Genomic DNA, 72,089 nt, shown 5'->3' on the forward strand with positions numbered 1-72,089 from the left:
GTTTTAATGGAGGTGTGCTTTGTTCTAATTTCTGGGACCTGTAATTATGTTGGGAATTCTGATTAACTGTCATTGTGTTTCCATGGGGACTTGAGCCAATTCCTTCCTCATACTGCCCTAAAAACCTGCACTTTTTCTAAAACAAGTTTGCTTTCACAGTCTGTTAATTCAGTTTTCCTTGTGATTTAGGCAACATGCTTATTTCCTTTGTTTAAAAAAAAAACAGAACAAAAAAAAGAGCAACCATAGCATGTGTTGTTTTCTGCATGGTCAATTGTAATAAATAAGTAAGGGCCAGATTCACAGAGCAGATACAACGGTGTATCTCCTGATACGCCGTCGTATCTGTTGTTCTATCTATGCGACTGATTCATAGAATCAGTTACGCATAGATATCCCTAAGATCCGACAAGTGTAAATGTTTTACACTGTCGGATCTTAAGATGCAATACCGCGGCCGGCGCTGGGGGGAGTTTGCGTCGTAAACCAGCGTCGGGTATGCAAATTAGGAGTTACGGCGATTCCCGACGGTTTTTCGCGTTCGCTACGTCGCCGCTAGTCTAGTTTCCCGTCGCAAAGTTAGTTGTTTTTTTTGGTGCCTTAACTTTACACAGCAATCGTATTGCTGTATAAAGTATGGCCGTCGTTCCCGCGTCGTTTGCGTAAGCCGTCCGGGAATACTGAATTACGCTACGCGCGTCGTCGTTCGAAAAAATGACGTCACTTCGCGCAAAGCACGGCGGGAGTTCGGAAACGGAGCATGCGCGGTAGGTCCGGCGCGGGAGGGCGCCTAATTTAAATGGCACACGCCCATTTGAATTGGCCCGCCTTGCGCCGGAGGCCACCAGCGTAGGTTTTCATTGCAAGTGCTTGGTGAATCAGGCACTTGCGATGAAAAATTGCGGCGGTGTAACGTATCTACGATATGTTACGCCGCCGCTCATCTATGTGAATCTGGCCCTAAGTACTTAAGTACTGCCATAATGTCTCAAAGGGTTTACACACCTGAGGAGGCATATGCCATTCTTACCATTTCGGATGATGAAAGCTGTGGGGAGCTCCCATCACCCAATTCTGGTTCGAAATAAGAGCCAGTGGAGGATAGTGGATCAGAGTCTGAGTTAGCGGAGTAAACCATCCCTTCCAAAATAATTAGGAGATCAGGAACAAGATCAGGAACAAGATCAGAAGACCTGCCCACCACCAGCAGCGCCAGACCCCAGGAAGAGGAGCCTAGTACAAGTACTAGAATTCCATACCCAACCCAAAGAATCCAGCCCCAGTCCTACCTTACTGATGCCCTGGCAAACCCCTTAAGGTTGCCTGCCAACTCAGGATCCGCTATAATCCCCCCTTTCACCGCACAGCCAGGTGTGCAGCCAACACTACACATTTTTCCCAATTAGATTTTTTTTATTTATTTTTCCCAGAATATTTGCTGCAGAATATGGTGGACCAAACCAATCTGCAACATTTTCCCTATAACATTTCCCCCCCCCACAGAATCTGGAAGAAGACACCAAAAGAAATGCAGTGTATGGAGTAGAGGAGGAGTAAGAAGAGATACGAGCTATTATTATACCCAATGTCTCTCCCAACCTGGCCTGTGCATCGGAGATTGCTTCAAAAATGATCACACATCCATCAGATATTAGTTACCCTTATTATTAACAGACTGCCATTTCCCCATTTCAAATACCTGTGTGAATAATTTGCCCGCTACCATGTTACTACTACCTTCCTTGTTAATTAACTGACCCTGGCCTGTTTACCAACAATGTCTTTCCCTTCTGATTTAAACCATGTTTCTGACTTCCACATGCACCAACCTCAGCCTGTTTACCGACGATGCCCCTGCCTACCATTTTAACCCATGTTTCTGCCCTTCTACTTTAGTACACATATGTGAGGGGCTTCAGAATAGCTGTTTTTTGTTTTCTGTGCTCCCAGAAAAGGGTCTTGTTTCCCGGAGGCTTCAAAGAGATTTGGGTGGGAGAAGCCTCTACCCCTGTCCCCCTGGCCCTAAGTTTGATGGTCCTTCCTGCTGCCTGGACCAATACTTTGGCTGTGCTGACCATATTGCTGCATGTAATGACCTAGGACATTATGTACCGTGTTTCTTCCTGCTGTTTGGACTGTGTTGATCATATATCTGCCTGCTGCCTCTACTGACTATGGACAGTATTTCTGCCTGGGCACCTCTGCCTGCTACCTGGACCAATGCTTTGGCCGAGCTTTCATTATCTCTGCCTGTATGAACTATAGACAGTTTTCCTGTCTGCTGCCTGGATGATTACTTTTGCTGTCGCGGACCACATCACTGCCTGCTGCCTGGATCAATGCTCTCCTCTGTGGACCACTGCACTTCTAAAACCACAGGTAATCTTTTGTTATTTGGTATGTACTTGCTATGTGTTAGAAATGCCTTCAAAAATGTGATCAGTAGTCAGAAAATTATTTGTGTAATTTGTGCTACTTGAATGCCTGAAGGTGCTACTTGGATGTTTGGCCTCTGTATGTGGCCAGGCTGTGTAATAGTCTCAAACATGTGATATCGCCATACTCAGGAGTAACAGAATGTATTTTGGGGTGTCATTTTTATTATGTAAAAAAAAAAAAATTGAAAAATACTAATGCACTACCAAAATGTGTTGATTTAAGTTAGAGTGCTATTTAATAAAGTGCTAAGTGGAAACGTAAAAAGCAGCTAATATGTATGTAGTGTTGCCAGCACCAATAGATATGTGTATATACTGTATGGTGAAGTAGCGCTAATTACTTAACACAATAAACAATAAAGTGCTAATGAGCAAAGATATAAATAATCCTCAAGTGAATAATAATATAAAAGTGGAACTGCAAAAAACTGCAGCAAATTGATGATAAAAAATGCAGATGAAGCAATAACCAATGTATTAAAACATAAGTTCAGTGAAGTCCAAAGAAAACACAATTAAGATGAATTTTTCTGCGATTCAAAAGTAAGGAAATCCACCACCAAAAGTGAAGACACCATAAGGAATGCAGGCTTACCAGATGGCAAGCAAAGATAGCTTGCGGCTGTAAACCCCAGCCTGGGCCTTTAGCAGGGACTGCAGCACTCGCCAGTGGAGATAATCAACGGATCCTCAAAAATACAGATGTCCCCAGGCAGATGAGATAACCAAAAAGTAATAGGACTCACAATAGTGAAATACCGTAGATATAGTGTAACATTTAATGAGATAAAACACTTACAAGAGAACGATCGTATAAGCAGCATAAAAACAAAGCCGGCCGGCTAAGCGAACGCCCGTCCGCTCGGACTGTCAAGCGATAACGCACATTTCGTCACACAAATGACGTCGTCTGGGGCATATCACAGCCTCTTCAGCTGAGTCTGACACTGCAGAGTCCACATCACTGGGCAGTGAGACTAGGTAGCTGCTAGCATTCCTCCGTTAAAAATTGTGGCGGATGCATCAGCACAATACGACATGATTAATTTTATATTTGGCCAGGTTGATCGAGGTTAAAAACAGCCTAAAGCGACTGGATAGGATGCCAAAGGCGTTTTCAGCCACCCTTCTGGCACGAGAGAGCCTATAATAAATATTTTCTGCTCTGGGGTGAGGTTCCTCATGGGAAAGGGCTTCATAAGATGTTTCACCAGAGAAAATGCTTCATCTGCCACAAACACAAAATTAAGGCCCTTCACATTGTTCTTAGTGGGTGGCAAATTTAAGGTGCCATTCTGGAGCCGGTGGTAGAACCGGAGATAGAACTCTGCATAATGACACCTCCATCCAAGTTGTGGTACTAGGAATCAAGTACTTACCGAGACCGATATGCAGAGGGTGGCTCACCTTTACGACCAAGTGCGCCCGTCCCCTGAGGTTGAGACAGGAGGCAGAAGCACAAGGCGGTACCGGTGCCAGCGAAGAAGCGGTGCTTGCAGGTAGTAGCAGCAGATGTAGTAGCTTCAGCGGGACTGCAGCCGGAGACAGGAGATAACCGAAGATACGTCAGGGATGCAGGTACGGATCAGGTCCAGATGAAGACTAGGGACGTTCCAAAACACAAGCCGAGGATCAGGGGGCAGAGAAGGTAGCAGGTCCAAGTCACAAGCCAAAGTCCAAGGGCAGGAGAAAGTACAAGTCCGGGTCACAAGCCAATAGGTCAGGTCACGAGAGTTCAAGCAAAGTAGGTGAGACAAGCCAAGTTCAAAAGTTCCAGGAGAGAGCTGAGTCGGGAAGCAATCCACAAGGTAAGGTTTCCAGGAAACAGGATACGGGTCAGAGGCTGACGACGAATCAGCAATTAGCAGAGGGGAAGGGGCTGGCTTAAATAGGCCGCACTGGCCACTGATTGGTCCACAGAAAGTACAGGTTCAGCACCAGGCTCAAATGGATAGCACACAGGATAGCACTGAGCAGTGGCTCAAAGACAAAGAGCTGGACCTGAAACGGCGAGATCCCAGGTTCAACTCCATCCAGAACCAACTGGGGAAAGTGACCGCAAAAGGTCTGTGCCCTGACATGTGGCCTTTCTTCACAACATCCAGGTACAGGAACTGGCAGACACAACAGCCAGCATGACTATGCTGCAAAAGTTCTTAGAATTAAAAAAATAGGAGGCTCTTTACCGAGAATGGGGTAGCGGTGTGTCAGACTGACACACCGCACCACCGATCGCCACAATGCGCACCGGTGCACGGCAGCTGTTATCCTGCTGGACGTCGTATGATGTCCAGTCAGGATAACTGAACCACTGCCCGGCCGTCGTTTTGCTATACGCAAGGCATTAAGTGGTTAAAGAGAAAAGTGTAAGGTCAACTTATGAGATTGGACAGGTAACACTCTCCACTTCCATGAGAGCTGAATGCATAAATAATGTGTAATACTTTGGCCAGCCCCTCCTTGCTTACACTGTTGGTAGCCCAGTGAACAGGTAAGAAGTGTCATAATCCAAAAATATGGATACAAACTGTCCAAATTGAAGCACATTTCGACATTCATAAATCACCTATCCAGATAATAGGAGACAAAAACTTTCAACAGTACAATTTGAAAGTAATCAGGCAGGCCCTACATGCTTTGGTGAATTCATCCAGAAATATGACCACAAAAGAGGTAAACTGTGTATGGGTTTTGCAAAGTCAGCAGATAGAGTAGTTGTACCAGTTGACTAATGCCCTGTACACACAATCGGTTCGTCTGATGAAAACAAACCGATGGATTTTTTCATCAGATATCCGATGAAGCTGACTTTCATCAGTCTTGCCTACACACCATCGGTTAAAGATCCGACCGTGTCCAACACGGTGACGTAAAACACAACGACGTGCTGAGAAAAATTAAGTTCAATGCTTCCGAGCATGCGTCGACTTGATTCTGAGCATGCATGGATTTTTGACCGATTGATTTCCCCACAGACGATCGTTTTTTTCTATCGGTTTTTTAACTATAAGAAATTTTCTTAAAACAGGTTCTATTTTTTTTCACCAATGGGAAAAAAACTGATGGGGCCCACACACGATTGGTTCGTCCGATGAAAACGGTCCATCGGTTCGTTTTCATCAGACGAACCGATCGTGTGTACAGGGCATTAGAATTTGGGGGGTTCCAAATGAGTTTGTGCACCCAAAAAAATGGACTCTTGCACTCTGCATGAATTTGAGGACAACAATACAATTGGGACACATTTTAGGGGGTGTTTAGGGTAAACAGAAAAATGTAGCAGACAAAAAACATTGTTAAATTATTAGGCAAGGTATGTAGTGAAGGAAAATATGCATGTAGGCCAAAAAAAAGCAGAAAAAGCTTACAACATATATGAGGACAAATTATGGGAATGATGGAATCAAGAAATTATTACAATACATTAGAAAACATTAAATACATAGAATGTGATGTTAAAGGCTAAAACTTACCCAAATATAGTCCTTCTGCAGGACTTGAATTATGGCAGAAAAGGTCTCTGGAATAATGAGTCACAGAGCCTGGGGGGAGATCTCAGTGGTAACCTTGAGGTCCTGGAGACTTCTCCCCGTCGCCAAGTACTGCAAGGTGGCTATGAGCCTTTGCTCTGGAGTGATGGCAAGCCATGTGCATGTGTCCTGCTTCCTAATATAGGGGGACAACAATGCCAAGAGACAGTGAAAGCAGGGGTCCGTCAACCGGAGGAAATTCCTAAAATCATCAGGATTATTCTCCTGGAGCTCCCGCAGCAAAGGCATATGACAAAATTGGTCACAATTAAGCAACCAATTTTTGGTCCAAGAACTCCTCCTCCTCCTGTTCCTGGATCGAACTTGGGTCAAAGCAATAATTCCAAGCCCAATAATAGCACGTTCTCTCATCAGAATATACAACATGGCTGATTGACAAACAACCGTTCAGAAACAAATTGCAAGAACGAACTGAAAAGCGCGAATCAACACTGACCAAACTTTTACTAACTCAAGATTAGCAGAAGGAGCCCAAAGGGTTGCGCCTGACAATTGAACTTCCTCTTTTGTAGACTTGTCGTACGGCTAAAAGCCCATACACACAATCTGACTTTTTGACAACAAACTTCAAAATGACTAGGTTTTTCTGAAAATTTGTGTGTATGCTCCATCGGACAAACTTTTTCGGTTTTCATCAGACAAATGTTCGCTCTGCAAACAGACAAACTTTTCGGCAACAAAAGTCCAATGGTGCAAAGTCTGATCGTGTGTACAGAAATCCGTCGGACTTAAGTCCTAAGTATTATCACGCATGCTCAGAACCAATGCAAAAGATCAAACAGCAATAGCAGAAGTTGCCCAAAGGGTGGCACTAAAGAGCAGATAAACCATGTAGTACGTCAATTACGTTCATGTTTGTTGGCTGAAAAAATCCGGCCGTGTGTATGCATACCAAGTTCACGGCCAGCGCCCTGTGAACAAAAATCCATGGAAAATAAAACTCTCACAGGCTTTTAGTGTAGTTAACATAAGGTTACCAGATTTTTAAAATGAAAAGCAGTAACACTCAACTGACTATGCTCACTTTTAACCACACCCCAACTTTGTAGCCACACCTACAACATCATGCTCCTATTTTCAACCTCAAAAAATTGGTTACAGACTTTTGGAACAAAGGTTCAAATAAAAAAAAAAATAGCACACTGGATAGTGCAGGTAAAACCAATGTAATGCAAAACAAATTAACATTGCACTTACAGTATGTAAAAGTGACTTGATAAGTGCCCATCACCAGAAACATATCATCCAGAGGAACTCCCAACCTATGGAAATAAATTTTACTGAAGAATCAGCAGTCATTTATTTTTTTCAGATGGATATGAATTCCAACACTAGTCTGGCTTGCACAAGAAAAATGTTTAGACATTGTATATTCATTTAAAATGAATAAGTACATTTTTCCTCAGTTTAGGCCAATATGTATTCTAGTACATATTTTTGGTAATAAAAATCGCGTAATAAGCTTAAATTGATTGGTTTGGGTAAAAGTTATAGCGTCTACAAAATAGGGGATAGATTTATGGCATTTTTATTATTATTATTTTTTTAGTAGTAATGGCATTTATCGGGACTGTGACATTATGGCAGACAGATCGGACACTTTTGACAAATTTTTGACACTATTGACAATTATACAGTGATTGGTGCTATAAAAATGCACTGATTATGGTGTAAATGTCACTGGCAGGGAAAAGGGTTAACACTATCAGGCAATAAAGGGATTAACTGTGTTCCCTAGTGTGTGTTCTAACTGTAGGGGAATGGGACTGACTATAGGAGATGACAGATCGCTGTTTTTAGCTTGTAGTAACTCACAATCTGCTTCTCCTCTCCTCACAGAACTGGGATGTGTGTGTTTACACACACACATCCCTGTTCTGGCTCTCATGCCCACAATCGCGCGTGGCCGGCGGTCATCGTGTCTGCCGGTTACACGCATCGGCACCCCCTCCGGCGGCGCGTGCCTGCTATTCCGCTTAAAGGAGCGGACAATGGCTCACGTGATTGTGCCGACCTGCCGCAGTATAATGATGGTGGCTGGTCCTCAAGGGGTTAAAGTAAACTAATCGGAACACTGTACTTTAGTTTTGTAGGTCTATACTTTACTATATTTTCTAATAGATTATACAACATAATTTAAAGTCAACCAAAACACAGAAAAGTGAAGGTTTGTTATCTTATATGGAACACCGAGAAAGATTAATTGTGCCTAAGCAATACCCTGAAATATTTTTTGATTCCTCAAAATTCCTCAATTGTGCCTGACACAATCATAGTTGGCAGTTGCCATTTCCCTCTAAGGACAGTCCTAAATTTCAAAGGGTTGTTCCTGGATATTTTGTTCAAGGGCACTAATCAACGGCACACAAAAAATGTCAGCTTTTGGCATGTTCTGTTCTCCACTACATATCTCTACACTCTGCATAATGATTTATTTGTTCTACACTTCACACAGCTCATTTCTCCATGCCGTGCTGCATGTTATATACAGTGCCTTGTGAAAGTTTTCGACCCCCTTGAACTTTGCAACCTTTTGCCACATTTCAGGCTTCAAACATAAAGATATAAAACTGTAATTTTTTTTGAAGAATCAACAACAAGTGGGACACAATCATGAAGTGGAACGAAATTTATTGGATATTTCAAACTTTTTTAACAAATAAAAAACTGTAAAATTGGCCGTGCAAAATTATTCAGCCCCCTTAAGTTAATACTTTGTAGCACCACCTTTTGCTGCGATTACAGCTGTAAGTCACTTGGGGTATGTCTCTATCAGTTTTGCACATTCCTCCTTGCAAAACAACTCGAGCTCTGTGAGGTTGGATGGAGAGCAATTGTGAACAGCAGTTTTCAGTTCTTTCCACAGATTCTCGATTGGATTCAGGTCTGGACTTTGACTTGGCCATTCTAACACATGGATATGTTTATTTGTGAACCATTCCATTGTAGATTTTGCTTTATGTTTTGGATCATTGTCTTGTTGGAAGACAAATCTCCATCCCAGTCTCAGGTTCTTTTGCAGACTCCATCAGGTTTTCTTCCAGAATGGTCCTGTATTTGGCTCCATCCATCTTCCCATCAATTTTAACCATCTTCCCTGTCCCTGCTGAAGAAAATCAGGCCCAAACCATGATCCTGCCACCACTATGTTTGACAGTGGGGATGGTGTGTTCAGGGTGATGAGCTGTGTTGCTTTTACGCCAAACATAACATTTTGCATTGTTGCCAAAAAGTTTGATTTTGGTTTCATCTGACCAGAGCACCTTCTTCCACATGTTTGGTGTGTCTCCCAGGTGGCTTGTGGCAAACTTTAAACAACACTTTTTATGGATATCTTTAAGAAATGTCTTTCTTCTTGCCACTCTTCCATAAAGGCCAGATTTGTGCAGTATACGACTGATTGTTGTCCTATGGACAGAGTCTCCCACCTCAGCTGTAGATCTCTGCAGTTCATCCAGAGTGATCATGGGCCTCTTGGCTGCATCTCTGATCAGTCTTCTCCTTGTATGAGCTGAAAGTTTAGAGGGACGGCCAGGTCTTCGTAGATTTGCAGTGGTCTGATACTCTTTCCATTTCAATATTATCGCTTGCGCAGTGCTCCTTGGGATGTTTAAAGCTTGGGAAATCTTTTTGTATCCAAATCCGGCTTTAAACAGTATCTCGGACCTGCCTGGTGTGTTCCTTGTTCTTCATGATGCTCTCTGCGCTTTAAACGGACCTCTGAGACTATCACAGTGCAGGTGCATTTATACGGAGACTTGATTACACACAGGTGGATTCTATTTATCATCATTAGTCATTTAGGTCAACATTGGATCATTCAGAGATCCTCATTGAACTTCTGGAGAGAGTTTGCTGCACTGAAAGTAAAGGGGCTGAATAATTTTGCACGCCCAATTTTTCAGTTTTTTATTTGTTAAAAAAGTTTGAAATATCCAATAAATTTCGTTCCACTTCATGATTGTGTCCCACTTGTTGATTCTTCAAAAAAAATACACTTTTATATCTTTATGTTTGAAGCCTGAAATGTGGCAAAAGGTCGCAAAGTTCAAGGGGGCCGAATACTTTCGCGAAGGCACTGTACCTGTACTCAGTACAGCTCCATTTTATACATTGTGCTGTTTATTCTATGCTACACACATCTCTCATTTTCACATTGTATGTTGCATATCTCACACCACTCTTCACATTGTGTTGTACATTACATATTGCACCCTGTTCACTTTCCACACTATGCCATACATTATATACTGTTGACCTATAGTACAGTCTTTACCTTACATAGCACCACTTAATACAGTGTGCTGAATGTTTTATTTTCTGCATGGCTACACTCTGTACACTGTGCTGTACATTCTGTACTGCTCACTGTTCCATTCTGTAGGCAGTGTTAATATACCACCCTTCTCTATACATTGTAATGTACGATTACATGTTTACAAACCATACACCTTGCTGTATGTTATATACTCCAAAAATGTCTACTGTGTTCACTCTGCATAGTATATAATATGCACTGCATATATTCTATACTGCATAGTACCGTATATAATCTGCCACTGTCTCCATCTCTGCTAAGACTCATCAATAGAAAATAACATTAACTGTCAAAAATCCTATTGTACAGAAAAGGGCACACATTGATAGTTCAAATTAAACCATGGTGCATAACCTTTGGAGCATTCTATAATGTTAGTAATAAAGTAGAAATATGGTCAAAATCAAAAATGACAGAGTGATATAGTCTGTCTCTAGTAGACATGTACATGCCGGAAAATTTTGTTTCGAATGCATTTATTACTGAAATAAATATTAAACTAAATATCATCCGGGTGGTTATATGGATTCCCTATTTTCCTATAGTTAGCTAGTCTATTAAAACCCTGATAATGTTACTGTTAATAGTACAATGATATAAGGATAAAAATGAAAATAAACACACTACTTAGTAAAACGTCTTATTTATTTCCCAAGAAAATAGGAAATGCTATCATACAAAACACTAAAGGAAAATATTACATAGCATATAACAAAAGAACATCAAAGATACTGTAAAAATAATAATAATAAAAAAAAAAGATACTTAACGCAAGGCTGTCCTCTAAATATCGTTTCATCAGCTGGGCTCAAAATGGCAAGAGAGAGCCACGAGGCTTAGAGAAGCAAGGGAGAGACAAAAAAGAGATTTATTTCCCTTCTGTGTGCACTTTTACACTGCATTCAGACCCACTCTTAACCACACCCCACTATCCTCCTGTCCAATGAGAAATTGCCAAGAGGCAGTCCTATTAATATATTATATTTCTGCCCGTCCTGCTGTATTGGCCTTTAGAGGCAGTATTCGTCCACGGATCATAGCTATGTGACCTGGATCATCTTCAGTGTTAGCTGGCCCTTTAATCTTCTGTAACAGGACAATGAAATTCATATTTTTTCAGGGGGTCTTCCTCTATCACTTTACCTCCATCAGGAGGCCTGCAATGAATTCCCATTCATTATTCCTTGTTAAGAACACCCTGCTGGGTCAACTTGCAACTTCCAACTCTGGCCACCTGGCTGTATCAACCAGGAAGTGAAACTCTTCCTGGTTGATATTAAACCATGTTGCCTTCCAACAATTTGCTTGAAATTTTGTATTTGTTGTGTTAGTCCAGTTAATTTTGGGATTCATTTTATTTCTTCAGGATTGTTTCATATATTCATTATACTGGGTGAATGCAAAACATTTTCCAAATTCTTTATTCTATTTTCGTACAGATTCAAATTCTTTGAGAGGGCTGCTGCTCCATCCTTAACAACCATGACTCATCTGCTGTCAACCAATTGACCCCCCCCATGTTTACCTCTCAGATGGCAAGAGAAAACATTGTGTTTGGTGGGTGACAGTTTATTTTTTTGTGTGGATCAGCGGTCATTGTGATTGGCGATAGATTTTATTTAATTAATTCATCTTTATTTGAGATTTTTTTCCTTACAATGACATATACAATTAGGGATGAGCCGAACACCCCCCTGTTCGGTTCGCACCAGAATCTGCGAACAGACCAAAAGTTTGTGTGAACTTTAGAACCCCGTTAAAGTCGAACTCGAACATTTGAAATCTAAAGTGCGAATTTTAAAGGCTAATATGCAAGTTATTGTCCTAAAAAGTGTTTGGGGACCCAGGTCCTGCCCCAGGGGTCATGTATCAATGCAAAAAAAAGTTTTAAAAACGGCAGTTTTTTCGGGAGCAGTGATTTTAATAATGCTTAAATTGAAACAATAAAAGTGAAATATTCCTTTAAAATTCGTACCTGGGGAGGGGGTGTATAATATGCCTGTGAATTAGAGCTTGTTTCCCGTGCTTAGAACTTTCCCTACACAAAATGTCATTTCTGAAGGAAAAAAAGTAATTTAAAACTACTTGCGGCTATAATGAATTGTCGGCTCCCGGCAATACAGAGAAAAGTCATTAAAAAAAAATGCGTGGGGATCCCCTCAAATTCAATTACCAGGCCCTTCAGGGGGGATGAGAGAGTGCTCCACCCTCCTGAACTGTACCAGGTCTGTGACCCCTCAAAGCACCATGTCCCCATGTTGATGGGGACAAGGGCCTCATCCTCACAACCCTTGCCCGGTGGTTGTGGGGGTCTGCGGGTGGGGGGCTTATCGGAATTTGAAAGACCACTTTAACAAAGTGGACCCCCATATCCCGGCATCCCCTATGTGAATCGGTAATGGGGTACATTGTACCCCTACCATTTCACAAAGAAAGTGTAACAATTGTAAAAGAAAAACACAGACACCGTTGGGAAATTCAAAAGTGTATATTCTTGTATTCTTGTCCCTCGTTTTCCCTTCCTTGATACAAGGATAAGGGATTTGAAGAGAGTTGGGAGTGAAAAAAAATGTGAAAAAAATTATATGCTGAGGTGGGGAAGGATAGAGTCCTACCTTCTATCTTACTGTATTAGTGTTTTATGTGTTTTTTTCATATTTTGACTATGTGTTTATATTGTGACAGAAGAGGGCAGGGGAAAGAAAAAAAAAGTTGTCCCCTTCAACTGTTGTGCTTATTTTCCTTTTGTGTTTGATTTATATTTAATTATATTCAATGTGATTTATATTAGTGTTATTTGCGTGTCTTTCCTTTCATCTCCCAATCCCCATCAAGGAGGGGAAGAGGGGAGAGGAAAAAAAAGGGAAGAAGGGGGGATTTTTTGGAGGGGGGGGCGAGGGGGGTCAATGTTGCAGCCCATTCCTCATCCCTCTTTCTCGTTTCAGCTAACTCATAAGAGGTATTTAGGTATTGCGTAGAGTCATACTTTCTATTTCTTTTTATATCTAGTTCTTAACCTCCCTGGCGGTATGAATCTTTCAGATTTTAGGTGTTAAAAGCGGTACAATTATTTTGCATGTAAATTTGGCGTTTTACATTGTAGGCCTGTAATTCTTAGGAATAACTCACTTAAATCTGTCCAAACAAGAGTCGACTAGACATCTAGGGTATGATAAAGTTTGAAAGACAAAATCATAAATTATAATATAATAAAAAACTATAAATAATTATAACAAATAATAATGTAATTATAATAAAAATGATTCAATAATGTAATCAAATCATAAACACTGAAATTTGCTCAGTTGCAAAATTGTCGCTGTCATTACTTTTATTTTTTTATGATGAATTTCTCCACAAATTGCTATCGCTCAATTCTGCAAGTGATTATAATTTATTATCGCTGTTTTCTAGCTGCTCTAAAATCACTTTTGACATAAAGGGACACTTTTGGTTGCTATGGACAATCTACAGTTTGCAGGCAGAAAGAACAGTTTTTATTATATAAAAGTGCATGCAGAACACTGGGCAGACCACTAGGGACAAAGGGGGTGTGTATTTTTTACATACAGTACTGTAATCTGTAAGATTACAGTATACTGTATGTATTGTGTTTATTTACTTTTTTGAATTTGGCGCCGTTCTCCGCCCCTGTGCGTCATAACGTCGCAGGGAATAGAGATCGGTGGCACACGGGCACTGTGTGAATCGAGCGAGGATGTCGTTTGCTCACACAGCGGGGATGCATCGCAGGATCCAGGGACAAGGTAAGTAACTTGTGCCTGTGGATGCTGCGAGGCGATCCCGATTCTGGCTCGGGGATACCGCTTTTGGTATTGAAATCTTACCCCGAGCCAGACTCGGGAATACCACCAGGGGGGTTAAACATGTTTTTCCCAACCTGCCTATATTTTTTTTAATTTCTCCTGTTGATTTCTAGTTCCGTAGACCCATCTTTCAGCTTCCATTATTCCGTCTACTTCTCCTCTCCATTCTACTAAGGTAGGGCAAGTAACCTGTTTCCAGTACCTGGGTATCAGCTTCTTAGCTGCGTTTAGTAGGCGTGGTGTAATGCTATTTTTATACGACTTTATAGAACCCATAGACCCATGGAACAGGAAGTGCAACTCTATAGGTTTCTTAGACATCTTCTCTATCCATGAGGCTATTTCTTCCCAGAGTACCCTAATCTTTGGGCAGTTCCACCAGATATGGAGGAAGGTTCCCCTTTCTTTGCAGCCCCTCTAACAGTCGTTACTTGCAGATGGGTATATCTGTGCCAATCGCACAGGGGTCCGGTACAATTTGGCTAGGAACTTGTATGACATTTCCTGAGTGGATGAGCTTATTGACAATGAGTGTGTTGCTTCCAATAAGTTTTTTATTTGTGATGTTGTAAATGTACAGCTTAGTTATTTTTCCCATTCTTTAATAAAGTATGGGTTTAAGACATTTTGTCCACTAAGTATCAACCCCTACATTTGGGACAGAAAAAGATTAGGTTTTGACATTTTCATGCACATTTTTACAAAAATAGTTAGCGAATTTAGAGTCCTAATTTAAAAAAAAAAATCTTGCATTTGATAATATCTCCACCTCGCCATGCCATCTCCTCTTGAAATGATATCAATTCCGCTTGAGGGATAAGTGTTCCCAGTGGGGCATACCTTAGACACATTGGGGGTTATTTACGAAAGGCAAATCCACTTTGCACTACAAGTGCACTGCAAATGTAGTTGCTGTAGATCTGAGGGGGACATGCAAAGAAAATAAAAAACAGCATTTTAGCCTGCATGTGATTGGATGATAAAATCAGCAGCTCTTCTCCTCATTTCAGATCTACCCCTCAGATTTACAGCAACTGCACTTCTAAGTGCACTTGTAGTGCAAAGTGGATTTGCCTTTCGTAAATAACCCCCATTGTATTCCCCTCTGATTCCCATGGGCCCAACGCACCTCTTTCTTCCCCTGGGGGGAACCATGGAAACCCTCCTAGTGGGGACAGTGGGGATGTTCTTGGGGCATATTTGCCAGTTTTATTAATTCTGTCCCACACTGCCAATGTGTTCCGGGTTGATAGGGATCCATGGTGCTCCTTCTAGATTTCTTCCTGCCATATTTTTCTCTATCGAGACCCATGCTTTATTGTTTGAATCTTGACACCAGATTAATATATGTACCAAAGACATTGCTCTGTAATACAGTGCAATGTCTGGTAGCCCCCGTCCCGCCTCCTCCTTACTTCTGCGCAATATGTTATATGCTATTCTAGTATTTCCATCCTTCCATATAAAGGAATGCTTTGGGTATCTTTTTAAAGAATGTTTGGGGGAGCGGTATGGGCACTGTATATAAAAGATAGATTAATCTAGGTATTACATTCATCTTAAGTTAGGTTGGCATAAAACTTCAAATTACAAATATGACAATAAAAGTGAAGTGAACAAGTTGACATAAATATATAAATAGACAAAAGGTGGAGTTGCGCAAGAAAATAGATATGCCTTCACAGGTCATATAAACATAAGTGAAAGGACCATAAATAGGAATATAATAGTCCAATAAGTGACAAAAAAATTATATATATAGAGTCCAACAATATATCAGATCTGTGTAGTAGCGCCCTACTACATAGGTGAAAATGATAATCTGGGATCACCGCTCACTGCTAATGCTGACCCTTACCGAAATGAAAGATCCTAACTGATCGGAAAGAACAAGTAGCCAAAACACATGAACTGCAAAGGAGGCCTGCCTCTTGATGCGATCTTCCAAGGAGTCCACCAGCGAAGCAACCAGAAAAAACAAAACTGATATAGTGTAAAACTGTATAGTGATCAATACACACAGGACATCCCCCAGAGACTGGCAACAAACAGTGTGAAGTGAAGAGGAGAACCACCACCAGTATACACACTGACCCTTACCAGAACCCTTGATCCCTGAGGATCGGATAAAGCAGAAGGGATGTATACAGCATGGAGCAAAGGATCGTCCCAATAACAGAGGGCCAAATCCACAAAGCAGATGCGCCGACTTAACTCGAGATTTCTAATTTTACTCCGCGCGTATCTTTGCGCCCGATCCTCAAAACGAGTTATGCATTAAAATCCGGATTTTCCGTCCTACCTAAAATGATTACACCGGCGCATCCTCGGACGCAAATTACGCTAGTCACGCCGCTGTTTTTGATAGGCAAAGATGCAAATGAGGGAGATAGGGCGATCCACATAATTAAGTGTGTGCGCCATAGATTACGCCCTGTGCGCACCTGTTAGTTTCCCTGCGCAAATTTACACATTATAAAAGCAGCCCTAATTTTACACATGCTGTGTAAAGGTCTGCTGAAGCAACAGCATTGAGGAAAAGATGAGCACACATATTTGCTGGACTTCAAACTGTCTGCCAACATGCCCGGGCCGTCCATGATCCTAGCGGCACTCACTACTTTAGAGTCGCAAAGAAGGAGGAGGGCACAGAGGAGGAGGAGGAGGGCACAGGAGAGGGTATACCGCCCACGCCGAGATCTCTTTGGCATGCCTGCTTCTGAGGTCTATGGCAACTTCCGTTTTAACCGGGAAGCAGGTGAGCAGGTGTGTCCATCAAGTAGTCCCTGCAATACTGAGACGCATGGCCAATCAATTTCAAAAACCCACCCAGGAGGACCAGCGATTGCAAACCATGACGGACTTTTACAACATTGCCCGATTCCCACGGACCATCGGGGCCATTGATTGTACCCATGTGGCACTACAGCCCCCCCATGAGACAGAGCACCTGTTCCGGAATCGAAAGCACTGGCATTCCATAAATGTCCAGGTAATCGTAGATGCCCATGGCCTCATCTGGCACGTCTGTGCAAAATTCCCTGGATCCTGCCATGACAGCTATATATTCCGGCAGACCAAAATCTCCAGAGATTTGGAACTGAACATGTATGGAGACAGCTGGCTGATTGGTGAGTGACATGGGTGTCAGGTATGTCCCCCCCCCATGATGCAGACATCACGAGGGGCACATGCATGACTAACATCCTTCTGTCTTTTCCCTTCCAGGTGACTCTGGATATGCACTGGGACCACATATGATGACCCCATTCAGGAACCCCCAAACCCCAGGAGAGCAACGCTACAACGAGGCTCACATACGCACCCGGGCAGTTGTGGAATGCACATTTGGGCTACTGAAGTCCCGCTTCAGATGCCTGGATAAGTCTGGGGGTACATTGTTGCATTCCCCAGACTTTGTGTGCCAGATCATCGGTGCATGTTGCGTGCTGCACAACTTTGCCATGAGAAGGGGACTGGAGATTGACATACGTGCTGACCTGATCCCCCACCCAGGCAATCCCCCCCTAACCCACTCTACCCAGTCTGCTGAGGGCACAGCAGCCAGGAGACGCCTCGCAGAAGGCATCTTTTCACAGTAAACGCACATGAATAATGTCACAATGAGAATATTTGTTTTCACAGTAAACGCACATGAATATTGTCACAATGAGATTTTTTTTATTCATAGTAAACGCAGATTAATTATGTCACAATGAGAATGCATGAATGCACACCACTGTGGTCCCTAGCACAGACACATCACATGCACATCGAATTGGATTAGATCCAAGTACCCCCCCTTTGGTACTTGGGAGCAGTAACGCCACGCCACGGCTCCAATTATGTCACTGAGCATTCATACACCATTCAGGAACCTGGGATCACTTCTCCCTGGTCCTGGGGATCCCTTCTCCACCAAAACTGAGGGTGACACCCTTATTTTATCAGGAATGCCACCCCCCCACATTCACACATCATTCACACACATAAACCAAATCATAAGTACAGTATAATAAACAAAATCATAAAAAAAAAAAAATCAAAAGTACCCCTGCTAATTAATTCCTGCGGCGAGTGCTCCATCTGGGCTGCCCAAGGGCACGGGCATGGGCACGGCCAACTGGAGGATCTTCACGGGGGGGTGTGAGCAGGGGAGGGAGTATCTTCATGGGGGGGTGAGTGAGCAGGGGAAGAAGGAGCCTCCCCTGGTGTCTGTCCTCCTGCTGGCCTGCCCTCCAAGGCCACTGCTATCCTGTTCAGACAGCCAGTGATGGCAGCCGTATTGGCCTGGCCAGCCCGGGTATTGTCCTGCACAGCCCGGGTATTGTCCTGCACAGCCCGGATATTGTCCTGCACAGCCTGGGTCTGGGCAGTCACCTCCTGGGCCACGCCTGTTGTGGCGGTCTTCAGGTCCCACAAACATGTGATGACCCCCAAAGAGTTTGTGGCCACATCACAGAGTGACTCCCTCATTGCACCCAGGCTGTGCTCCATCTTGGTAATAGTTTTTTGTATCTCACCCAGAGTGCGGGTCTGCCGGGCATTGTCCTTCTGCAGACTGGCCGGCAGATGCTCAAACACCCCCCTGGTCTCCTGGGTTGCCATCCTGCCTGCCCCTGAGGCTTGTGGCTCTGGAGGAGGGGAGAGAGTGACCCTTGTGGGTTGCAGCCTGTTGGGGGAGGAGTGGGCTCTGGGGTAGCCTCAAGGGTATCCTCAAATGTCATTAGCTCAGAGGCCAGAAGGATTTCCCTGCCAAGCTGCAGGTTTTCTTCTTCCTCCCCCTCATCCTCGTCCCCCTCCCCCTCATCCTCATCCCCCTCATCCTCCTCATGAGGGGAGGTTTGGCCACTCCCCTCCCCTGGGGAATCCTCAGCAGCCTCCTGTCCTTGGGGTGGTGCAGCAGCCTGGCCTGATGGCCCAGCATCCTCCTGGCCTAATGGGCCAGCAATCTCCTGGTCATCTGTGGAGGACACCAAACAATCACAGGTTTGAGGATCCACACACTTGGCACATCTTCCCTTCCCCCATCCACACATGCTAATCATCAGATAGAAAAAAAAACTTACCTGGCCCCACAGGAACATCAGAGTCAAAGCCACGCAGGCCCACCACCTGCTCTGGCTGGAAACACCGGGCCACTGCCCATTCCTCTTCAGTCAGCCGGATGGGGCATGGTCCCCCTCCTCCAGTGCCCCTCCTATGGGCAGTGAGCTTGGCCACCTTATTGCGGACCACGCTCCTCAGATTATTGATCTTTTTCTGGATGCCAGCGGGGTCCTCGTCCCCCCCCGCCGCATTTATCTGATCTGTAATTTTTTGATAGATATTCTTCCTTTGGGCCGGGGAGGTGTTCCGGCTCTCAGGCCCATGTAAATAGCGCCCATATCGGACGATGGACCTGGCAAGGATTTGCTTCTCCACATGGGTAAAATTAAGCTTCCTGCGCTTGGGTGCCATCACAGACACCACTCAGCAACAAGAAAACTCACAGGACAAACAAACAAAAATTCACACACAAACAAACAAACAAAAATACACACACAACAAACAAACAAAAATCAAAACACACAAGCAGACAGCTACTACAAAGTCAAAAACAAACACCCAAAAAACAAACACAAAATCCAAGCAGAAAAAAACAAACACAAAATCCAAGCAGAAAAAAAAAATACACTTAGCAGAAACACTCAAACAAAAAATACACTTATCAGAAACAAACAACAACTACAATATAATACTCCTCCAAAACTTCTCTATCACACACAACTCACCAACAAATACTGACAAACGTTCAGAGCAGAAGCAACTTGCTCTAGGAAGGGAACACAGGGAAATACTTTTGCAAGGGAAGTGTGTTTGACTGGGGCTATTTACACACAGGGCGATCCTCAAACTAAGTATGCTTGGCCTTTTACCTATCTCACTGATTGCGCCGAGCAAAGTTCTGCACATGCCCAGTGAGAAGCAGATTTGTGCGCGCATGCGCAGTACGGCCGGCCCTTCATTTGCATGGGGTCACGGCTCATTACAATAAAGCACGCCCACTTCCTTCCCACTTGCAATAACCCCGCCTTACGCCTCGGAATTTAAGTTACATAAGCGCTATTTTGTGCGCAAATGCGCTGTGGATACGGCACTTACGAGACCAACTTAGGGCGCCGTAACTTAAATGACATAAGTTTTGAAAAACTTAATTTACGCCGCTGGCTGTGGATTTGGCCCAGAGTCCTTAGACAATCGCCAATGCATAGCAAGATGAACATAGGAAAGAAGACTCACAATAGCGTGATACCGTATGGGAAATTTAATAAAAAATAAGTAACACACTTACAGTTAGGCCCCATACACACCATAGAATCCATCCGCAGATAAATCCCAGCAAATGGGTTTCAGCGGATAGATCCTATGGTGTGTACACGCCAGCGGATCTTTTTCCGCGGATATATCTCCCCTGGGATGGATTCCAGCAGATCGAATATTTGCTGACATGCACAACATATCCATCTGCTGGAGTCCATCCCAACGGATGGATCCGCTGGTCTGTACAGACTCACCGAATCCATCCGTCCGAAGGGATCCCCCGCATGCGTCGTAATGATTCAACGCATGCGTGGAATTCCTTATATGACAGCGTCGCGCACGTCGCCGCGTCATAATCGCGGCGACGGCGCGACACGTCATCGCCAGAGGATTTTGGCGCGGATTTCAATGCGATGGTGAGTACACTCCATCGCATTAAAATCTGCTGAAATCCTCGAGAGGATTTATCCGCGGAAACGGTCCGCTGGACCGTATAAATCCTCCCGTGTGTATGGGGCCTTAGGAAGTATAAAAACAGCATATATAAAAAAATATATATGCTGTTTTTATACTTCCTAACTGTAAGTGTGCTACTTATTTTTTATTTAATTTCCCATACGGTATCACGCTATTGTGAGTCTTCTTTCCTATGTTCATCTTGCTATGCATTGGCGAATCTGAGGACTCTGTTATTGGGACGATCCTTTGCTCCATGCTGTATACATCCCCTCTGCTTTATCCGATCCTCAGGGATCAAGGGCTCTGGTAAGGGTCAGTGTGTATACTGGTGGTGGTTCTCCTCTTCACTTCACACTGTTTGTTGCCAGTCACTGGGGGATGTCCTGTGTGTATTGATCACCATACAGTTTTACACTATATCAGTTTTGTTTTTTCTGGTTGCTTCGCTGGTGGACTCCTTGGAAGATCGCATCAAGAGGCAGGCCTCCTTTGCAGTTCATGTGTTTTGGCTACTTGTTCTTTCCGATCCGTTAGGATCTTTTATTTCGGTAAGGGTCAGCATTAGCAGTGAGCGGTGATCCCAGATTATCATTTTCACCTATGTAGTAGGGCGCTACTACACAGATCTGATATATTGTTGGACTCTATATATATATATATATACATTTTTTGTCACTTATTGGACTATTATATTCCTATTTATGGTCCTTTCACTTATGTTTATATGACCTGTGAAGGCATATCTATTTTCTAGCGCAACTCCACCTTTTGTCTATGATTTTTATGTTTGTATAACATTTTTGAGTTTGCTGCTTCTTTCTTTACTGTATTTGGTAAGCGCACTGTTTTCACATTTCCATAAATACATAAATATATAAATAAATGTCCATATGTGAAAAACACAACCAAGTCACTAGGAGTTGACTTGGTTGTGAAGACTGAAGGGGAGTGGACGTGATGACCAGTTCAGGAAAACGGAGAGCATACATAATAGACATTGGTCTATATTGTTGGAGACAATCCACATCTCACATTCACTCTTAAGTCCAGATCAAAGGTGTCTTTTAGACAGGTCTGGAATGTAGATTAGCCCCCAGCAGAATTAGACCCACCGTCCCTTTCAGAACACAAACTCTTACGTTCTTTCAAATAAAGGGGATGTACCAATGCCAAAAACCCAGATGTTTCACCTGCAGGCAAGTCAAACATGGGCAGAAGGGGGTACACATATTTTAGTAATTATCTTTATACTTGTTTCTACTGTCTTATTGTCAACTGTAAAATTGTTGTCTACTGTCTTTCTTGCCCATGTGGCTTGTTTTATGTAGGAAGAACTATCAGGATCCTGGGCTCTATAGAGCCCACTCTACTCTCAGCACACCAAACTCGCAGGTAATTGTCTATGGCTCAGTGCAGGTTACCCGCGGGTGCACCTGTGTATCAGTTTGCAAGCAGCCCAGTAACCACTGCAGAACAGATATGCCCATATATACACTGATTTTTGTATAAAACTTACCTTTAATAATAGTATTCTATTCTATTTTATTTCATTCCAGAGCAGGGGGTCGCGGACCACATCAGAGGGCTCTATGGGCCACATGTGGCCCCCGGGCCACTGGTTGGGCACCCCTGCCCTAAACACACCATTCCCACCATAAAACATGGTGGTGGCAGCATCATGTTGTGGGAATGCTTTTCTTCAGCAGGGACAGGGAAGCTGGTCAGAGTTGATGGGAAGATGGACGGAGCCAAAAGACTTGAGACTGCGGTGGAGGTTTACCTTCAAGCAGGACAATGCAGGACAATGACCCTAAACATACTGCCAGAGCTACAAAGAAATGGTTTAGATCAAAGCATATGCATGTGTTAGAATGGTCCAGTCAAAGTCCAGACCTACAAAGACCAATACAAAGTATTGACTAATGGGGGCTGAATACAAATGCATGCCATTTTTCAGATATTTTTTTGTAAAAAAAAAAAAAAATGAAAACCATTTATCATTTTATTTTCACACTTATGTGCCACTTTGTGTTGGTCTATCACATAAACTCCCAATAGAATACATTTACATTTACATTTACATTTTTGGTTGTACCATGACAAAATTTGGAAAATTTCAAGAGGTGTGAATATATTTTCAAGGCACTGTATATATACATATATCAGCACTGATTTAAAAGTGTTTTGAGGTTCAATAAACTTTTTTTTAACAAGTTGACATACAGTATGAAGAAACATTATGTACACAGTAGGGATTTCCCTTGCACAATTTCAACTAATGTCAGTGTTTTTTTTTCATTCTGTGGATTTAATTATTCCCTCAAAGTTTAGCCTGGGTTGATTATGTTTGAAATTTGCATTTTAGAGTATCTAATCTGAAATACATACCTGTTCTGGTTGGCATTGTTTGTTATAAATTTTTTTTTTTTTTTTTTCACAAAGAATCTTTATTGGGTGAATAATAAAGCATAATACATCGTATACTTACAGAAGCACAATAACTGTGAAGGATTGTATACATCAAAAAATTAACAATCATAAAGAGGTTGCAAATAATCAATTCCATATAGGCATATATGTAGCAAAAGTGCCTTCATTTTAGAACTAAGATGAGAGAATATAGTTGCTAAGTCAAGCAAATTTGTGAAGGGGGGGGGATGGGGACAGGAGGGGGAGGGGGGAGGGAAAGAAAAAAAAAAGTTATAAGTCCTGAGATGTTTCAATATCTACTCCTATCTATACCTTTATTTTATAATAGATTTGTAATGTTGAGAGTCTTTGAATGTTGACCAGTTATAAATTTCATCTTTTTGAAGACATAAATTACTTCATATCTCATTATAAAGTCCTTTAAATGTTTCAATATTTTTTTCTGTATTTCTTCAGATACCATCTGTTTTTTAATGTTGTTAACTAATCAATGTGTATAATACAATTCCCTCTAGTCTGATGAATGTGCTTTATAATACCTCTTAACAAATGTGCCAGAGTAGTGGATATTTTGATTGGTTGTTTATTTGTGGGTGATAGCAATTTGGCAGGAGTATTGTCTTCAGCTTATTTAAATATCTTCCTAACTTTTATCAAACAAATTATTTATTCAATTACTTTGTTTAAAAACATAGATGGAAGATAAATGTACAACACTGTAAGTTCTAAATAATTCCACCCTAAAAGGTAGCTCAGTAATAGTCAATACCAATGAAAATATACATAAACATATAGCAGACTTACAAAAAACACCATCCTAAAACATTGTCAGGTATTATTGTTCTCTGTGTATAACGCCATGCTCAAAAGTGCATAATATAACATATGTGAACAAATAAAGATACATATGTGAACAAATTAAGCGTTGTATGATTAATAATATAGCATCCCCAAAGTGAAAATGTTATAGTTAACCACATGAGTGAATAAATTGTTCTTCCAAACAATCATTGTATTGTGATCAAATAAAGTTCTGTTAAAACCAAATCTTGTTGTTATATTCTTTAAATTGTCACCATCAAAGAAAAGTGCTTCACCCAGAGTGTCCTCACCACTCTGCACTCATCAGGTGTCAAGCTATATGATGCAGCAACCATGCATATATTATACAGATGAGAAGATGTCATCCAAACGAATGAGTCTCCAACCTTATCCCCGGTGATCATTAATAGACTCTATATGGAAAGAATAGCTGGCGCAATGGAGCCACAAAACACTTTGTATAGTATAGTATTTTTATTGACCATTCACTATATTCCAATAGAGCTAAAATGTCAAAAATTGGCCCCCACAATTGACAGAATGAAGAAACGTGAGAAGCCAGGGGGGCAAAGGGAATTTTCTTTTTTCTACAATTTTTTTTTGGGAGAATTGGAAGGAAAATATGGGAATCATGGGGAGACCCGGAGCTGAGAGCTCGTTTTTTTTTTTTTTTTTTTTGTGCTCCCTGTATTTCTCTCTCTCTCTACCCTATTCTACTGAATGTGTCCCTATAAGTGGGATACTCTCTCATTTTTTTTTGTGTAAGCATTACATTTAAAAGGAAAGGAGAAGGAAAGGGAGGAAAGAGATTGGCACATAGGAGCACAATGGAAGGCCACCTATGGAGCACGCCCCCCAAACATAGGTTGACGCTCAAATACCGTTAATACGGTGAGTGTTTACACTCTTATTAGCAGGATAGCTAATATTAGGAAAGGAGAATATCTCCTTTTTTTTCTCTATTTTTCTGTCCCTTTTTTTTGTGTTTTTTGTGTTTTGTTCTTTTCACCCACTTTTACCAATCCCACCCCTCCCCCCCCTCGTTAATTGTCTGCCCTCTAGGTTTATGCTCTAAACCGATACGGGCAATATAGGAAGATAGATGGAGAAATTAAATGTACTATCAATAAATGCGAAGGGGTTGAACTTACCCAAAAAAGGATAATCCTCCTGCATGACCTACAACGATTAGGTATTGACATTGCGTATATACAGGAAACACATTTCAGAGAAGACAAAACTCCAACATTAAAGAATAGGAAATACCCAATAGCATACCATGCGACAAATCAAGAGGCAAAGTCAAGGGGGGTGTCTATTCTGATAGCAGGGACAATCCAATGGACATATGTAGACTCCATGAGAGATCCGAAAGGGAGATATTTATTCGTGAAGGGTAACATAGGAGGAATAGGGGTAACATTCGCCACAGTATATGTTCCAAATGAACATCAAGGAACCTTCCTAGACAAAACAATTAAACGCCTATTAGAAGTCACAGAAGGACATTTGATTATGGGAGGAGACTTGAATATTCCCTTAGATCCCAAAGAGGATACCTCATCGGGAAAGTCATCCACATCTTTCAGTGTGAGAAATCATATTGTGCAAACTCTGTATAAAAGTCAACTGATTGATATATGGAGGCTGCTACACAATAAATCTACTCTGCTCCACATAAAATATACTCCCGGATAGATCTTTTCCTCATTCCACATGCCCAATTACACTCTGTACAGTCGACTAAAATTGGATCAATTACATGGTCGGACCATGCCCCGATCTTCCTGGTATATGAGTTAAAAGATTTAAGACAGTCCAGACCAAACCAGTGGAGACTAAATGAAAGCCTGTTGGAAGATAAGGAGGTCCTAGAAGATGTAATTAAAGAATTGAGGTTTTATTTCAATTCTAATGACACACCAGAGTGCGACCCTGGAATTATATGGGAAGCACACAAGGCGGTTATTAGAGGTGTGTTAATTAAACATGGATCTAGGATCAAAAGGAAACGTACTGAAAAGTTAAACAGGCTATTAAAGGAGCTAGCCATCTTGGAAGGCAAACATAAGCAAACATGGTCAACAAATGTAGAGAAAGAACTAGCTAGTAACATAACTGAAATCGCAGATCTCCTGTACTATAAAGTAAAAGCGGCAATGCAGAGATGTAAAAAGGCTGAATACGAGTCAGGGAATAAGTGTGAGAAAAGACTGGCGAGACTACTATGAGAACAGAAGCTGAGTAACTATATTCCACATATTAACTCACCCAAGAAACAGAGGGTTACAAAACCAAATGATATAACAAAGGAGTTCCAGGAATACTATCACTCTCTTTACAATATACAGAGCAAGCCCCCGACTAGAGAACAAATTGATTTGTATCTAACAGAATCTGCAATACTAAGACTATCAGAAGAGGATAGACAGAAATTAGATGACGTTATAACCGAGGAGGAAATTAAAGTAGCAGTAAGCATAATGAAAAGGGGGAAAGCCCCGGGACCCGATGGTTTTACAGGTCAATATTATAAAATTATGTTTCCCTCGATATCAGGATATATGGTTAAACTATTTAATGCCTTAGGGACATCGGCCAGTTTAACCAAAGATACCCTGCTAGCGTATATCTCGGTGATACCAAAAGAGGGGAAAGACCCAGCCCTCTGTGGAAGCTACCAACCAATTTCATTATTACATTTGGATGTGAAGATTTTTGCCAAGGTCTTAGCAAACAGGATACAACAACATATCCCAGACTTAATAAACCTGGACCAGGTGGGATTTGTCCCTACCAGGGAAGCACGAGACAATACAATCAAGGCAATTAACCTGGTGCAGTTAGCCAACTCAACACAGACGCAATGCGTATTTCTCAATACGGACGCAGAGAAGGCCTTTGACAGGGTGAGGTGGAGTTACATGAGGGCAGTCCTAAAATACGGCGGCTTTGGGAACAAAATAATACAGTGGATATTCTCCATGTATTCAGGCTTAACAGCCCAGGTACGGGCCAACGGAATTCTGTCTGAGCCCCTCACAATCTCAAATGGGACAAGACAGGGCTGCCCTCTGTCTCCACTTCTATTTGCCCTGTCACTAGAGCCCTTTTTGTGTACGCTATGAGCAAACTCTAATATTTCAGGCAAACAAATAGGGAAGAACCACTGTAAAATTACAGCCTATGCAGACGATATGTTGTTCAGTCTTACAAACCCGTTGATTACAATTCCAGAATTAATGAAGGAATTTGAGAGATACGGATCTTTATCGAACCTACGTATCAATTTTAATAAATCGGAAGCAATGGGGGTAAACGTCCCACATATAGCGATAAACTATCTAAAACAAAAATTTAAGTTTAAATGGACTGATAATGCTCTGACATACCTCGGTATACAACTAGCAGGGAAGGTGGAGAAGACCATTGAGCTGAACTTCCCACACCTCTTACAGAAAGTAAAGATCTTATTGGATAAGTGGAACCAGGGTTTTCATAGCTGGCTAGGACGCTGCAATATTATTAAGATGAACATACTCCCGAAAATCTTGTATTTATTACAAACATTACCAATACATATTCCATCAAAGTATTTTAAACAGTGTCAGAGAGTGATCTTTAAGTTCATATGGGCACATAAGAACCCCTGCATACATAGGAAACAACTAATGAGCACTAAGCAGCAGGGAGGACTGGGAGTCCCAGATATAAGGAAATATTATTACGCAACACATCTGAACAGGCTAATAGACTGGAATAGGCATTCAGATACAAAGCTATGGGTACAAATCGAACAGGCGCAATTCAAAACACCTCTAGAAAGAGCATTGTGGTGGTTTGCTTCACTCCCTAAAGAAATGAATAAAAATCCAATAGTGGGTAACACGGTGAGGATCTGTGCAGCAGCACTACCTATGATGGGCATCGAGCCCAGGACCTCCCCACTATACCCAGTGATAGGTAACCCCCTCTTCCCATCGGGATACGAAGACGGAGCATTCCGGCAGTTGAGAAAAAGAGAGTGTACACAAGTAGCAAGGTATATCCACATGGGAAGATGGGTAATCATAGCGGAACTGATGGAAATAGGAAATGTATTGCGTTTGAAATTCTGGAATGCACTTCAGATAGTTCACTTCCTGAACACTTTGCCAAATACAGAGAGCTTTGAAAGACCACTCATGAAATTCGAGAAAATATGTAATGAACAAGGAACATTACTACATAGTCTTTCAATAAGCTATGAGTTATTAGTGCGATCAGGAGGTTGCCCTCTGAGGTGCGTTCAGGAATGGGAAAGGGAACTGGAGAAGTCCTTCAGTTCGGAACAGCGACAATGCATATACAGTTGAACACACGAAACGTCAATATGTGTGAGAATACAAGAGACAAACTATAAGATCTTCACGAGATGGTATAGGACACCAGAAAAGTTAAGCAACATTTTTGCAGAGGTATCAGATAAATGCTGGAGGTGCCAGGGAAGCAAAGGAACGATGCTACATATATTCTGGGAGTGCCCAATGCTAAGGAGTTTTTGGGCAGAGATTAAAAGTGCTTTACAGTTTTGCTCAGCTTATGAGATCCCGGGAAGATCCGGAATTCTATCTTCTGCATTTAAACCAAATACCAGAAATGATTATATGCCATCTATTAGATGCTGCTAAGGCCTGTATAACGAAGAGGTGGAAGTCACCAGTTCCACCGACAGCGGAGATGTGGATATGTAAAGTTAGGGAAATAAGCAAATTAGAAGACTTAGTCCTGACAACACAATATAAAAGGGAAAAATATTTAAGAACTTGGACTCCCTGGAAGTCCTATATGGACCACAGGGGGGAAGGTTAAGGGGGATAAGGCTGAATGGTATAGAAGGAGCCCGGGAACTTGGATTGGGTATATGTGGGATTTAATGAGAAACCACAGGAATATGGAGAAGGGTCGGAGGAGAGGGAAGTAGGGTGGGTTGTTGTTTTTTTTTTTTCTCCCTTTCTTCTTCTTTCTCTCTCAGGGATGTTTGGGAAGGGGAGAGATACGTAAGAAGGAGATATATGTTTGATTTTGACAACAAGGTAAAAGGGGATGTATAAAAATAAGATGGACTGTGACTGTTGTTTTGTAATAATGTTCTGTTATGTATTTTTTTTATATATATATGTGTTGTACTGATTTGTTTTAAAATAAAAAAAGAATTATAATCTGAAAAAAAAAAAATGTCATGGTCTGAGCATGGCTGAGTGAGACGCACAGAGCTGGAGCTCCGTCCACTCCACCACAGCCTAAAGAGATTGAGAGCTTTTTACGGAATATCTTGCCGCCTGAGAACATGGAAGCCCGGTATGAACACACAAAAACAGCGCCTGACAAGGAACTCCCTCAAGGCGGGGGAGCAGTGTGCACAGCAGTCTTCTATCCAGCCTACTTACCAACCTGCTATACAGAAGTTTTTCCCAACGACACGGAGGCAGGAATCAAACAGCCGCCCGGAACCTTCCAGCATTGCCTGTGTTTCGGGAGGAAGCCTGAAGCAGAGGGACAGCGCGAGCAGCACGGATACTGTGAGTGCGGCGATTGTGGTAAGTGCTGCCCCAGTGAACTTAAATCGTAACAGCGAGATGGAACCAGACTTGAGGGCTCTGATTCAAGCCCTACCTACAAGGGTGGACTTAGAGGCGCTCCCCACTAAGGGGGATATAGAGGCTCTGATCGCCAAAGTGGAGGAGACACACCGCGCTGAAATGCAGCAAGTCTACACAGAGATACAGGAGGTTTCAGAGCGGGTGGAGGCTGGAGAAGTGAAGATAACAGGACTAGAAGGTAAAATGTGCACAATGGATAAAGAGAGAGAGGAGCATAGGGAGATGTTGGTAGAGATGCAGCTGCAGATTGAAGAATTAGGGGACCGTAGTCGCCGCTGCAATTTGAGGCTCCGTGGGGTCCCTGAAGCTATAGAACAGGAAAATCTACAGGAAAAAGTAATGGGTATATTCCATGTTATATTAGAAGGGAATATTCCTTTAAATATGGACCTGGACAGAGTACATAGGCCTTGGGTCCCAAATCAGCTGACCCTCAGAGACCCCGGGACATTATCTGTCGTTTGCATAGGTATGCACATAAAGAGGCCCTGTTAAGGAAAGCTTGGGACTTGGGTTTGGTGGACTTTGAGGGGGCCAAGGTGAAAATTTTACCTGACCTTTCCCGAGCCACTCTACAGCGTAGAGGAATGCTACGGACAGTTCTGGACTGTGTGCGGAGTGTGGGTGGCACGTATCGTTGGAGGTACCCCATTGCGGTAGCCATAAGAAAGAATGCATCTACGTATATTCTACATACACATAATGATCTCCCTGGACTGTTTTCCTTTTTAAATGTGGATTCCTTTGAAGTGCCAAATTGGAGGCTTCCTATAAGAAACATGAGAGAAAACAGAAATAAGCAAGCTCCGAAGTAAATTTGTGGAAAAAAATCTGTGAAACTGGCGAGATTGGCCAAATAGGGGGACAACTGAATTGTTCTCGCAAGACAATAATAATAATAATAATTACTGCAGGAGTCAGATAAAATGGCGATTTAAAGGAGGAAAGGAGAGAGAGAGGGAAGGAAAAAAATAATGAAACCCTTTTTTATTTTTTTTTGGGGGGGGGGGGGACATGGTTAATCGGGACCGGTGAATCCCAGAGATTCTATGAACTGTTTAGGACTCTAAATTTTTGTTACTTCCTTTTTTGGAGGGGGGATGATTAGTTGGGATCTGTGAATCCCTGAGATTTTATGAATTATCAGGTCTTCCTTCCTGTGATTTCTTGGAAATGGTTAACTGGGACTAGGGAATACCGGAGACTCCATGTATTATTATTATGACACCCCCCCCCCCCCTTTTTTTTTCCGGGGGCATGGTCAATTGGGATCAGTGAATCCCTAAATTTTTGTTACTTCTTTTTTTTCAGTGAATCCCTGAGATTTTATGTATTATCAGGATTTCCTGTGATTCCCCCCTTTTTTTTTTTATATATATAATTTTTTTTTTTTTTTGGGCATGAGACATGTTAATATCTACATGTTTTGTTGTTGCTAAATGATGAATAATGTGGTTGTCTAATTTTATTATTATTATTTAATATTATATCAATCAATAAAATGGGAGCCAGATGGGGGTGGGTAGGGGTATGAGAGGAGGGTTGTTAAGAAAGTATCACTTTAATAGATGGAAACATTTTCAAATATTAATTATTATTGACATATAACACACTTTCTATACACTTTATAACTTTATTTATTTTTTTGTGGGGGATGGGTAATGGAAGTCTATCCCTTTGCGAAGACTCCCCTTAGGGTGGGGGGATATGGTTATAACGTAGAGAGTTCGAGAGGGGGGAGGGGGAGGGTGAGGGGATGGGTGGGGAGGGTGGGGGTGGGAGATGGAAAGGAAATTAAAATAGAGCACTGACACCATTATTTATTATTGGTGGTGGGGGGAGGAGTTGGTGGGGTCTTTTTTTTTTTTTTTTTTGGTAACCCCCCCTTACTGGCATGGGATAAGATATGAAATAATTAAAGTATATAATGATTTCTATAAAAAAAATAAAAATTCTCTCCTAGGGTATCTTTTAATATGTTGTGGAAATCTCTCCTTGAAGTCCTCTTAAGTCTAAAGTTAAAAGTCGAAGTTTAAGTTAAAAAGCTATCAAAATTTGTATATGATAAGGTGGAATGTGGATTGGAGGCCTGGTCTGAAACAGCTGTGCTCAATTGCGGCCCCTTAATAGGCCAACACTCAAGATCCAATAGATTGGTGCTGAGTGTATAAAGCATTAGAAGCTTTACGGGCTCTGTCAGCCAAGCAGGGAATTGGTTGTAGTGTCCTTAGATAAGGGGGGTGGGGGGAGGTGGGTGGATTAGGTTAGGGGTGTTTTTTTGTTATATATTGTTTTTTTTTTTCTGTTGTTTTCTCCGGCTGCCCTCTCCTCCTCTCCCTCTGGCCTCCTCTGTGTGGCTCCCTTGGTCCCCTTCAGACCTCCCTTTTTTGTGCCACGTTCCTAGTCCTCTGCTGTAGGTTTACATAGTCACTATCTGGCACAGATTAGAGTAAGGCAGAATGGAAACTTTGAAGATCATGTCATTTAACGTTAGGGGACTTAACATCCCCGAAAAGCATCGAATGTTAGTACAGGACCTTAAGCGGAATCAGGTGGATGCTGCCTTTATTCAAGAAACTCATTTTAGGGGGGAAAACTTGTCTTTGCATAAGAGCGGAGATTATTCAATGGTATATCATGCAACCAATCCAGAAGCTAAGACCAAAGGGGTTTCCATTATGATCTCAAATAGAGTGGCGTGGGAATATAGGGAGGCTTTGATAGATGTAGGAGGAAGATATCTGTTCGTCAAAGGAACAATAGGAGGGGTCATGACAACATTTGCAACTTATTATGCCCCGAATATACAACAAGATATTTTTTAAAAAAAAATGTTGGGTAAACTTATGGATTTTTCGGAGGGGCATTTTATCTTAGGGGGAGATGCGAATGTCCCATTGATACCTAGCGAAGACACCTCAGGGGGGACATCATCAATACCACCTAAAGTAAGAAAAGGGATTTCAAGAGCAATGGTGGAGGCAAAGGTAATAGACATATGGAGGTTACAACACCCAAAGGAAAAAGATTTCTTATTTTTCCAACCCCCATAAGTTATACTCACGAATCGATATGTTTTTAATTCCGCATAAACAATTACATTCAGTTAAAGAAACCTCGATTGGTATAATTACCTGGTCTGACCATGCACCAATATTTCTAAAATATAAACTAGCAGAGAGGACTGGCTCCACATCAACAACGTGGAAATTAAATGAGAGTCTTCTCCAAGAACCTGAGGTGATAGAGGATATTCAGAAAGAATTGTCTTTTTTTTTTCAAACAAATGACAATTTAGAAAGCACAAAGGGGATAATTTGGGAAACACACAAAGCTGTTATTCGAGGGATTTTGATTAAACATGGCTCAAGAATTAAGAAGGTAAGGGAGGCTAAATTAACAGATTTACTAACAAAGATTCACATCTTAGAGGCAAGGTATAAACACGCTCAGACAATTGAAGATGAACAAGAACTATTTAAAGTAAGGTCTCAGGTAACAAAGTTATTACAATACAGAGCAAAAATGGCATTGCAGATTAGACGTAAATGTACCTACGAATCAGGGAATAAATGTGGCAGACAATTGGCCAGAGCATTAAGGGAAATACAAACAAGAACATATATACCCTCAGTTAAGAGAAATGATGGATCGGAGGTACAGTTACCGGGCCAAATTGCAGAAACTTTTGGGGATTTCTAGTCCACACTTTATAACTTGGAATTGGGGGCATCAGACCGAGTAGAAATAGAGGAATATTTGGCATTAAGTGGAATGCCGGGCTTACCAAACACTGTAAGTGAGGAGTTGGAATCGCCAATAACACCAGAAGAAATAAGAAATGCAATAAGTTTACTGAAAAATGGGAAAGCACCAGGCCCAGACGGGTTTACGGCTTATTATTATTATAAGTCATTTGGTCCATAATTAGTACCTTTTTTAGTTAAAATGCTTAATGAGATAGGGGACAAAGCTTTTTTTCACCCTGAAACAGATAAGGCCACAATAACAGTGATTCCAAAAGAGGGTAAAGATCCGAAGGTATGTGGCAGCTATAGGCCAATATCTTTGTTGAACGTAGATTTGAAAATTTTTAGCAACATACTGGCGCTTAGGTTACAAAAATATCTCCCCTCCTTAATTCATCAAGACCAAGCAGGCTTTATACCAACAAGGGAGGCAAGGGATGATACTATCAAGGCCATAAATCTGCAACATATAGCAAATACGTCGGAAATACCAAGTGTCTTTCTCGGAACTGATGCCGAAAAAGCCTTTGATCGGGTGGGGTGGGAATTTTTGTTTTCTGTCTTGCGACATATAAATTTAGGTGAGAAAATGACAAGGTGGATTGCAAGTATGTATAAGAACCCTATGGCCCAAGTTAAAGCAAATGGAGTAGCCTCACCTTCTTTTAAGATTACTAATGGGACAAGACAAGGCTGCCCACTTTCGCCCCTGATATTTGCATTAACTTTAGAACCCTTTTTATGTAAAATACGCCTTAACAAAGATATTAAAGGAATTGAGATAGGAGATAGACAGCATAAAATAACAGCATATGCTGATGATATGCTGTTCTCAATTACAAACCCAGTGGTATCGCTACCTAATCTGATTAAAGAAATGGGTATATATGAAAGACTTTCATATTTCAAAATTAATTGCAGTAAATCAGAGGCCTTGATGGTATCAATCCCAAAAGAAATGTCAAAAGCAATCAGCTCGAGCTACAAATTCAAATGGACAGATCAAAGTTTGAAATATTTAGGGACAAACATAGCAATAAGCCCAGTGAAAATGTATGAACTGAATTTCTTACCCCTATTAAATAAAATCTGTGGATTATTTGAACAACGGAACAAGGGTATGTTCTCTTGGTTTGGTAGGAGTAATATAATTAAAATGAATGTATTACCAAAGATTTTGTATCTCCTCCAGACAATTCCAATTACACTACCAAGAACTTTTTTTAGGAATTTACAAATACTATTCACAAAGTTTATTTGGGCAGGTAAACAATCAAGAATAAAGAGGTCACTTCTATCACTGCCAAAGCAAGATGGAGGACTGGCCATTCCAGACATCTTTAAATATTACCAGGCAGTTCACTTAGGCCGGGTGATAGACTGGTGCCGGCACAAGGAAACAAAGATATGGCCAAATATAGAACAAGCACAGTGTAGAGAATTACTATCCAGGACCCCTGGTGCTATAGAGAAATGACAGCGGATATAAAAAAAAACCAACAATTGGAACCACATTGCGGATTTGTCATGACCTCTTCTTAAGAGAACAAATATCTAGGTACGATTCATCTTTGATGCCTATACTGGGAAATCCAAGATGTATACCAGGTATACAAAAAGGCCCCTTTAAGGCATTAATGGAGAAAGGTATATACCAGATTTCACATTTTAGGAAAAAGGGCAATTGGATTACACTACATGATCTAGTAGATAAAAATGGACCCTATCAATTAGAGTTCTGGCAAGCAGCACAATTAATATACTTTTTAAAAACTAAAGTGATACCATTTTACTCGGAACGTAAATTAACAGTATTTGAGGATCAGTGTATGAGAAAAGATTTAAGTACGCACACAATATCGAAAATGTACACGATATTGAATAATCAACCTGCGAATTTTCAGTTGCCCTTTGTCCAGAAATGGGAAAAAGATTTGGGAAGAGTCTTCGCAGAAACTCAAAAAACTAAAATGATACAGGCGATATTTACGACAGCAACTTGTACTAAAATGCAAGAAAATAATTATAAAATAATCTCACAATGGTACAAGACCCCAGAGAAGCTGCACAGATACTTCCCAAATATTAAAAGTGAGTGTTGGAGATGTCAGGTAGAACAAGGCTCGATGGTGCATATCTTTTGGACTTGCTCAAAAATTCAAAAGTATTGGGGTGAAATTCGGGGAATGGTTCAAAAATTTACCTAGACGGATATACCAAATGACCCAGCTTTTTTTCTTCTACACCTGTCAAATATACCGGTGGGAATAAACGGGAATCCAATAATACACCATTTGCTGAACGCTGCTAAATCGTGTATACCGCTCAAATGGAAACAAATACAACCCCCCACTTTGAACATGTGGTTTAGGAAGGTCGAAGAAGTAAACAGAATGGAAGAGTTAATATGGACAAGTAGGAAAAAAAGAGAAAGATATATTAAAATATGGTCACCATGGAATGATTTGATTCAGTCGGAGGGGGGTAAGGGGCTGGCAGGGGGGAGGTAGGGGAGGGGGAGAGGGAGGAGGAACGGAGAGGAATTTATTTTTTATTTTTTATTGTATTGTTTTGTTTTTTCTTGGGGGGGGGGGAAATGGGAGGTATAGAGGTATGAAGACAGATAGGTAGGACTCAGAGGTACAGAGATGGGAGAGGGAATGGCTAGGACCAGGGATATAGAGGTCAGGTCTGAGGAAGCGTCGCCCCAGGGCAGGACACTGAGAAGGTAGACACTGGTTAAGAGATCCTTTCCATCTGTCCCTCTCTTTCCCTTGTTTTCTTCTTTTTTTTTTTGGTTCTCAGTGAATGGGAACTTATATTTTGTGTCGTATAGCATCCTATGGCCCTAATACTTGTTTATTTTTCTGAGAGGTACGTAAAGGGTATAATGCTTAAATAATATATTTGATTTTATACCGACCTTTTAAGTTAAACTAATGTCAATTTATATGCTCTGTATAGGTGATGAAAAAAAAATGTTAAAAAATGAAAATAAAGAAATTGAAAAAAAAAAAAAAAAAAGAAACAAAAGAATCCTTCTGGATAGGTAAAAATGCAGATGGATATGATCCAATCAATCATGCATAGCAAAAACAATGAGGAAAGCACTTACAAAGATGGCAGCGGAAGCGGCAGCTTGATGTCAGCACATAACTCCATCAGCATTTTTACCTATCTAGCTGCACAAATCATAAAAAAAACACCAGAGCCATTGCCAGTATATAAACTCCCTAAATTTGGACACAAATAGCAATACAAAATGTATATTGGCATGAGGAGGTATATCACCTTTGTCAGGAGAGTTGACATCAACTAAGACATACTGTAGGTGCAATATAATAGCACATTTCCAGTAATGTGAGGAAGCTGTGGGACCATTGTTAGATTTTCATGGCTGTCAGTGTCCCTATGAAGGAGATTCCCCTCATTCCCTGTTCAAGTGAGAAAGACAAAATGCTTTTTTTTCTATAGAGACAAAAATTGGATTTAAAATCTCAGAGCATTTACCATCAGAAAGAGGTTTATATTGTTCTATATTGTGTTCAAAACTAAAAATTCATTAGGGATGTTTATAAAATCCAGTGGACATTTTCCTTGTCAAAAATATTGTATTAAATGCAAATAAGTTAAGTACAATAAATTAAGTACTGTTCATTAGGGATGAGCCGAACAACCCCCCCCCCCCCCCCCGGTTCGGTTTGCACCAGAACCTGGGAACAGACCAAAAGTTTGTGTGAACTTTAGAACCCCGTTAAAGTCTATGGGACTCAAAAGTTTGAAATCTAAAGTGCTAATTTTAAAGTCTAATATACAAGTTATTGTCATAAAAAGTGCTTGGGGACCTGGGTCCTGCCCCAGGGGACATGTATCAATGCAAAAAAAAGTTTTAAAAATGGACGGAGAGCGGAGAAGACCCCCCCCCCCGGAGAGCGGAAGGAGAAGACCCCCCCGGAGAGCGGAAGAAGAAGCCCCCCTGGTATTAGAGCTAAAGAAGACAGGGGGGCCTCCGGAGCAGACTAATAAATGATTTTAAAAACCCTTGTGTTGTGTGTTTAATAACTATCACTTTGCCTCCAGGTGAATGGGTAGGGGTACGATGTACCCCATATCCATTCACTTAGGGTGGGGGGCCGGTATCTGGGGGCCCCCTTATTTGAGGGGACTCCCAGATTCCGATAAGCCCCCGCCCGCAGACCCCGACAACCAACGGCCAGGGTTGTCGGGAAGAGGTCCTGTCCTCATCAACATGGGGACAGGGTGCTCTGGGGTGGGGGGGCCCGCAGTGCGCCCCCCTGCCCCAGAGCACCCAACCCCCCCATGTTGAGGGCATGCGGCCTGGTACGGCTCAGGAGGGGGGGGCGCTCGCTCGTCCCCACTCCCATTCCTGGCCGGCCGGGTAGCGTGCTTTGGATACGGGTCTGGTATGGATTGTAGGGGGACCCCCTACGTCGATTTTTCGGCGTAGGGGGGGTCTCCTTACAACCCATACCAGACCTAAGGGCCTGGTATGCTCCTGGGGGGGGAACCCATGCCGGTTTTGATTTTACAAATTGCCGTGGAGTTCTCCCTCAGGAATGCATACCAAATGCTGTCGCTTGAATGTGCTTTTACATGGTGTTACTAACTTTACACTTTGTAAAAGCAGCCCTAATTTTACACTTGCAAACTAAAACTTACGGCGAAAAAACCAAGCTGAAAAGCTTTGTGGTTCGCCCTAAGTGCTAATTTGCATACCAGAAGCGGCATTTCGACTCGAAATGCCCCCAGCGGCGGATGCGGTACTGCATCCTAAGATCCGGCAGTGTAAGTCCCTTACACATGTCGGATCTTCTGCCTAACTTTGGAAAACTGATTCTGTGGATCAGTTCCAAAGTTAGAACCAGGGATACGATGGCTTACGCTGGCGTATCCCTTTTGAGGATCTGGCCCCTGATTCTGTGGATCAGTTCCAAAGATAGAAACATGGATACGACGGCGTATCAGTAGATACGCCGGCGTATCCCTTTTGAGGATCTGGCCCTATGAGTAAAGATTTCCTTAGAAAACTTGGGTTAATGGATTGCCTTTCAAAACTGATACTATGGGCCAAATTCCCAAAAAAGCTGCCTAACTTAACTTTCAGCAGTTAAGTTACACTGAGGCCCCGTACACACGACAGAGTTTCTCGGCAGAATTCACCGAGAAACTCGGTCAAAACCCGGATTCTGCCGAGAAACTCTGTCGTCTGTACAGTTTTGGCTCGATGGAGCCGCCGAGGAGCTCGACGAGAAAATAGAGAACATGTTCTCTATTTTCTCGTTGTTCTATGGGAGAAGGCGGCCCGCCGAGCTCCTCGGCGGCTTCATCCCAAAACTCGACGAGGAACTCGACGTGCCAAGCACGTCGAGTTCCTCTGTCGTGTGTACGGGGCCTCACTTAAAATTTCTACCTAAGTGCCTGATCCACACGCAAGCACTTACCTAGAAATTACACGCCGTGTAACTTAAGTGCCTCCGTCGCAAGGCGGTCCTCCTCTCCGGGGGGCATTTAAAATTTAAATGAGGCGCGCTCCCGCGCCCGGCCGTACTGCGCATGCGTGTGACGTAATTTTCCCGAAGTGCAGCGCGCGAACGTAATTTACGCCGGGCTTTGTGGATTGCGACGGGACACTAAAGTTGCGACGGGTGAAAAAAAAAAAAAACGCCGGGAAAACAAAAACAAAAAAGAAAAATTGTCAGCGTCGCTCGGCATGCATTCCTGAGAGGGAGAACTCCATGCCAATTTTCAAAGAAAAAAACGGCATGGGTTCCCCCCCAGGAGCATACCAGGCCCTTAGGTCTGGTATGGGTTGTAAGGAGACCCCCCCTACGCCGAAAATTCGACGTAGGGGGTCCCCCTACAATCCATACCAGACCCGTATCCAAAGCACGCTACCCGGCCGGTCAGGAAAGGGAGTGGGGACGAGCGTGCGCCCCCCCCCCTGAGCCGTGCCAGGCCGCATGCCCTCAACATGGGGGGGTTGGGTGCTCTGGGGCAGGGGGGCGCACTGCGGGCCCCCCCACCCCAGAGCACCCTGTCCCCATGTTGATGAGGACAGGACCTCTTCCCAACAACCCTTGCCGTTGGTTGTCGGGGTCTGCGGGCGGGGGCTTATCGGAATCTGGGAGTCCCCTCAAATAAGGGGGCCCCCAGATACCGGCCCCCCACCCTAAGTGAATGGATATGGGGTACATCGTACCATTACCCATTCACCTGGAGGCAAAAAGTTATTAAACACACAACACAAGGGTTTTTAAAATAATTTATTAGTCTGCTCCGGAGGCCCCCCCTGTCTTCTTTATTAGCTCTAATACCAGGGGGGGCTTCTTCCTCCACTCTCCGGGGGTCTTCTTCCACTCTCCGGTTGGGGTTTCTTCTTCCGCTCTCCGGGGGGGGGGGGTCTTCTCCGCTCTCCGGGGGTCTTCTCCGCTCTCCGGGGGTCTTCTTCTATCTTCGCCGCTCTCCGCTGTTGACTCGGCGCACCCCGGTTCTTCTGCAGCTGTCCGGTGCCTTCTTCTTCAGCGATGGCTGCCTGCTATCTTCGTGTGTTAGCTCAATTACTAACAGGCAGCCAGCGCGGTCTTCTGTGACGTCTTCTCCCTTCTTCCGATGTTGACACGTTGCCTCTTCTCACTGCAATGATGGAAGCGCGCCTTGCATCCCATTTATATAGGCATCACCGTCCCATCATGCTCCGGTAGGTACCCACGTGGTGGGTGCACGTGGGTAGGCACCCACCACGTGGGTACCTACCGGAGCATGCGAAGATAGAAGAAGACCCCGGAGAGCGGAGAAGACCCCCCCCGGAGAGCGGAAGAAGAAACCCCCCCCGGAGAGCGGAAGAAGAAACCCCCCCTGGTATTAGAGCTAATAAAGAAGACAGGGGGGGCCTCCGGAGCAGACTAATAAATTATTTTAAAAACCCTTGTGTTGTGTGTTTAATAACTAACTTTTTGCCTCCAGGTGAATGGGTAGGGGTACGATGTACCCCATATCCATTCACTTAGGGTGGGGGGCCGGTATCTGGGGGCCCCCTTATTTGAGGGGACTCCCAGATTCCGATAAGCCCCCGCCCGCAGAACCCGACAACCAACGGCAAGGGTTGTCGGGAAGAGGTCCTGTCCTCATCAACATGGGGACAGGGTGCTCTGGGGTGGGGGGGCCCGCAGTGCGCCCCCCTGCCCCAGAGCACCCAACCCCCCCATGTTGAGGGCATGCGGCCTGGCACGGCTCAGGAGGGGGGGGCGCTCGCTCGTCCCCACTCCCTTTCCTGACCGGCCGGGTAGCGTGCTTTGGATACGGGTCTGGTATGGATTGTAGGGGGACCCCCTACGTCGAATTTTCGGCGTAGGGGGGGGTCTCCTTACAACCCATACCAGACCTAAGGGCCTGGTATGCTCCTGGGGGGGGGAACCCATGCCGGTTTTGAATTTACAAATTGCCGTGGAGTTCTCCCTCAGGAATGCATACCAAATGCCGTCGCTTGAATGGGCCTTTACAAGGTGTGACTAATTTTCCACATTGTAAAACCAGCCCTAGTTTTGCGCAAGCAAATCGGAACTTACGCAGAAATCACAATGCTGAAAAGCGTTGTGGATCTGCTTAAGTCCTCATTTGCATACTCAAAGCGGCATTTCAATGAGAAATGCCCCCAGCGGCGGATGCGGTACTGCATTCTAAGATCTGACTGTGTAAGTGTCTTACACATGTCAGATTTTCTGCCTAACTTTGGAAAAAGCCTTTTGAGGATCGTTTCCAAAGTTAGCCACAGACTGAACAGCAGTTCCGCCTGCGTATCTCTTTTGGGAATCAGGCCCTATATTCGTAACCTATGCAACTTCAAAATCATAAGGTATAAGAAGAGACAGAGTAGAAAAGAAAAGTGAAGAGTAAAGAAGAAGTAGTGGGGAGGGGTCCACCGGCTCGATCCAGAAGTCACAGTCAGACCTGTATGATCAGTAAAACTTTAAATCATCTACCATGGCATTAAAATGCTGTTGGTAAGAAATGTTCTATCCAAGGTTGCCATAATTTACGGAATTTAGGAATTTGGTTTTGTTCAATAGCCGCCATTTTTGCGTGTATCACAACATTGTTCATTCTTTGTTTTCTCTTGGCCAACTCCAAAGAGGGAGTTTTCCAAGCTCTCGTCACAGTTTGTTTTGCTGCTGTGAGCAAAAATAAAAAAAGTTTAAATTGGACATGAGCCAGACTATCTTGTTTAAGATAAAGTAATGTCGTAGTAGGATTGGGTTGGAGGGTTACGTTAAACATTTTGGAGGCATATGTATATATTTCTTTCCAAAATGTTTGTACTGTCCAGTGGACATTTTCAATGGGGACTTCATTTTGGACTACGAAATCTACAAATTACAACACATGATAAAACAGTAATCATATTCTAGAATTGTACATTCACTGTAAAGTGTATGGATTTTATTGTTTGCATTATTATTGGTGCAGTATAACATTTTCAGCATATAAAAAGTACTTGGAATAAAATCAGTACTTGGATTAAAATATTTTTCCCAGCAATTCTTTGTTGATTAAATGTGAATACTGATTTAAAAGAACTGTTAAATTACCCAAGGGTCTTGATAATTGCAGCACGTTTTAAAGAGGCATCTCTTTTTCATGTGTTACATTTTATTATTATGTTTTCATTTTACTTAACTGCAGATGGATTGCTTAACATCTAAAACGTTCACCATCTATAGTATTACATTTTACTAAAATCAAGTACTGATTGGTTTACTGGTCTGTTGAAATACACATAGTCCCTTCATCCAGCTCTACAGTATATTTATAATCTTACAGAACCATGCATTGAATAGGAGTGCATGCTGCACAGTACATGCTCACAATGCTTTTACACAAAGAAAAACTTTTCTAGCAGGGAGGTAAATCATTTTTTTTACAGAGGAGAAATAAAAAGTGCCAAATTACAGTTTTTGGCTGGATAGTTTTTTATATATAGATAAAGGATATTAAGAAATGCAATTGATTATATTATAAACCTAGCAATACAAATGTATACATACTAAATACCCAGCTCTACCCAAATACACTTGAATCAATACCAGAGGTCATATTTTCATTGTATTGTAGATGATCTACGAGCAACTATTGGGAATACTTCCAGTGAAGGTAAATTGGGTCTCTGGCCCTCCAGGAGGCAATGCCCTTAGTTTGTAATAATGTACATTTGATTAGTCAGTCTTTAGGTAAAAACAAAGTTGAACCACGGTAAGGGGGTGATTTAAAAAGAGGCAGCTATCCTCAGAGTTGTGTCTAGCAACTCTGCAAAACATATTAAAAACAGAGGGGGGGCGCCTCTCTCCCTGTGCCTGTGTGGGTATTCTCTGGAAACTCAGATTTCCTCCTACGTTCTTGGTAGGTTGATGGGCCCCTGTCTAAAATTGCCCTAGAATGTGTACTGTATGAATGTGAGTTAGGGAACTTAGGGCCAGATTCACAAAAGAGATACGACGGTGTATCTCCTGATACGCCGTCGTATCTCTGTGATCCGCCCATCCTAACTATGCGGCTGATTCATAGAATCAGTTACGCATAGATAGCCCTAAGATCCGACAGGTGTAATTGACTTACACCGTCGGATCTTAGGATGCAATTCTAGGCCGGCCGCTAGGTGGCGATTCCATGGCGGTCGGCGTAGAATATGCAAATGACTCACTATAAAAGTGCCTATAATAAATAAAGCTAAAAACTCCAGAAAACTATATAAAAAAATCAGTTTAATGTACAGTACTTTTGACATACATCTAACAAAAGAACCCAAACCTGTATTGATATCAATTTCTGACATCTCTTTCAGAGCAACACTCTTTGCTAAAGGTGGCACAGGCTGACAACAGGAGAAAGCAAGGTAACGCTGATGACTTAACAATGTTCTGCTATTCCTTTAGGCCCCATTAACACCTGAGCGTAGCGTTTTTGAGCGCGTATTCGCACGTTTGCGTTGTCTGACATTTTTGAACTTTGTCGTTTTTTATTGTAGCCAATAGGAAAAATTATCTCTTTCATCATTTGTTGCTATATTTGTAGATTTTTTTTATCTTCTTCCTAGGTGAATATTCTATTTCACAGAAAAGATTAAAGCGTCAAAACGCCCGTAGAAACGATTGTTGTCGCGCTAGACGTTTGAATCGAGCATTTCCATTAGTTTCTATGGGAATACAAACGTTCAAAAAACGCCCAAATCAGCCCAATTCGTGACCCCCTTTTGGGTCAAATGATGATTTGCTAGGGGGTCACAAAATAATGGGCTGTTCCTGAAGCCTGCAGCATGGCTGGGGGGCAGAGACTAGAAGTCAGCTGACATGAGGAATGTGAAGTGGGAGGGGCTGGAGAAGACCCTATCTCCTGATTTCAGCATAGGTGTCACTGCTACGAAACACCACAAAGTCTGAGAATGCGGAGACACAGTGAGTAACACTACCTGTGATTATAGTTGCCATTAAAAGTCCCCACTACAGTTCTCAGATCAGCAGATGACCTTGATTAAGAGCACCTAAGTTAAGAACCTGATCAGAACTCCCCGCCAGCACCACCACTGATCCTAATAACCCCACCCCCCACCAAGAAATAAGAGAATAAATAAAAATAGAGAATGCATGGAAGGGAGAGAAAAAGAGGGGAAGGAACAAAGAAAAAAGGAGCGAAAGACGGCTAAAGAGAGGGATTGAGGGGGGGGGGGAGAAAGGAGAAAAAGAGTTAGAGGGGTACATCCTCAAATGTACCATAAGGGGATTTAATACTGGTAATAGTAGGCTAGGTTCATATTTTAACTGTGACATTTATTTTATTTAATCATATATTATGGGCACACAAATGCTTTTGTTTTATTTAACCATGCCCCTTTAAGTCCACCCCCTCCACTGTTAACACAATTTGGCCACAGCCACTGTTCACTGCAGCGCGCTATGCGTGCCTCCTTACTACTCTCCTAGGGTAACTCAAAGGTGTCCCAAATCTCTTGCCATCCTATAGCATGTACTACAAAAAGAAATTGCTGTACGCCGCTAAAATGTTCGGGTTTGGCTTGACGAAAAGGTGGCAACCCTAGGCCCGGTGAGGATAAGAGCATCGCCGGCATGGTCTCCCAGCCAGGGGAAGAGAGAGGAGAGGAAGAGGCGAGCTGCCCGTATCAGCAGAGAGCGGAATTGCCCGCTGTAATAGCTTTCATTAGAACTTCTAGTGTTCCCGGGGCTCATGTCACGTAGCTCCACCTCTAGGTCCGGCACCTTTGATCGACAGAACGCCGGTCCAGTGTCAGACATGTGACGTCATCAAAAGCGTTGGGCTAAGAGGTAGGGCTATGTGACGATGAGCCCCGGGAAGACGGGCAATCCCGCTCTCTGCTTATCCGGCCGGCTTGCCTCTTCCTCTGCACAGGTGAGGCTGTATTGGACACAGGCAGGCCAGGCTGTATTGGGCACAGGCAATGCTGTATTGGGCACAGATCACGCTGTATGGGGCACAGGCAGTTCAGACTGTATTGGGCACAGGCAGGCCAGGCTGTATTGGGCACAGGCAACGCTGTATTGGGCACAGGTCATGCTGCATTGGGCACAGGCAATGCTGTATTGGGCACAGGTCACGCTGTATGGGGCACAGGCAGGCCAGGCTGTATTGGGCACAGGCAGGCCAGACTGTATTGGGCACGGGCAACGCTGTATGGGGCACAGGTCACGCTGCATGGGGCACAGGTCACGCTGCATGGGGCACAGGTCACGCTGCATGGGGCACATGTCACGCTGCATGGCGCACAGGTCACGCTGTATGGGGCACAGGTCACGCTGTATGGGGCACAGGTCATGCTGCATTGGGCACAGGTCACGCTGTATGGGGAACCGGTCACGCTGTATGGGGCACAGGTCACGCTGTATGGGGCACAGGTCACGCTGCATTGACACTAGGGCGGCTCTGGGGGGCCCCATACAACATTTTGCTATGGGGCCCTGTGATTTCTAGTTACGCCCCTGGTGAGAGCCTAAGTGCTTTCATACTAGAGCGGTGCGCTTACAGGACGTTAGAAAAAGTCCTGCAAGCAGAATCTTCGGGGCGGTGCGGAAGCGGTGTATATACCATTTCTTCCGCCGCTAGCGGTGGTTAAATGTGCCCCACTTTTGGCCAAAAAGTGCCGCTAATACAATGGTAAAGAGTCGCTAAATCTAGCAGCACTTTACCGCTGGCAGTGCAAAAGGGGTCTATATGTGGTTAACCTTTCATAGTTACCTGTATGGCTAATGCTGCCTTCTGGCATATGAAGAAAAGTGTAATTTCTGATCATAGATCAGTCTGGTTGATTTGCCTGAAAATTGTCATTTGTATGGCCAGCATTAGAACTCAGTTTCAGTTACAGTGGCCATACAAATGACAATTTTTTGCCATTTTTATTTGTCCCTTGCTAGTTCATCGTCTTATCTCTCTCCCTGGTGCATTATGTTTGTTAATTTTGGTGACAAAATAGTTTCATGTATTCTTGCTGTTATTCTTATGCATATGATGTCAGATGTTAATGCTCTCCTATGATTGACAGGTAATCAGCAGACATCTGTACTAAAAAACAGGGAATGAATAAGTCTGTAATTTTATTTCTTTGTAATCCTGCTGTGTGGGAAGCTTGGAAATTAGCAATCAGTAAGGTCAACTTAGAGCTGGTAAAGTGAGCTGTTAGGCAGTTTAACATACTGATCATTCTGCCTGTGGATGGGGGGAAAATATCATTGCAAAAGATTGCTGTAACACTTTACACTCTTTTTAGAAATGTAAGTCGAATAAATGAAGCTTGAAATGTTTATTTTATGTCAAGTGAAATTTTGTCCAACAATTTATACTTTTACACAATTTAAGAGTTGTCTGTGATAAAATGAACAACTCCCAGATGATTTCATCTATTTTGGTTGGTAGCACAGAGGCTATGCTGCCTCCTTCTGTTTTACACATCTCCAAAGGACTAATTAGTCCCAATTAGATACTTTGATTTCACCTGTGTCACCACTTCCGTGTGAATCTGATCCCAATCATTAAATCTCATCTGTGGGCAAAAAAAAACGTCCTCCATCTGTATCCCTCACTGACACCACATGTGGCTGGTCCCATTCTGCTGAGGTCAAAGCTGCAGACGCCTTTCTGGATCCTGAGAAGCCCCCGTCCATGGACAGCAAATAATAATGGCAGGAAAGAGAGAAAGAGCAGAGAGGGAATCAGTCTTTTTTTCACCAAGCGTGCTGCTGTAGTGGTACCCCTGTGCGGCCGCTGAGTGTAGTAATTCCACCTGTCACCCTGCCCAGCCGGCATTAACTTCTAATCACTCTCCAGACAATGAACAGTTTATCAGCTTTGTTTTTGTATTTTATTGAGGGATTAAATTTGTATGGGGTAAAGGGAATATGGGATGCCCAGATCAATAGTATTTAATTCGCGAAAATGTAGATTGGAACTTTTAATTGACAGTCTCTAAAGCCCCAGACTCCTCCAGCACAATGCTTTATGATGAACTGTTACTTCATCTGCTGTGCAATACTTGGTTCCTATCACAGCTAGCACATGGTTAGGTCCAACTTCGAATTAGGCCTAACTTTGTATATATGCCATTTGCTGGCAGGGGACTGCAGACCCCTTTGGTGTAGCAACCAATAACAATAGAAAATGTCCTTCTGTGCTAGCTGTATCTAGGTGGACTACTGGTCCCGAGCAATCCTATACAAATTCTGCCAGCCCTCCTGGCTGCAGCAACCGACTCCAATGCCAGTAACATCACAGTCTCTCCCTCTGGCTCTATATCCACTCCTGGCATGCCTCTCCCAGATCTTCTGACTGTGTCACTCACTGAAATGACAGGTAGATCCTTCCTGAAGATTTGCCTGGCAGTGTTTCCCGCTGTCCTCTACTTCTCCTGTTCAGGACACCCCTTGTTTGGGTTGTATGGAGGGGTTCCCTTTCAGCTCTGAGCTCCAGCCCAAAGTCGCGACAGCCTAACACTCCTTCTCTCAGTTCTTCCACGCGAACAACTCCTCCCCAGCTGGGCTGATCCAAGGTCCTAAGGAGTCCTGGCTGGGATTGGTCAGGGCTCCTTACACACCCCAGACAGCTCCACCTCTCTTCCCCTCCTCTGCTTCGACAATCTTCTTGAAGTCAGAGGTTGGTTACCAAGAAGGGACTGTGAGTCAACCACCTACACTAAACCACTCCCCAGCTCCCAGATCAAAACAAATAATTTTGATGATGCTTAAGTGAAATAAAAAGTGAAATATTCCTTTAAATATCGTACCTGCTGGGTGTCTATAGTATGCCTGCGAAGTGGCATGTGTTTCCCGTGTTTATAACTGTCCCTGCACAAAATTAAACTTCTATAGGAAAAAAGTCATTTAAAACTGCTTGCGGCTTTAGTGTAATGTTTGGTTCCTGCAATATGGATGAAAATCATTGAGAAAAATGGCATGGGTCCGCCCCCCCCCCCCCCCTAGGTCATTACCAGCCCCTTTGGGTTTTGTATGGATATTAAAGGGAACCCTGCACCCAAATTAAAAAAAAGGAAAGGCGTGGCCCCCAGGCCCTATATACTCTGAACAGCAGTATACAGGCGGTGAAAACAAGACAGGGACTGTAGGTTTGTTGTTAAGCAGAATCTATTGGTAATTTTGAACTGGTACATTTTTAAAGTGTAGCTCCAGCGAAAAAATATATTTTTAAGCTTTTTTGGAAAACATAGGAAAGGGTTATCACCCCTGTAACATTTGTTTTGCTGTCTGTGTACCTGTTCTGAAGATTTCACCTCACTTTCTGTCCCAATGACAATTTTTTGGGGAAAATTTGCGGTTTTTAGTGAAACAAGGATTGGCGATAAAGCATCAGTTGAGAGGAGACACCTTTTTCTCATATTAACTCTTACAGGAGAGAAGTAAGTCCCTTAATACGGGTAGATTTCCTCTCACTTCCTGTTGTCTCCTTCCGTTTGCAAATAGTAGGAGTCGTTTGTAAGTTGGATGTTTGAAAGTAGGGGCCTTCCCTATATACTCTGCAGAAATTTGGGTCTTAGGTGTTGGTGTTGCCACAACACTGTAACCCCTTACAGTTACTCTTGGTGAGCGCTGGAACACCCTGCTGTGAACTATTATATCAAGAATTGTAATTACATGCCATTGTTGAACAGTGGTAGAAAAATTGGGCCTTTGGTGGTGGTGGTGGTGCTGGTGACACAACACTGTAATCCCTCACAGTTACTCTTGGTGGACGCAGGAATGGGCCCTGCTGTGAAATATTAGATCAAGAATTGTAATATCATGTCCCTGTGGAACAGAAGCAGAAAAATTGGGCCTTAGGCACTGGTGCCACAACACAGCAACCCCACACAGATATTCTAGTTGGAGCACAGGAATGAGCCCTGCTGCAAAGTATTGCATCAAAAATTGTAATTACACGCCCCTGTTAAACAGGGGCAGACAAATTTGGCCTTAGCCACTGGTGGCGGTGCCCAGAACCAAAAATGTTCTTACAAGCTATCAGCATGATCATTGAGAAGGAAGAGGATAGTCACTCAGCATAACAGGATAGTCACTCAGCATAGCAGGATAGTCACTCAGCATCAGCATAGGCAGTCTTGAAGGAATCAGACATTTAAAAAATATATATATTCGGTTACATCAGCATCAAAGTGCTTAGTAGCTGGTGGTGATCCAAGACTGATTCATTTTTCTAAAGGTCAGTCGATCAATGTAACCCAGTGATCAGTTACAAAGCCTCCAGCAGCACTGAATGTGCGTTCCGAAAGAAAGCTGGATGCAGGACAGGCCAGTAGCTCAATTGCCAGAGGATTTTTGGTGGGAAAGGTCTGATCTTGCCCCTAGGTATTCCTGCACCATGTAAAACAGATGCTGGCGATGGTTGCTGGAACCGATCATACCTTGGGGCTGCAGACTAAAAAATTGTTTGAACGCACTGGTCAGACGGCCACCTTCTCCACCGCTCCTTCTTTGACTGACCAAAGCCTCAGCAACATGTTGTCCAGGACCAGGATTTTGTAACCTCCCAGTCTCTGGGAATGCGTTGCACAGACCTTTCTGCAAGGAGAAGATGTTTTATCCTCTGCTCCCTCTGCAATGACAAGATAAGGTCTGCAACCTTACCCTTGTAACGTGGCTCAAGGAGGGTTTAAAGACAGTAATGAGGACTTTCCTTGATACCACGAATACGAGGATCCTTCTGTAGGCTTTGCAGGATCAGCGTAGGTTTGCTGAGGCATTTGGTCCAGAGTCCTCTGGATCGTTTAGGACAACATGATCCGCAGCTACCTCAACCCAGCCACGTACAAGTCCATGGGTTTCATGGGACTGCAATTGATCCTTTGAAGACTGCTGCTGATGCTGAGTGCTAGGCTCCACCTCCATGCTGACACAATCCTCCTCCTCCCTCTCCTCCTCCCCCTCTCTGTGTGATAGGTGGGAAAGCAGGACCACTGTCTGGATAAAGGGGGCCTTGATAGGTAAGGAAGTCCTGTTCTGCCTCAAGTGCCATGGCCATTATTTGGCGTGTGCTCCAACAGGTGGATAAGAGGGACAGTGTAACTGATGCATGCACTGTCACTGTTTACCATCCTTGTGGCCTCCTCAAATGGTGACAGGACAGTGCATGCATCCCTGATCATGGTGTGGGGGGAAAAACAAGCTCCCCTGACCCTGTCCTGGTGCCATATTGGCACATATACTCATTGATGGCCCTCTGCTGCATGTGCAGCCACTGCAACATGGCCAACGTAGAGTTCCACCTGGTGGGCATGTCACAGATTAGGCGGTTCTTGGGCAGGTTGTATTCCTTTTGCATGTCAGCCAGTCGAGCTCTGGCATTATATGACTGTCACAAATGCACACAGAGATTCCTGGCCTGCTTCAGGACATCCTTTAAGCTCGGGTACCTACCCAAGAACCGCTGCTGCACTACCAAGTTAAGGACGTGAGCAAAACAGGGCACATGGGTCAGTTGTCCCCGTAGGAGGGCGGAGACTAGGTTGGTGCCATTGTCGCAAACCACCATTCCTGGTATAAGCTGGCGTGGCATCAACCACCTCTGAGCCTGCCCCTGCAGAGCTGACAGAACCTCTGGCCCAGTGTGGCTTCTGTCCCCCAAGCACACCAGCTCAAGCACTGCATGGTATTTTTTTGCCTGCGTACCTGCTTAGCCCCTTGAAGGCCTATGGAGCACCACTGGTTCTGAGGACAAATCAGCACATGAAGAGGCCATGGAGGAAGAAGAAGAAAAGGAGGGGTGGAGGAGAGAGGTGTGTTACAATCACCAGTAGTAGCATTTTGGAGGTGTGGTGGCGGAACAACCTCCAACATTACTGTACCTTGTCCTGCATCCTTCCCAGCTGCCAGCATGGTCACCCAATGTGCTGTGAAAGATAGGTAATGTTCCTGTCCATGCCTGCTGTACCATGAGTCGACGGTAATATGCACCTTACCACTGACCGACCTGTCAAAGCAAGGCATGGACATTGACTTCCCATGCCGGTAGAGAGCCAGAATTGCCTTCTGTGAGAAAAAGTGGCGGTCGGAACCAACTACTGAGATACGGCAAATTCCACAAACTCACGGAAGGGGGCAGAGTCTACCAACTGAAAAGGCAAAAAGGCAGCAGTTGAAGTGATAGAAATTTAGCCAAGCTAGCATTCAACCGCTGGGCATGTGGATGGCTGGGAAAGAACCTATTTTGGCGCTGCAGCAGCTGGGGCAGGGAAATTTGCCTGGTACAATCTGACGTCAGTGTACCAATAGCAGATTGCCCGCAAGTACTTGGCTGTGACACACCTAATTCCTCTCAGTGCAGCTTTCAGAGAGGACTGAAGGTATAGTGGGGTTGGAGATCCCAGCTGATGAGGAGCAAGGAGAGGTCTGCTTTGTTCTTTAGTGTGGGCCTTTTAGGTACGCTTGCCAACAAACTGCATGGCAGGTCGACATATGTCTGGTCAAGCATGTGGTGATCATGCAGGGTGATGTTTTGGCCACGCGAGATACGCTTGCGACATATGTTACAAATAGCAGAGGTGCGATCTGATGCACTTGTGTAAAAAAAGGCCCACACCAAAGAACTTTTGGAATAATGCGGAGAGACAGTAGAGCCCTGCACCTGCAGAGCTCTGCGGTGGGATGCAGTCGGTGTGCTACCCTTAAGCTGACCCCTGGAGGGCCTCCTCCTCTTCTCTTCTATCAGGCAACCACGTGGAGTCAGTGACCTCATCATCCCCTCCCTCCTCATCACTGGAGCAAACCTGGCAGTATTGTCAGGAACGTTACTTACCGAGGCCGAGATGCTGAGGGCGGCTCACCTTTGCGACCCTGTGCAGACCACTCCCTGGAGTTAGAACAGAGGAGGGACGGCACAAGGAGGCACCTGTGCCGGGAACTGGTAGGCAGACTTGGTGCAGCTGACGGAAACAGGGCAGGTGCAGAGGACTGGAGACAGTCGTTGATCAGGCAGGAACAGGCAGGTAAGTCCAGAAGGGATCAACAGGAAACAAAGGCAAATCCGGGTCACAGGCCGTGGGTCAGGAGTTGGAGAGATCAGAGGAAGTCCGTGAGAGCAAGCCAAGGTCAAGGGGCAGGAGACAACAGCAAATCCGATAAGCAGGCAGGGGTCAAGTGTAGGAGATGGCAGAGAATCGTCAAGGTCCAATCCGGGTCAAGCAGGTCTGGGTATACAGGTTTCCAAGGTTCTCTCACAGGGTAAAGCTGACAACGAACCAGCAACTAGCAGAGGGGAAGGGGCTGGCTTAAATAGGCCGCACTGGCCACTGATTGGTCCACAGAAAGTACAGGTTCAGCACCAGGCTCAAATGGATAGCAAGCAAAGTAATACTTGAGCAGTGGCTCAGAGGCAAAGAGCTGGACTCACAATGGACAGGTCCCAGGTTCAATTCCACCCAGAGCCAACTGGGGAAATGTGACCGTAAAGGGCAGTGCCCTGACAAGTATGCTGCAGCTGGGGGAACATGCCAGATTGCTGTCCTTCTTGGGCACACCCTCTCTCTGGGCTCACGTTACTGCCTTCCTCTAACTGGGTACCATCATCGGAGCCTTCAAAACGCTGCCCATCCTCCTGCAGCATGTACCCAACACTGTGGTCAAACAGTTCGGGGGACTCCTCAGGAGGACATGGTGGGACTAGGGAAGGAGTGACTGATGCCATTGATCAGAGGCCACTATGGCAGCTGGTTTGCCAGACAAAGTACCCTGAGCCTGGGTGAGAGAGGATGAGGAGGATGAGGACTGCTTGGTCATCCACTCTACCAAGTCTTCAGCATGTTGTGGCTCAACACGACCAGCTGCCGAAAAAAAGGACAAGCGTGTCCCACGGCCACGTGCTGATGAAGATGCACCGTGTTCACAACCAGCACTGTTGCCTCTAGACGCAGAGCCTGCTTGCCCTCTTTTATCGGTTCATGACTGTCTGCCTCTCCTTGTTGTCCTTCCAGACATACTAATGGCCAGGAGGGAGATGTAGCTGCACAAAGCTGGGATGTATATATATACTAATTATACTGCAGCTAGCAGAATCAACTGCCTGCCTGTAGTATTATTAGTAAGAGAACACCAGCAATTGTCTTGAGTTAGCATTAGTTGCACGCTGTGCAAAGGACACAGTACACTAACTGAAAATACTGCAGCTCCCTGCCTGTGGTATTAGTCTGAGAACACCAGCAATTGTATTCAGGTAGCTTTAGGTACACACTGTGCACAGGACACAGTACACTAAGTGAAAATACTTGCAGGTCCTGTGGTGGAAGTAAAAATAAAATGAATATCTTATTCTATGTTACGTAGTGTTAAAATCACTTAAATGTTGCCAAATGTTGCTTTTCTTATATATTGTTTTATATTCCTTTATTTCTTGATCGCTATAAGGTATAATACATATGTATGTGAGTGTATTAGAAAATTATTTTCCTTTATAAGATTTGTCAGATATGAAATTAAGTTTTAAAAGTTATGAATTCAGCATTGAAAATACGAAGGATTGTTGAAAGCAGCTCCATCCCCCCTCCCTTCTACTGCATTCTAAAGTGGAATTCAACACCCCCTCTTCCTGTCTTCATCTGACCAGAGGATTTCTTCCAAATAAGGACTTCCATTTCTTTCCCTTTGCTCCTGGACGTTGGAATGTGTGGGAGGATTAGTGGGTGTATCTGTATAATGTGAACCAATCAACTGTATGCCTTGTGATTCTATGCTTTTAATAAAGCTGTGTAGGCTGAAGCTCAGTCTCTTGGCTGGCGAACGCTGGACAGGTGAGATGCGAATCTTTTTGTCTGGTCCACATATTTCACCTTATTAATTTGAATCAAACGGCAGGATGGGTTAGCCCTGAGATTGGATCAGGGGTCAAATCGCTATCAGTCCCTGCCTGTGGTATTAGTCTGAGAACACCAGCAATGGTATTAAGGTAGCTTTAGGTGCACACTGTGCAAAGGAAACAGTACACTAACTGACAATACTTGCAAATCCCTGCCTTTGGTATTAGTATGAGAACACCAGCAATTGTATTCAGGTAGCTTTAGGTGCACACTATGCAGAGGACACAGAACACTAAGTGAAAATACTGCAGCTAGCGCAATCACCTGCCTGTCTGTCAGTATAATATACAGGAACGGATCTAGCTAAACTGAATACAGTGTATAAATATATATACAACACCTGGGATGCATATACTGTATATCCTCTACACACTGTAACTGCAGCTAACTGACTCGCCTGCCTGCTCTATCGAACTCAATTGAAATGACACTTTCTCTCTCTCCCTCTCTCTGACTGTCTTTCACCACTGCCGCACACTACACAAGGCCGCCATGCAGGTGTTGAAAAATATTGCACTCATTCAAAACCTAACCAGCGGCAACTAGACAGTGTTATATTACAGTGTTATATTACACCAAAACCAGATAAAGAGACAAAAAACAACAGCTGCGCTATAATAAAGAATGAGTATAGAGAGGCCTCTATAGAAATAAAGTGAATAAATGGATAATAAATATCAATCAAACTGAGTGAACAATAATAAATAAATCTATCCCCAGGTGAAATAAATAAAATAAGAAAAAACAGTGACAGGTATAATCATGAGAGTCCAATTAATGAACAGTCCGTGAGTAGTAATCAACAGTTCATGAAATAGTGATCCCCAAACAATGATATTGAATCACAGGAACTTGTGTGAAACAGTGATTATCTAGTGTACAAACTGTCAGCATCCAGAAATTGTGAAGAAAGGAAAAACCTCCACCCAAAGTAATAGCAGCCTCTTACCGACTGATATTGATCTCTAGTTAGGAGATCACATACGCTTTAGAGGTTGATAATCCATACAGCTTTCCACCAGGGGGATCCTCCATGTAGATAGTCACATCCAGTGCATATATCGATATGTCATGAAAAGAGAGCTCACATAGTGTAAAATCCAAGGTGTGTTTAATGAAGTATCTAAAAACGCACTTACAATTCAGATGAGAGTAAGGCCCCGTACTCACGACCAAACATGTCTGCTGAAACTGGTCCGCAGGCCAGTTTCAGCAGACATGTTTGGTCGTGTGTGGGCGCGAGCGGGCCGAATTCCAGCAAACATTTGCCCGCCGGGCCTTTTCCCAGCGGACAAATATTCCTGGACTTGTTTTAAAACAGTCCGCTGGAATCCTGCCCGCTCGGACATGTACGGTCGTCAGTACAGACCTACCGTACATGTCCAGGCGCCCGCCGTCCCTCGCATGCGTCGAATGACTTCGACGCATGCGTGGAAGCATTTTAAAGGCGGGCCGCCCACGTCGCTGCGTCATTGTCGCGGCGACACCGCGTCATCGACGCGGCGACACCGCGGACACGCCCCGCGTATTGTTTACGCGCGGACTTCTGTACGATGGTGTGTACAACCATCGTACAGAAGCCCTCTGGCAGACATGTATGGTGAAAACGGTCCGTCGGACCGCTTTCACCATACATGTTTGGTCGTGAGTACCCGGCCTAAGAAGCATGTAAAAATCGAGCCGGCCGTCTCCTCGATATGCCTGCCCATCTTCCGGGTTCAGCTGGTAAAGCGGTGACGTCAGAACGTCGCCTGCCCAACGTTTCATCGCAAAGAGGACGTGGTCACGGGATAACGGGCGGCGTTCTGACCACCGCTTAAATAGACTAACTTATCTCATAACCTCGCTGTGAGTCCCAAGGAAACTGTATGGACACCATTTTTGGTCAGGGATCATGTAAGGGAAAAAACAGGCTGAAACACCAGGGGAATGTAGTAATCATCCCAACTAGTATATTCAACTTACACAGCGCTAAAAATGTTCAAGCAACACTACATACACCATATGGAGTTGGGAGTATAGTAATAACCAATAATTAAATTAGATAAAACAAAAATCACTTGAATCAATAATGCACAAGAAAAAATATAATGAAAAAAGGAAACAACATCCTAGTCCGTAACAAGATGTCGTATGGATAAGTACCTCAATAATTGAAGAAGGTAAATTAAAATAAGGGACTATTAAGTTTAATCAGAGAGTAGCCCAATATATTTATCAAAAATAGGCCAATCGTCATAATAAAAATGGTACCAAAACTCCGAACCTAAATAGGTTCCATGAGCATTTTGAATCTGTGCCTCTACTGGAACAGTCATAAATCCTGAAGCTAAATTAAAAAAGTAAAAAAATATATATAAAATCACCAGTCACCTGGGACTCACATCGAGTTAACATAATAAAACCCATCAATAAATATGTACACTCTATGAATACTGTAGAAATACATATACAGTAACCCATATGTAAACTAAGACAGACCTTCAAATAGGCACTACAGTAGACAACCTAGGTATCTGCACTCTCATAGTCGGTCAGTTCTAATGGATAAGCCTACGAGTTATCAATAAAACAGTTAATATCTACATCGATATTCAGGCCAAAAGGGGTGTAACATTTGAGCTTTTGGACCCAAGACATCTCCAATTGGGATATGCTCCTGACAAGATCACTACCCCTCCAATGGAGACTGCTCAATGAGGTGAAGAAGAATCCTAGAGTGTCAGCTAAAGACTTACAAAAGTCTCTGGCATATGCTAACATCCCTGTTAGCGAATCTACGATACATAAAACACTAAACACGAATGGATTTCCACAGAGAAAGCCACTGCTGTCCAAAAAAACATTGCTGCACGTTTACAGTTTGCACAAGAACACCTGCATAGGCGTGCACAAGGGGTGTGCCAGGTGTGCCTGGGCACACCCTAATCCTGGGGTTGGCAACCTGTCAATGGTGGACAGGTGACAGGTAAACCACAATCTTTCCTTGTCGATCCTCAGAACCTGGACAGGAGAGGCGGCGGGGTTGAAATTTAGTTGGACCGATCTGTATTTTCCTCCTGCAGCAGCGTAAAGTAGGCTTCTCCTCCTCTCCCTTTTGTCAACATTCAGCTGCCACAGGAGGAAAATATAGAGGATTGGTACTAATATATGCCCCCCTCCTTTCCCTGTTTCTCTTTCTTCTGTTGCCGAGGTCCCCTATGTGCTCCCTTGCTCTCCCTTCCTCCCACTATTTCAGGATGGAGAAGAGGACGGTAAATATGTCAAACACATATGTGTTGGAGCTTTGGGGTGCACACCCTAATGCAATAGGCTGTGCACACCTGTGAAAACATGGATGTTCCACAGCAGTACTGGCAAAATATTCTGTGGACAGATGAAACCAAAGTTGAGTTGTTTGGAAGAAACACACAACACTATGTGTGAAGAAAAAGAGGCACAGCACACCAACATCAAAACCTCATCCCTTCTGTGATGGGGGCATGATGGTTTGGGGCTGCGTCAGGGCCTGGACGGATTGCTATCTTTGAAGGAAAAATAAATTCCCAAGTTTATCAAGACATTATGCAGGAGAACTTAAGGCCATATGTCTACCAGCTGAAGCTCAACAGAAGATGGGATGCAACAGGACAACAACCCAAAGCATAGACATAAATCAACAACAGAATGGCTTAAACAAAAGAAAATACACCTTCTGGAGTGGCCCAGTCAGAGTCCTGACCTCACCCCGGTTGAGATGATGTGGCATGACCTCAAGAAAGCGTTTCACATCAGACATCCCAAGAATATTGCTGAACTGAAACAGTTCTGTAAAGAGGAATGGTCAAAAATTACTCCTGACCGTTGTGAACGTCTGATCTGCAACTACAGGAAACGTTTGGTTAAAGTTATTGTTGCCAAATGAGGTTCAACCAGTTATTAAATCCAAGGGTTTACATACTTTTTACACCTGCACTGTGAATGTTTACATAGTGTGTTCAATAAAAACATGGTAACATTTAATTATTTGTGTGTTATTAGTTTAAGCAGACTGATTGTCTATTGTTGTGGCTTAGATGAAGATCAGATCACATTTATGACCAATTTGTGCAGAAATCCATATAATTCCAAAAGGGTTCACATACATTGTATTGCAACTGTAAAACATATGCAATTTTATTAGATCCATCCATAAAAAGGAATCAATACCTGTAATTTCTTTCTCTTTGATTGGACAATATTTATTTGCCTACCCTTACTTGCAAGATTGCCTTTCTCTTCACCATCACTTCTACAAGATGATTCTCTGAGTTGATGGCCACATCCTGCAAAAACCTCTGTTTTGTGCTCCACAAGGATGAGGTTTTCTTTGAGACCCAAAACCTCTTTTCTTCCCCAGTTGATTTTTTTTAACTTTAATCTTAATCAGGACATTGTTATGCCATCTCTCTGTCCTACTCTGAAAAATCCTATATTTTTTCCCTCCGTCGTCTGGGTGTTGTACTAGCCAACTGAGCCTATATTTCAGCTACAGCTCCCATTAATTGACTCTGTTTGTCAATTTTGAACGTCCCTGTAGGGCACAGCATGCTTTACATTGCACTATTCCCAGTTTCTCATCATTCAAGCTTATGACCTCAAGAGCAAGTTTAAGCCTTTCCCTTTCAAAGCATACTTCACCAGAACAGTTAGTGCTTCTTTACCTTCTTTGGCATCTCAGGTATCTGTTTCTCAGATTTTCAAGACTGTCACATAAATTTCTGTTTTTGTTAAGTGTTGCCAGGCTGATGGCAGCTTTGGTTGTAAGGATCTTCAAATGATTCTGTAGACTCTGTTGAGCCACCTCTATTTTCCTAATGATTTATGTTGTGGACCTTTTAGCTTTTCGTTGCTCTCTTTCTCACCCTTTAATTTCTCATTTTAAATGTTCCAATATACTTTCATTAAGGGATACGGCTCACTGCCCTTTGTTCCACTGCTTGTTACAGAATTGAAGGCTGGGAGTAGAAGGGGTTATACTGGGTTGTCTTTATGGCTTCTATTGGCAGTGTTCAATCTCCTAATGGCAGCAGCATAGGTCAAAATTCTTGAATGCTTAATCATCCCTTATGTACTCCAAGAAAAGCATTTTACAGTATGTCAAAACCCCTATTTTTACAGCCTATATTTTACAAAATGTTGCTTTCATAGTGAGGGTGCAAACGTGTAGGCATCCCAGAGCAGTTCTCCTTCTTTCTGTTGTCAGTGATACCGTTCTGACTCAAGACATTATCAAGCAAACATGGCATGCAGCTTGCCATACGTGACCTCCTTAAAATGGTTCTAAAGGCAGAAAGTTTTCTCTGCATTGAGGTAAAAAACCTTCTGTGTGCAGTTCCCCCAGCCCAGCCAGTCACCCCCCCCCCATACTTACCTGAGTCTAATCTTTTTCCAGTGCTGTTCCCAGAGAGCAATGGCTCTCTTCACTCTCTCCCTCCTCACAGGGTAGCTTGATAGCAGCAGGAGCCAGTAACTATCTCCTGCCAGCTGTTGAAGTTGCTGCTCTAGTTTTTGGAATTTGTGTTTATGTGGTTGAACAGCAACAAACCTATACAGCATGATGCGTTACAGGAAAAGTGAGCATACAATGCAGGGTCACACGTGTTGGAAAAATTTGCCATACTTAATTTTCATTACTTCTCTATAAATGATTGCATTGACTGAACAGTAGGACAAGGGTTTTGCAAGGTGGCTACAGTTGAAGGGGACTTTTTCCAACACCAAAAATGACCAAGAATATTCTCACCACCAAAAAGACATTCAATGCTCTCATACATCTTATTAAATCCCAATTCTACATCTTACTCCTATAATGTTGATAGTGTTGTAAGTTTTCATAAAATGCTAGGAGGGAATGATAAGAAGACAACTGAGTTGTACGCTGGCTCTAGGTGAAAGTGTGAAAATCCTCTTGCAAATCTAAACAAACCATTTGGTCAACATTGCAATCTCCCTGGTAGAAATTTACTGGCAATTTGCTACTTTGTAGCACATCTTGAAACAATAATCCTTTCTTGCTGCTGATATGCTTGCTGATCGTTAAATATTTTTCCAACATCATTGAAGGGTTAGAAAGAAAGCACCTGAACAGAAAACTGGCTTGTTTTGGGCCACTGTTTAATTGGTAATCCATTGTATAATGTCCTCTTGTTATATCCTGGGGGCTGGAGGCAATCCTAGTACAATGTACTATTTTTTTTCAAGGAGCTATTGATAGGACCTTATCATGACACAGCAACTAAAAAACAATTTTTTGTTGCTGCTGTTGGTACTACTTCTACTTGCTACATAAGTTGAACACTGCATTTTTGTCATTTTGACGCGAAAATTGAAGGGTAAATCATGTTACAGGATAGTGGTATGGATGTTTCTGACAGTTCAGAAGTGTTTCAGCCATGACAGGTACAGTAAAAGGTTAATGAGCAATGAAGGGGAAGCACACACAAGGTTTAATGCTCAGTGAATGTTAAATGTACACTAAAGCATTACTACACAGTAACGTATGAGTGTGCAGCCAGCCAGCCAACCTTTGTCAAGGTAAGCCAGTCCTGTGAGTGGTCAGATATGCTTTGTTAGATTATATATGTATCTATTGCTATAACTTTTAGTTTTGTTCCATAACTTAAACCATACATCACCAACATCTCACTTTAACCCTCAACTGATAAAAGGCTTATTGCTGCCCTGACTATAATCTATCACTCTATTTGTAAAAACCCTGACAATGTCAATAAACCTGCAATACAGAAGAATTGAAAACAGTTTCATATAGCTTACAGTCAACACTAACAATCAACAAAGACATCATGGTAATAAGTGAGAGTAGCCCCCAACACTGACTGCAGTTGTGTCTTTGTGACAAACACTGTGAGCTGTGTCCAACTTCAATATTCACCAAAAAAAATAAAATTAAATTGCATTGCACAGGGTAATACATAGCAAAGGTGTTACATGGGGTGATAAAGCTCTATGTAAACGCATTGCAGAGCTAACCAATTGGCGGCATCTATCAGGTGACATAATACTGCCTGAATGGCACAGAAGAATATGAAAGGACATGAAAGCAGTATAGGAAAAGTCATCAAACATATCTTGGGAAAAATTACAGCTTGCAAAAACCTGTCCAGGTCAGGGAATAGATCTGATTTGCTCAGTTTCACTTCTACACTTTGCTATAACGGAATCAATCTCTTTTGAAAAACAAAATTGCATTGCTAGTTGATAGTTTTACAGTCAAGTAAGGGTTAAATAGACAGTTGCTATGCACATCTCTGTTATTAGATCTAACCAGATGCATCAGACATGTACTATTACGGGGGACAAAATGCAGGCTGCAGTTCCCCCTATACTCTGTAATTAAACACTAAACTACTGATTAAGTAAAGTGCTGCACATTAAATTGCCCCGGAATTGGACATTTATATTAATAGGTAGATTAGAAGTTGACCTTTTCTGATACTCCATCTGTTGTACTGCACTGAAAGGGTAATTTGGAGCATAACATGCAGATTTTTTTTTGTCAAACTGAGATAAGCAGCTAATTTACTTTATGTAACTTTTTAAAGAACCCAAATTAAAAAGGGATGTTCTTTTGTTAGTTTAAAGCATGTTTGGATCTGTACTCAATCTGTACGTTTTAGTTGTAATATTCATGTAATTTGAGTTAGGAATTCTAATATCAAGTACATTTTCTTCACCTTACACTTCGATTTTTATAACTTAACCACATTGAATGTGTTTTGTAGGGTAAGCTTTGCCACTTGGGCAAAAGATAAAATTGTGTGCGTTGATCTGGCACAAAACAAGGTTATGCACATGTATTTAGGCTTCACCATTATATCGGGTTGTAAAAAATGATGTTTTTAAGGGTCTAGAAAAAAAACAACGTTTTTTTCAACCCGATCATTAAAACGGCCTTGCCTACACGCGATCGTGAAAAAAATATGCTCTAGCAAAGAGCGGTGACGTACGACGGCGCTATAAAGGTGAAGTTCCATGGGGATGGCACCACCCTTTTGGCTACTTTTGCTGATTTAGTGTTAGTAAAAGACGATTATCGCTTTTCAGTCTGTTACAGCGTGATGAATGTGCTTACTCCATTACGAGCGCTAGTTTTACCATAATTTGCTTCTGAGCATGCGCGTTTTTTTCACGTCGTTAAAGCCCACACTCGACCATTTTTTACGACATAAAAAACGACAATGTTAAAAACGACATGAAAAATTAGAGCATGTTCGAAATATTTAATGGCCATTTTTTACATTGTGAAAAATGCTCTGGAGCCCACACACAATAGTTTTTAATAACATAAAAAAAAACGTCATTTTTTACAACCCGAAAAATGGTCGCGTGTACGCAGAATAACTGTAAAAATCGAGGCAAGAAAGAACACACACATAGATGGATAATCCTTGCAACCACTGATCTACTATCAGCACCAGGACATCAACAGATATTTGAGTATTTTCTTTGTAAAGCCAGAATATTTCAACTGTAAAGTAATCATGACTCCCTGCATCTTGTTTGTTATTTTTCATTATCATATTATACATTACGTTTGCACCATGGCACAATAATGGCTATTCATTTTACAAGACAAGAACACCATATATAAATATGTAAAAATATGTTTTTAACAGCATAGATTGTAAATACTGGTAGTTCATATCCTTGCACAGTAAAAGACACTCATTTTACATACAAAAACATACATGCAATTTAAAAAAAAAATAATAATCTCAAGAAAACAGAATACATATACACAGTGGCCCGGATTCAGATACATTGGCGCATTTTTAGGCAGGCGTAGCGTATCTCGTTTACGCTACGCCGACGCAAGTCAGAGAGGCAAGCATGGTATTCAGAAAGCAAATGCTCCCAACGATGCGCCGGCGTAACGTAAATTCTTTGGCGTAAGCCGGCCTAAGTCAAAGTAGGAAGGAAGTGGGCGTGATCCATTTAAATGAAGCGTGACCCCATGCAAATGAAGGGCTGAACGAACGGCGCATGCGCCATGACGTCAATGTATGTCCCGCATCCTTCTTTTATTTTTTTTTTCTTCTTTTTTTTATTTTTTTTTCTTTTCACTTCAGACTCTACCTCATAGAGTGCGAATATATGCTCATGTTCTACGTGCCAGCCCATTGCATCTCTATTTTGGTTTTGCATCATTAGTGTCGCTTTTCTTTTATATGGGTTATTATTTATTTATTCATTTTATTTCCTTTTTGTTCTGATTTCACTTTTTCTCTTTTTTTTTTTTTTTATATATTATACATATGCTATTGTAACATGCACATATACATATAAACCCATATAAACCCATATGTACCTCCGTTTGCAGAGAGCAAATAAAAATACCAAAAAAAAAAAATTGACCATTTCTAATTTTTACCCCCCCTTTCCTCTACCCCTCCCCCCTCCCCTGTCTCACCTTAGACATTTTCTTCAGACCTATAGATCTTTCTAATATTCTTCTAGGGGAGCATTTAAAATTCTTCCCTTAGCTTTTCTGCGTAACTCCAAGTTTTCTTGAAAATCCTCCAGTTTTCCCATTTTGTGCTTAATAAAATATTATTGCCCTCTAAACCCTCTTTCAGTTCTTCCATTTTGTATGTTTCTTCGACCGCGTCGATCCATTCCCAAATCAAAGGGGGGTCTGGATCTTGCCACCTTCTAGGGATTAATCTCTTGGCGGCATTCAGGAGGTGCGGTATCAGTGATTCCCTGTACCTTTTTATGCCTTCTTCTCCCCCGTGAAATAAAACAACCCATGGGTCCATCTTTATCTTTTCCTTTGTGATCTCCTCCACGCATCCCAATATTTTTTACCAGTACTCTTTTATCTTAGGGCATCCCCACCAAAGGTGTGCCATATTTCCTAGTGTACTACAACCCCTCCAGCAGTCCCCTGTCTGCCCCTCTTTAAATTGTTTTAGTTTATCCGGTGTCATATACCAACCGGCAATGCATTTAAAGCACATTTCAGCCGTGCGGCTATCCACCGCGGAGGAGTGGGTCAGAGCCAACATTCTCTCTATTGTGGTCCTATCCCGCTGTGTGCCCAATTCCCTTTCCAATTTTTCAATGAATGGGGGTATACCCGGCTCCCCCATCTTCAGTAGGATCCTATATAATTTTGAAACAATACCTTTGGATCTTTCCGTGGTACAGATTTTTTCCAAGTCTGACAACTGGTCTCCTGACCTCAAAGGGTGGGGGAGACCTTGGATAAAATGGTTTAGCTACTGATACCTCCACTCATTGATTTCCATTAAATTTCTATTAAGTTTTAACTCCTGCAGTGTTCTAATGTGACCCTCGCTCATTATATCTCTTAATTGTGCAGTGTCTTTTTTAATCCAATGCCCCCCCACTTGTGTCTTACCCGGTGCAAAAAAATCGTTATTTTTCAGTGCTATGAGAGGTGAGTTATATTCTTTCTCCATTTTTTTATATACTATATCCCATGTTTTCAGTGCCTTTTTTGTTATCTCGTGTAGGTTTATGTCCAGTGTCCTAAATTTGGGGGGGTTCCAAATTATCTTATCTAATCTTACCTGTGATAATTCATTTTCTAAACTTACCCACCTTTTTTCTTTATTGACTCTGGCCCACTCCACCACCCTTGTCAATATAACCGCGTCGTAGTATCTCTTAACATCCGGAACGGCGAGTCCTCCCTTTTTTTTTGGTTGCATTAATATTTGAGAAGATATCCTATGTTTCTTGTTCTTCCATATGAAGTTCATAATTAATTTGTTAAGGGCTGAGAGTAGAGTTCTCGGGAGGGCTATGGGGATCATCTGGAATTTATATAGGACCTTTGGCATAATAACCATTTTGCAATAATTGATTCGTCCTATCCATGATATTGCTCTGTTTTCCACCCTTTTTGTCTCTTTCTTAATTTCGTTTAGCAGTGGGATAAAATTTATCGCGTAGGTTTTTTTAATTGATTTGGCTAACCATATCCCAAGGTATTTAAGTTCACTGACCCAGTCGAAGCGATGTTTTTTTTCAGGGATTTTTCTTCTATCTTACTAACGTTTATACTCATGATCTTCATTTTGGTGATATTTAATTTGAAATTTGAAATTTCTCCATATTCATAGCAGAGGCTTAATAGGTTTGGAATTGATGTTTTGGGTTCGGTTAGATAGAAGAGGACGTCGTCTGCAAAAGCTGCAAGTTTATGTTCCTCCTCTCCTATTTTGATCCCTTTTATTTTTTGGCTGTTGCGAATCTTGGCTAGCAGGGGTTCCATTGACAACACAAACGGCAGTGGTGACAATGGACACCCCTGCCGCGTTCCATTTTTCATTTGAAATGTTTGCGAGAAGCTGCCGTTTATTTTAATTTTGGCCATAGGGGACTGATAAAGGGCAGCCACCCAGTTCGTCATCCCCTAGCCAAATCCCATTTCCTTTAAAGTAGAGAGCATGAGTCCCCAGTCTACCCTGTCAAACGCTTTTTCTGCGTCTATTGACAGGAGTAGACCTGGGGACCCCATTGTCCTCATTTTCCGGATAATCAACAGTGTTCTAACACCGTTGTCTCTCCCCTCTCGCCCCTGGATGAACCCCGTCTGGTCTGGATGCACCAATTTATTCATTTCCTGCTTAACTCTCCCGGCCAATATCCTTGCGAACAGTTTTATATCCGTGTTTAGCAAGGATATTGGCCGGTAGCCCGAGCATCCTTTCAGATCTTTGCCTTCTTTCGGGATGACAGTGATAATTGCTTCTGAGGCCTCCTTACTTAATTTGTACCCCTTCCCGAGGCCGTTGAAGTACTTACAGTCCCGCATCCTTCTGCGCATGCTCACAACTACGCCCGGCGTAACCTCTAAGATACGCCGGCCCACTGCCTACGCCCAGTGCATAAATACGCCCAGACATGCGCCCGTCAAGTGCAAAAGTACACAAGCATTTTTTTTACTGCTAGTACTTTTGTCTCTTGAGGTATGTCTGCACCAGGGACTACTACGGACCGCAGAATGAAAAACTTCAGCCCTCAGGAGAAGGCTATAATTATTGATGGCCTCTCCAAATACGGAGCGTGCCTCTATGGGGCACAAAGTGGCACGACCAGCAAGGTTGAAAAAGATCAAATCGTGTTGGAGATCACCACACAGGTGAATGCGCTCGGTGTGGCGGCTAGGAAACCCAAGCACATACAGAAAAAAATCAACGATCTGCGGCGTCTGGTAAAAGAAAAGCTGGCAGCGATCAGGAGGCATGCCAGTGGCACAGGAGGTGGACCAGCTGCTAGGATATCCCTGACTGCTGATAATCTGGTCATTGCCAGGTGCCTGGAGAGGGAGATGGTTGAGGGCCTGGAGGGCTTTGATTCAGTTGATCAGCCCTTGAGGACAGGTAAGTGTGTTTTATCTTCTTTCCGGTGTGTAGCATGTGTGGGGGGGGGGCAAGGGAACATGTGACAAGTGTGTGGGTCCACCAACATGTGAATGTTTTGTGTCATCCACAGATGTGCAGGAGGGAGCTGGGCCGTCGTCAGCTGATGTGCGACCCACGCCATTTGTGGTGGAGAGTGACCCTACCTCACCTCTTGAGGAAGTAGAGGAGGAGCACGTTGGTATTGAGGATGCTGTATACCTTGTGGAGGAGACCCCCATACCTGGACCCTCCCAAACATCCTCCCCCATCAGGGATAGCCCCTTAAGGGCCACCACCACCATCAGGGATAGCCCATCAAGGGCCACCATCCCCATCAGGGATACCCCTCAAGGGCCACCCCCTACAGCCGGCCCCAAGCCTCTTCTGCCCCCAGGAAGGCTACAAGAAAAACCAGGGGTGATCCGGAGGACTTGGAAGATAATCTGGCGAGGGACCAGGCCAGGCAGACCCGCCATATGGGTTCCCTAGTGGGTGATCTGCATCGTGTGGCAGAGAGCCTGGCCTCCTCGGCCGAGAGCCAGGCTGCCTGTACCATAGCCGTGCAGCAGGCCCTCACCCAGCAGGCTGAACAGAATTCCACCATCAATGACAGCCTGCAGGATGTGGTTGGCAACGGCTCAGCCATTGTGACCTGTCTGGTGGTCCACCACATCAGGCCCTGTCACTGAGGTCCGGAGCCTGGCAGCTGCTGTCCAAGAGGAGGGGAGGCAGACAAGGCGCTACCTGCGCCAGCTGCGGATGGAGGCTGCCACCAATATATACCTCCACCGCATAGCCCTGGCATTGGAGGGCAGCCAGGCAGTCAGGGAGAGACCAGGGGATGTTCCACCACCAGACGCCCCACCCCCCCCACCTGAGGCTCCCCCCAGGCAACTGCGGCCCAGGAGCCTAGGCACCAGGCGCAGCCCACGACAGGGCAGATGATTTTGTCTTGGATTTTCTTTTCTACTCAAGTGCTGAGTTTTTTTATTTATTTGTATACTCAGGTGATGAGTGTTTTTATTATTTTTAGAGTTGAGCGGACACCTGGATGTTCGGGTTCAGGAACCCGAACCCGAACCCGAACCCCATTGAAGTCAATGGGACACGGACTTTTAGAGGTCCCCCCAAATGAAATAACCAGACCCTTTAGGTCTGGTATGGATATTAAGGGGAACCCCGCCGTCAATTTAAAAAGAAACAATGACGTAGGGTTCCCCCTAAATATCCATAACCAGACCCTTCAGGTCTGATGTGGATTTTAAGGGGAACTCCACCCCAAATTAAAAAAAATGGCGTGTAGTTCCCCCTAATATCCACACCAGACCCCTTATCCGAGCACGTTGACCTGGCCGGCCACAGAAAAGAGGGGGGAACAGAGTGCGGCCACCCCTCTCCTGAATCTCACCAGGCCACATTCCCTCAACATTGGGAGGGTGCTTTGGGGTGCCCCCAAAGCACCTTGTCCCCATGTTGATGGGGACAAGGGTCTCATCCCCACAACCCTTGCCCGGTGGTTGTGGGGGTATGCGGGCAGGGGGCTTATCAGAATCTGGAAGACCCCTTTAACAAAGGGGACCCCCAGATCCTGGCCCCCCCCTGTGTGAAATGGTAATGGGGTACACTGTACCCCTACCATTTCACGAAGGAAGTGTAAATAGTAGTTTTCAGGAAAAAAAAACACACACACCGTAGAACAAATTACTTTATTAATTAAACCAAATAAAAATCCAGTGGTGAAAATAGACGATCGCTCCAACGTTGTCTTGTATCCAGCGACGGGTGATTTCTCCAGCGACGGGTGTTCTCTCCAGTGACGGGTGATTGGTCCAGCGATGAGAAGATCCATCCATTCAGAGCACAGCTCAGCGAATGACGCGCCGATGCTGTGACGTTCCTTTTATAGGGGAGGCGGGCCACACGTCACGTGACCCAGTCCCCCTCTGACGCACACTCTTCTACGTCACTGGGAAAGCCCAGACCCAGACGTAGCAGAGTGTGCATCAGATGGGGACGGGGTCACGTGATGTGTGGGCTGCCTCCCCTATAAAAGGAACATCACAGCATCGGCGCGTCATTTGCTGAGCTGTGCTATTTACACCTCCTTCGTGAAATGGTAGGGGTACAGTGTACCCCATTACCATTTCACACAGGGGGGGCAGGATCTGGGGGTCCCCTTTGTTAAAGGGGTCTTCCAGATTCTGATAAGCCCCTGCCCGCATACCCCCACAACCACCGGGCAAGGGTTGTGGGGATGAGACCCTTGTCCCCATCAACATGGGGACAAGGTGCTTTTGGGGGCACCCCAAAGCACCCTCCAAATGTTGAGGGCATGTGGCCTGGTGCGGTTCAGGAGAGGGGGGGCCGCACTCTGTCCCCCCCTCTTTTCTGCGGCCGGCCAGGTCAACGTGCTCGGATAAGGGGTCTGGTGTGGATATTAGGGGGAACTCCACGCCATTTTTTTTTTTTTATTTGGGGTGGAGTTCCCCCTAAAATCCACACCAGACCTGAAGGGTCTGGTTATGGATATTTAGGGGGAACCCTACGTAATTTTTTTTTAAATTGACGGCGGGGTTCCCCTTAATATCCATACCAGACCTAAAGGGTCTGGTTATTGAATTTGGGGGGACCTCCGCGCATTTTTTTCCCTAACTCAGAACCCGAACCTGAACTTTTTCCAATTATTCGGGTTCGGGTCCGGGTTCGGGAAAAACCCAAAGTCCGTACCGAGCCCGAACTTTACAGTTTACATTTTTTTGTATAATCCCTGCACACGGGGAGTAGTGCAGGCTACAGTGTGACTGGTGTGTGAATGTGGGGGTGACACTCCTGCCAGCAAAGGGGTGTCACCCTCGGTCGTTGGGGAGAAATTATCCCCACGACCGTGTCAATGTGGTATGAATGGACAGCGACATAATTGGAGCCTTGGCGTGGCGTTGCTGCTCCCAAATCCTGCATGGTGGACTTGGGCTAATCCAATGTGATGTGGATGTGGTGTGTGTGAGCTAGGGACCACAGTGGTGTGCATGCATGCATTCTCCTTGTGCCATGATGAATGTGTGTGTTTAACGTGCAAAGATGCGTTCCACGAGACAACTCCTGACTTCTCTTCCCTCAGCAGACGGGGTAGCCTCGGGCAGGGGGGGAATGTCTGGTTCGGGGGTCAGGTCATCACGTATGTCAATCTCCAGGCCCTTTATCATGGCATAGTTGTGCAGAATGCAACATGCACCGATGATTTGGCACACAAAGTTTGGGGAATACAACAGGGTCCCCCCGGACTTATCCAGGCTTCGGAAACGGGACTTCAGGATGCCAAATGTGCGTTCCACCACTGCACGGGTACGTATGTGTGCATCATTGTATTTTCTCTCTCCTCTGGTTTGGGGATTCCGGTATGGAGTCATGAGATGGGGCCCAAGTGCATATGCAGAGTCACCTGGAAGGGAAAAGACAGGAGAATGTTAGTCGTGCATGTGCCCCTCGTGATGTCTGCATCATGGGGTCGGACAGTCATGCCTGACACCCATGTCACACACCAACCAGCCAGCTGTCCCTGTACACGTTCTGTTCAAATTCTGTTGGGATGGTGCTTTGACGGTATATGTAGCTGTCGTGGCTGGCCCCTGGGTGTTTGGCACGGACGTGCCATATGAGGCATTCGGCATCGGCTATTACCTGTACGTTGATGGAATGCCAATGCTTACGATTGCAGTATATGTGCTCTGTGGCATGGGGGGGCCATAGTGCCACATGTGTGCAATCAATGGCCCCCACGGTGCGTGGGAATCCTGCAATTCTGAAGAAATCTGCCATTGCCTTCTGCCGCAGGTGCTCATGGGTGGGTTTTATGAAGTGGTGGGACATGCGTCTGAGGATTGCAGGGACAACCTGGTGCACACATCTGCTCATGGTGGATTGTGACATCCCAGCCACTACTCCACTTGTTCTTTGAAAAGATCCACTTGCAAGAAAATGCAGTGTTGCCAGTACCTTGCATGTACACGGTGGCTGCACTGCATGTACACGGTGTGTCTTGCTGGTGATGTCATCATGCAGGGTTGTGGCTAGCTCCAGGATGGCATCAGGGCTGAATCTGAAGATGCGATACACCTCTGATTCCCCCATGCCAAAGACGTCAATGCGTGTGCGGAATATCCTCTCCTGTGCCCTCCTACGTGCCCGTAGACGCAGTAGTGCTATGACCACGGCTGCCCCTGGCATGTTGGCATACAGATGTGTTGTCCTGCAAGTGTTGTTGCTCAGCTCGTCTGTAACGGTGCTGCTGTAGCTGCTCTCCAGCTGACCTGTGCAAATCTGGTGCAAAGTTACCCCTGCTTTATGAGGGGTAACTTTACGCCGGACATTCCACTTACGCGCACCGCGCGTAGCCTGCGCCGGCCAAACGTACATTTCTGAATCTGCGTATCTCACTCATTTGCATATTTGAATACGAAATCAATGGGAGCGGCAGATGCGTCCAGCGTAAATATGCGCCTACGATACGCCGGCGTAAGAAATTTACGTCGGTCAGAAGAAGCCTATTTTCCGGCGTATCTTGTTTTCTGGGTACGGGGCACAGATACGACGGTGCATATTTACACTTATATCGAGATACGTCGGCGTAAGTGCTTTCTGAATCCGGGCCATTGTCAGTAAGTAATTTCACTTGAGATCCCTTGTAATAATTTTACCAGCTATCGGGATTAAAGGAGAAGTATAGCCAAAGCTTGTTTAGTGAAGCACACTGTTGGCTGACATCACAGAGCCAGTCCAGGCTCAGGAAAGATCACGACCATATGGTCGTGAACCACCCACTTTCCTGGGCCAGCACCCGGCTCAGCCTCTCAGCAAGTCGCTGAGATCCTGAGCTGGTCGCTCCTGCTCCCGCCACCTCCAGAGCCCAGTGTGGGGGGGGGGCGAGCAGAGCAGAGAGTGGTGACTAAGAACCAAGCGAGAACCAAGCAATTGGTGGTGTTTGATTGATCAGTACTCAGTCTTAGAGCCAGCAGAGACAGATGCAGCATTACACCAATACTGCATCCACCTAGGCAAGTGTGATTCTAAAAAAAAAATGTATCCCATGGGATGGGATTCCATGTGCAAGGGTTTGAGGTAAACTCAACTTATTCACAATTGCAAAATTGTTATGTTCCAGTCCCCTCACTATAAAAGGCTGGGTTGCAAAAAGACATATTGACAATGTGGTTAGCTGTGATAGAAAAAGCATAGCTGATAAAGTATAAAAGGGACAAGTTAAAGTGGTTCTAAATGCTTGTTTTTTTTTTATAAAAATAACAAACATGCCTATACTTGGCTGCTCTGTGCAATGGTTTTGCACAGAGCAGCCCTGATCCTCTTCTTCTGCCCCACTGGTACTCCAGGTCCCTTATCTTCCAGGGAAAGCAGCTTGCTCCCGAGTGCCACTGCTGCGGCCATTGACACAGACAAGCATTAAGCATTAATGAAAAATCTGATGAAAGCAGTCTGATGAACCGTTTTCATCAGTTAACCGATGAAGCTGACTGATGGTCAGTCGTGCCTACACACCATCGGTTAAAAAAACGATCGTGTCAGAACGCAGTGACGTAAAACACAACGACGTGCTGAAAAAAACGAAGTTCAATGCTTCCAAGCATGCGTCGACTTGATTCTGAGCATGCGTGGATTTTTAACCGATGGACGTGCCTACAAACGATCGTTTTTTTTCTATCGGTTAGGTATCCATCGGTTAAATTTAAA

The sequence above is a fragment of the Rana temporaria genome, chromosome 2 (assembly GCF_905171775.1).
Source record: "Rana temporaria chromosome 2, aRanTem1.1, whole genome shotgun sequence".
Classification (NCBI taxonomy): Eukaryota; Metazoa; Chordata; class Amphibia; order Anura; family Ranidae; genus Rana; species Rana temporaria.